Source organism: Camelus ferus, chromosome 4 (assembly GCF_009834535.1).
Source record: "Camelus ferus isolate YT-003-E chromosome 4, BCGSAC_Cfer_1.0, whole genome shotgun sequence".
NCBI lineage: Eukaryota > Metazoa > Chordata > Mammalia > Artiodactyla > Camelidae > Camelus > Camelus ferus.
The window spans coordinates 69336459-69406827 of NC_045699.1; the positions used below are offsets into that span (position 1 = coordinate 69336459).

At 54.3% G+C, this 70369-nt stretch overlaps 2 long non-coding RNA genes across 2 annotated transcripts in view; both read left to right on the forward strand.

Annotated features, from left to right (window-relative positions):
- The window catches only part of LOC116663285, a 12322-nt gene extending 7761 nt beyond the window's left edge, over positions 1-4561 (forward strand). Inside the window, exons 3-5 of the long non-coding RNA XR_004319524.1 lie at positions 914-1080; positions 3041-3595; positions 4354-4561. This is a non-coding gene — a long non-coding RNA (uncharacterized LOC116663285). The remainder of the gene's footprint in view (positions 1-913; positions 1081-3040; positions 3596-4353) is intronic.
- Positions 4562-33191: 28630 nt separating this feature from the next.
- Positions 33192-50339, forward strand: LOC116663286. Its single transcript, XR_004319525.1, has 3 exons — positions 33192-33678; positions 49786-49903; positions 50231-50339. It is a non-coding gene; the product is annotated as an uncharacterized LOC116663286 (long non-coding RNA).
- The last annotated feature ends 20030 nt before the right edge of the window (positions 50340-70369 follow it).

The window sequence follows — 70369 nt, forward strand, 5'->3', positions numbered from 1 at the left end:
TTCATCTTACCTAACAGTAAAAAAGAAAAAAATGCACTTTAAAACAAAAGATCCTTTTTACCTTTATCAAATTGACCAAATACTTTAGAAAGATTAGAATATCCTGTATGGTGAGGGGGAAGGGAATTCTACATGACCATCTTTCCTTAATAGAAATGTGTAGTGTGTTGAGTGGTAGCCCCAAAGGATATGAGCATGTCCTGTCCCACAGAACCCATGACTGTTACCTTATTTGGAAAAAAGGGTCTTTGCCAATGTAATTAAACTAAGGATCTGGAGATGAGGACTCCATCTTGGATTATAGGACAGTGTCCTTGTAAGAAGCACATGGGAGAAAGACAGACAGAGGAGGACGTGGGGTGATGGGGCTGCAAGTCAAGGAATGTGGGCCATGGACCGAAGCTGGAAGAGCCAAGGATTCTCCCCTAGAGCCCTCAGGGGTAGTGTCGCCCTGTCAACACCTTAGTTTTGGACTTCCAGCCTCCAGAACTGTGAGGCAATACGATTGTTATTTTAAGCCACCAAGTTTGTGATAATTTGTCACGACACCCCTAGGACACCCATACAGTGTCATCAGAACAATTTTAGGGGGCAATGTGGAGGATGCAGACAGACTGGTCCTAAAACGTGCATACCTTTCCTCCTAGAAATTACTCAGAATTAATAGCTGAGGATTTGTTAAAGACTTCTTGGCAAAGATATTCACTAAAGCCTTCTTCTTTAATGGAATCTGAATAAACAGCCTAAATGTTCAAGAATAGAGGGTTGGCTGAGTAAATGATGGTTTAGCAATATAACCATAAAGATAAAAAAATAATAATAATACCCATGGATGGAATGCTTTCGATGTGCTCCACAAGGAATGAGTACCTTCTGTCTCTTGTTTCATGTACTTCTCACCACGTGGCTGTAGCCCCATCACACAGAGGATGGCGGCGAGGTCAGAGCGTGGAGGCCACCTGCCCGAGGTGACACAGCCAAGGGGCCAAGATTCTGCCCCCCAGCCCTGTGCGGTGCACAGATCCACCACGCAACAAGATGACTCAGCGCAGCTATCAGACACAATGATGCCGGCACCAGGTAACAGCACGGAAGGAGGTTGGTGGCAGAATGTTGAGTGAAAAAAAGCAGCTGAGCATGTCCATTTTTTGCCAGAATAAAAAGTGCATTCAATGTGCAGAGAAAAAAGGCTGGAAGGATTGACTACACACATTAACAGGGAGGTTACCTCTGGGGATGGATTCAGTGATTTTGATTTTCTACATGAACATATACAGCTTTGGTCATCAGAACAAAATAATAATAAAAATTAAAACCAGCCCACTGCCGGGCCTGTGCTGACCATGCCCGCCTCTGAGTTTGTTCTGGGAGACGGGAACAGGCACTGCCGCAGCCGCTGCAGCCCGGGGACCCCAGGCTGGCTCCCCCCGCCCTGGGTCTTCTCTCCAGCGCTGCTGTCTGCACCTTCCCTGCACCCGCTCCTTCCGTGGGCATCGATTTTTCCATCCTTCAGAGAAGCGTCTCAGGAAAAGGAAAGAGCATCTTGGATCAATGAGCAGAGCCCTGCAGCCAGGGTCAGGGGGGTCCGGGGGCCAGTGGCCTGTCACTGCCCTGCCCAGGACTTGAGAGGGAGGTGGGCTGGAGTGGGGACGTGAACCTGGCTGGGCTGCCCAAGGTGGCCCTGTGGGAACCTGCCCGCGGCTGTGTGTGTGTGTGTGTGTGTGTGTGTGTGTGTGTGTGTGTGTGTGTGTGTGGAGTAGTGTAGGATAGTGGTGGGGCATATCTATGAGGTATAATGGGGGTGGGGGCTGTGGTGGGGGAGTTGTGTGTGTGGATGAGATGGGGGTGCAGGGCAGGGTTGGGGGTACTGTTGCCCCCTCCCCCTGCAGGACTGATCTTTGCCTGGAGAAATGGGAAACAGGCCAAGCCATGGCCTCCCATCAACTCACCCTCACAGCCCTGTGAGGGAAGCGCTGGCACCCTCCACTGCCCAGGCAGGGAAACTGAGAGCTAGGACTGTGTGTGTGAGAAAAGGAGAGAGAGACAGGGAAAGGGGGAGAGGGGAGGAGAAGAGGGAGAAGAGGAGAGGGAAGGGCAGAGATAGAGCATCGCTTGTGTCTGCTCCCAGATTGCAGACCTGAATCCTGTTTAAGGAGCTAGCACTCACCTGTGCTGGATGCTGGGGTAGAGGGTGCACAGAGAGGAAGCACCAGCCTTGGCCCCGCCCTTGGGGACTCACCATGGTGGGAGGGAGTCAGTGAGTGGGCACTCTTGGGCCTGAGCAGGGCCAGTCTGAGTCAGCAGACCCCTGACCCCAGGCTCTTCAGGCCTCTCTAAGCCTCTCCCATCCATCACACTAACCGCTTCCTTCTGATCAAACTCCTTTGTGACTTGTCATTTGACCAAACCTCTGACTCATGGAAACATACCTCCTCTGGGGAGTCCCCACAGACCAGCTCTCCCATCCTCCTAACCCCCAGATCCCTGGGCTTCTGCTCCAGGGCCCCAGTGACAAATGTCCTTAAAGATTTTAGTCCACAGTTTACAGTCTGTCTTCTCTCAGCCTATACTGTGAGCTCCAAGATAGTCAGGCTGGGATTGTGGGTCCTCTTGGCTGGGTGTGCTGTGCTCACCCCCTGGCCAGGCACTGAAAATGGTTCAACATATGTTTGTTGCATGAATGAATGAACCATGATAATTGCTAAGAAAAGAAATGTGCAGATGGTCTATTATGAGGTTCCGTGAGCACGTATTGTGTATGTCCAGGAGCATGTGCACTGCAGTATGCTTACGTGTGGGTGTGGTAAACTCACGTACATATGTACAAGTATGTATGTGTACAGAGTTGTATGCATGTGTGCACAAGGCACCTAGTGCCTGCATGTGTGTGCCATGCCCGTGTGCATGTACTTGGATCCATGCATTTTTATATATGAGTGCATGCAGGTGTGTGTTTGTGTGTGTGCACACTTACACCAACTGTGCACGCTACTTCTAGCTCAAGGCTGGAGAAGCATCAACGTCTCTCTCTCTCTCTCAGGTTTGCTCTCCCTCCATGACCTGCACCACTCCTACCCCCAGCAAAGCCTCTAGCTCTGACACTCAGGGCCCAGATGTTCCCTGGAGCTTGAATCTGCACATCAAGCAGGTCATCTTGGCTGGGTGCCTTTGTCTCTCTTGCTCTTCTCATCTGTAAAGTGGGCACAGAGCTCACAGATACATATAAAGGGCCTGACTCAGGATTTGGTATAATGAGTGTTCAACAAATGTTACCCACCACGATGCTTCTGTTGGTGACGGTGGTGATGATGTTCCACTGGTGGCGGCAAACCAGGGTGACCCAGAGGATGCAGGGTTCAGGAGTTGCTGGGAAGTTTAGCCAAAGCAGCGCTCTGTCCAGGATGCATGACTATACACCCCTCCCTCCTGGCCATGGGCTCTCAGAAAATGCTGCGGTGGAAGGAGTCAGGGGAATGAAGAGCAGATGTGCATTCCAAATACTCATCCTGGAGCCGCTTCTCCAGCCTGCTGCGGTCAGGGCGTGGGTTCTCCCACAGCAGCTCTTCCTGACCGCTCCACGCCAATCACACGTGAGGTATGTACTTGAAATCAAACCCAAACTCCTCTCCGTGGCCTGCATACTCCTCCCTCCCTCTGCTCCAGCCACAAGGTGGTCTTTCTGCTTGTCTTACGTACCAGGCACATTCCTGCCTCAGGGCCTTTGCACTTGCCACTCCCTCTGTCTGGTGTACTGGGTCCCCAAATCCTCTTTTGGCTTGTCCTTGCTTGTCCTTCAGCTCAGAGTACCCCCAGTCACTCACTGTCACCCCACTATCAACAGCTAAAATTATCTTAACACTTGTTTGCCAGGCTAGTGTTTGTGTCTTCATCACCACGTGGAAGGTACTCAACAAAGATTGGTAGGAAGGGAGGGAGGGACCTGGCTCCCTGGATTGAATCCTCACAGTTCCATTTATTTAGCACTTACTATGTGCTGGGGCTCAGCCCAAAGTCCAGCCATCTGGGTGACCTTGGGCAGCTTGCTCTACCTCTCAGGCCCTCAGTTTCTCCACTTTTAGAGTGAAAGGCGCCCCAAGTCTCGGAGAGATCCTTACCTTGATTTTGATAGCGTCTTTCACTCTCTGCAATCTGGGGGTCTGCAGAGCCTGGGAACATGGGGCATCTGGGGTCAGTAGCCTCCTGAGCCTGCCCTGCTCCCCCACATCCCTGCCTTTGCAGGGAACCCCTTCTCATTCCCCACGTCACCTCCTCTGGGATGTCTCCCTGGCTCAGGCCCCTCCGGAGTGCTCAGCACACAGTATTTTGATTGTTTACTTCTCTGGCTCCCATCAGGCTAGGAGCTCTGAGCGGCCTGGGACAGATGTGTTCTTTCTGCATCCTCGTTACTGGAGGACGCCCTGTGGGACTCCAGGACCTCACCCAGCTGAGACCAGGTCTGGGATGAGTCTTCCAACTCTCCCACTGATTTGCTCACCCCTGGGGAAAAGCCACACCCTTCTGTACCTCTTAAGAACTTTAGGTGCTGTTTACAGCCCACCAAGAGCACCAGACTTCGCAGCCTTTGCAACACTATTCAAGGCTTCTACCTGATGATTGTCCGAAAGACTGGAGGAGCGCCCCAGCATCTGGGCCTTTTTTGTTAAGAGAGGGCCTGTGTTTGTTTCAGTTGTGAGGGTCCCTGGGGTGCCTCTGGAGGAGGGGGTGCAGGAACGGCAGAACACCACGTGGGAAAGCAGCTTCCCTGTCTTCTCTCTTCCCACCCAAGCCCCAGGGGTGGAAAACAGTCCACACTGGCCAGAAACCTGACTCTGCTGCCAAGCTGGAAAAGCTGGTTCTGGAAGGGGATGGGGGAGGGGGGCTTCCGAGGCCCCAGGGCTGCTGTCTGGGAGCTATTCTCATCAGCCAAGTGGCCCTTGGTCTCCCAGGGAGGTCACTTGGAGAGTCCCTCTCGGGGAGATGGGCTCTGGCCAAGGCCACGTGAGCAACGACCACTACAGGGTCTTGGCGCCGCTGGGAGCAGTCCGTGCGGGCTCGCGGAGGCGTGGGGGCGGGGGTGGGGGTGGGGGACACGGGCAGGGTGCGAAGGGACTCAAATGCCAAGGGCCCTGCGGGCTCTGGGCTAAAGCCCGCGTCTGGCAGCAGGACTTGGCCAGCGCCGGGCCGCGGGGTTCCGCGGTGCGCGTGCTGAGAGCCGCCGGGGGCCCAGCAGTGTGCCCTCGGGGGGGGGGGGGGGGGCGACAAGAGGAGCCGGCGGCCCGAACCAGGAGAAGGGGAGGGAGCCTCGCCGCCGCAGGGCCTGGGGGACGCGAGCCAGCCAGGTGGCTGCCCGAGATGGCGATTCCTCCGCAGGGGTCGCCCAGAGCGCGTCCAGCTGCCGGGAACGCGCCGCGCGCGCGCGCGCGCGCCCAGCCCGCCGCCACCGGCATGAATTCCCGAGCTGTCTGTGCGTGTCTTTTTCTTTCACTAGAGGTTGCTCACTTTCACTTCTTGCTTCCTTTCGGCGTCTCCGCCAGCTCCGTGAGCGCGCGTGCGAGTGTGTGTGTGCGCGCGCGCATGTGTCCGCGCGTTCCCGGCAGACGCGCCCCCGGCCCCCGGGAAGGGCGCTCGGGGACAGCCGGGTCCCGCCGCCTGCGTCAGGCGCAACGTGGCCCGGCCGCCCCACGCCTTACTGGAGCGTGCGAACCGGCTCCGATGGCCCCAGTTGCACCCCAGCCTGCGTTGCCCCGGGGACGGGAGTCTTGGATGGAGCAGACAGGACGAAAGTCCCATCCTCTGCGCTGCATCTGTGAACAGACGTGCCCCACTACGCCCTCACCGACTTCTCTCATTTTCTGGATCTTAAAAAAAAAAAAATTCGCCCCTGAAGCTGCTCCTACTTCTCCTGACTCCAGAGGCCTGTGGCCCTCTCCCCTCCGAACAGGAAACCAAGGCCAGGGTGGATGGAGCCTTGCTCCGTGGGCAAGAAGCTACATCCTGTGGAGGCCAGAGCCTTCTGCTTGAGAAAGTAGGATTTGGATCGGGCTGAGAAGGACCTCTTTGGCTTCCCCGCTGGCCCCAGCCTGTTATCCTCCTGACAGTTCTTCTAGTGCGCCCTGTACCCAGGCCCCCACCTCAGGGCCTTTGCACAGTCTCTGAGCTCCAACAGGCCAGAGGCCTCCGTTCCTCACTAGTTGTGTTGTCTTGGGCAAATTACCTAACTCTTCTGAACCTTCATTTCCTTGCCTATAAAATGGGCTCAGAAGAGGATGTTTTAAAGTTCAATGTAGTAACCAATATAGAGCATAGAACTGCACACTTAAGGCACAGGGGAGGACATTTGGTGGGCCCAGGGCAGATGTGGGGATTGGGCAGAAATTTCCCTTGTCTGGGGTCCCTCCCTTCACTCCTTTAGGGAGCTTCTTCACCCCCTACCTCTTCAGTCCCTGCCAGGTTTAGGCAGGTTGGGCCACAATGGCTGAGCTTCACCCCAAACAATTCCCTGCCCCAATCCCTGCTGTGAGGACCAGCAGGAAGCAGTAGAAAGGAGACCAGGTCAGGAGGCAGGAGAACTGGTTTCAAATTCCAGCAAATTCTGCCTCACTGTGTGACTGTGAGCAAGTTGCTTGGCCTCTCTGTGCCTAAAGTTCTTTCCTAGTGAAACTGAGGCAGAAGGCTGCCTGGCCTACATCTCAGGAGCCTTGATGGACAAAGTGGATTGTGGATGGGATGTCATTCTAAGCAGTGGAAAGTCTCAGCATGTTGCTGCTGTAATTTACACCCATCCTTGGAGCATCGGCTCAGGCTTGAGGAATCAATTTGTCAGCTGGATCTGAGGGGTCCCTGCCACCTGTGCTAATGGAAGGTGGCTAGAAGGCCACTTCTAAGAAATGTATAGATTGATGGGTTCTGCCACTCACAGCTGGCCTTAGTCATCGGCTCCAACGACGGGGCTCCTTGAGATACTGTGACAGCCCCCAAAGGGAGTATACTGGGGGAAGATGCATCATCTACTTTGCTGATGAGTAAGGCCTTGCCTCCACCTTGACTCTCCTTCACTTCAATTTTTTCCTCCTAAGGGCCAGCCCCTAAAAGTCCCCACATGGGGGCTCCACAGAAGCCTCCCGTGCCCCAGGTTAAAACTGCTATCTTTCCCCCCAGTTCGCTCCTTCCTCCTTCATTACTAACATTGCCACCCACTGGTTCTTCAAGCCACAGGCCCATGGCCAACTTGTTTGCTCAGGATGGAAACACCAGCATTGATTTTCCTGCATGCTCACTGTAAAACTGCAAACAATGTAAAACATGAACGTTGAAGAATGGAAGTTCTCTCATTATTTGCCATCCAGAAATAGCTTCTGCCCACATTCTGCCCACATCCTGCCCACATCCAATTAAAATAGGAATTATGGGCTCATGTAATAGAACAATGCAGAGGTGGCTGTGGGCTTCAGGTATGGTTTGATCCAGAGGTTCATGACGTTGTTGAGGCTCTGGCTTGGCTTCTCGGCAGTTCTCTTCCCTCTGCCCTCCTCATGGTGTCAGCTGGTCCAGTTAGGGTGGCAGCAATGGCTGCTGGGGTCCCAGATGTTATCCTCACTCTGCATCATCAGAGGAGGCAAGACCAAACTTAGTTTGGTTCCTAAGTAAGAGTGAGGAATCCTGTTTCTCAGAGGTGTTCTGACCCAGCCTGGAGGGGGTCAAAGAAGACTTCCTGGAGGAGGCAGAGCCTGACCTGATCTTGAAGAACCCCCTGTAGGGAGAGCTGGGGCCTCTTTTATGTATGGAAAACAAAGTGCCCTTTCACCTCGGTTGAAACTTGCGGCTGAGAAAAGTTAAGTCGTGGGACTGAAGAGGCTGAAGTGGTCCACAGGGGCCCCTTGAAGGGTGGGTCAACAGGTCAATCTCCTATTTTGTAGACAGGTCTGGGCCAGAGCCTCGGGCTGTGTGGCCTCAGCAAGCTGACCTCACCTCCCCGAACCTCAGCTTACTCACTGTGAAATGAAGGTAGCAACGACCAGCCTGTGGGGTTATTAGGAGGATTAAGGCCCATCCCTCATAGGCACGCAGGAAATATGACTTGCTGTTCAAATTGCTGTTATTGGTGCCTTTGTTATTTTTGCCACTTTGATAGAGACCCCTTAGCACAGTGCCAGATACCCAGCAGGTGCCAGGAAAATAATAGCTGGTCATTATCCCCAGCTCCCTGGGACAGAGTGGATGTGGCTGGGCCCGCCTAAACCCACTTGCCCAGAGGAGTGACACCTCCACCGCCCATGAGCAAAGAAGGTGAGGCAGGGGACAGCCTGGGCCCAAGCTCAGGCAGAGCTGGTCTCTCCAGCAAGGTCCTTCCTGCACCTGCTCACCTCCCTCCCACAGCAGTCTGAGGGAGGTTTCCAGGCTGGGACAAGTTGTCCCGCTCCCTCCATCCATCGACGCCTGGCTACGTGTCTGGCTAACTGGCCATCCTTCTTTCTCCCTGGCAGGCGGGCCATTAAGCACCAGGCCCCAAAAGCAGCGGCCTGCAACCTCAGCGCTAAGTGTGTTCGCAGCCATTAACAAGAAGCCCCAGCCTGGCCAGCGGGGCTAATGCGTAGCCCACCCCTCGCCACCTCCCTCCCCTGGGGCTGCTGGTTAAAGCTCCATCCTTAGTGGGGAGAACAGAGGCTGAGAAGAAAACATGGGGGTTCAAGGGCCGGCATGGACATTTGTGTAGGTTGTTCACTGCACAAAGGTGCTGCTCAGGGGGCAAGAGGAGCTGCAACTCAGGCAGCCCTCCACTTCTCAGGCTGCATTCCACATGGAGGCGGTGCCCGTTTCTAATCTGTTCAAAGGAGCTATTGGGCTGAGCTGTGGCCTGCATGGGCTGTAGGAAGAAGCTATCTGAGAACTCGAGGCCCTACATAGTCTTTTTTAAAATTGCATTTGTATTGACATCTTTTTAGAGGACAGTTCTGTGAATCTTATCATATGTATAACTTTGTGTAACCACTACCACAAATAGGATATGAAACAGTTCTATGGTTTTGTCACCCCCAAAACGCCCCCATGCTGTGCTTTCCTTTGTAGTCACGTCCTCCCCTCGCTCCTAACCCCTGGCAACCACAGAGCTGTTCTCCGTCGTTTGGCTTTTAGAAAATGGAATCATGCAATATGTGATATTTTGAGATTGGCATTTTTCACTCAATGTGATGGCCTTGAGAACCATCCAAGGTGCTGTGTATTTCAAGAATTTGTTCCTTTTTATTGCTGAATAATAAGTCCATGGTATGGATGTTCCAGTTTATCCATTCACCCACTAAAGGACGTTTGGGTTGTTTCCACTTCAAGGGTTTTTACAAATAAAGCTGCTATGAACATCCAGGCCTCTGAATCTGTGAACATGTACATCTTCGTGTGGACCTAAGTTTTTCATTTCTCTGGGATAAATGCCCAGGAGTTGTACAGCTGCATCACACAGCAAGAGTATAATTCACTTTTTAAGAACCTGCCAAACTGTTTTCCAGAGCGACTCTACCATTTTGCATTCTTACCTGTAAGGACTGAGAGTTCCACTCGCTCTGCATTCTCATCAGCACTTGATATTGTCAGGATTTTTTTTAGCCATCCGATTGGGGGTGGAGTGGTACCACATCACAGTTTTGATTTTCATGTCCATGATGGCTAACAACATTGAGGACTTTTTCACATGTTTGTTATCCGTATATCTTCTCTGATGAAATGTCTATACAAGTCTTTGGCTTATTTTGAAACTGGACTATTTCAAAATTGTTGAGTTTGGATGGTTCTTTATATATTCTGGATACAAGTCCTTTGTCAGATACGCACTTTGCAAATATGTTCTCACAATCGACAGCTTGTCTTTTCATTCCCTGAACAGTTCCTTTTACAGAATGAAAGTTTTAAGATTTTATGTATACATATATTATTGAAGCATAGTCAGTTTACAGTGTTGTGTCAATTTCTGGTGTATAGCACAATGCTTCAGTCATACATGAACATACATATATTCGTTTTCATCATAAACATTTTAAGTTTTGATAAAGTAAAATTTATCAATTTTTAATTGACAAATAAAAACGTATCAAGTTTTTCTTCAATGGATTGGGCTGCGTTGTTATGTCTAAGAACTCTTTGCTTAATCCCCAGTCCCAAAGATTTTCTCCTGTTTTCCGAAAGTTTTATGTTAGAGATTGAGGTCTATGATCTGCTGTGAGTTGACTTTTTTGAATATGGGATGAGGTTAAAGGTCAAGTTTCCTTTCTTTTTTTGCATATGTCCCACAGTATTTATTAAATCAATGAATCTTCATTCACAAAGACTCAGGTAATAAAGCTAGCAAAATGGAGGAGTTCAAAATTGTGTTCTGTTCAATGGATAACGGATTTTTTTTTTCAACAAGTGATGTTAGAACAATTGGACATTCTTTTAAAAAAGAACCTCAACCGAAACCTCATATCCTATACAAAAAATGACTCTCAATGGATCATAGATTTAAATGTAAGCAATCACGTCTATGGCATAGGAGAGTCTCAGGCCAGCTCTGTGGTCGGATGACACAGGAGTGGTGAGAGTCGTGCAAGCAGTAAGGGTAAGTCAAGTGAGAACCTACTATGGCCACACCCGACCTGTTTGGGATTTGAGGGAACCAACATTTATCAAATGTGAACTCTGCACCAAGTATTCCACTAAATGCTTCCTTTGCATCATCTCGTTTAATACTAAAACAAATCAGTAAACCTTGAGAGGTTAGCGTTTTTATGCTCACTCGATGGATAAGGAAATTGAGCTCAGAGAGGTTAAGAAACTTGCCTAAAGTTACACAGTAAATGGACCCAGCGTGTCCACCTCCCCTACAGGCAGGTGGGGCACAGTTGGGCCAAGCCAATGGCTGGATCTACATTGTCGATCTATCACGTGGTTATGGGCCCTTTGTTGGGGTGGGTATAGGGCATATGAGCTTTTCTCCCAGGATTCTGGGGAGATCACAGGCCCCCATTCTCCAGAGAGCCACAGCTTAGTCCCCTTCATGATGATGCCTCTTCCCGGATGGCTCTTCTTTCGGGAAATCCATCAAACCCATTCCCAACTGTGGGAAGCCGTCACAAGCCTAGTGATGGCGAATGACTCTGTGTCCTGTTACCCTCCTGACAGTACATAAGCAGGAGCGTGTGTGCCCGGCCTGGGCGGATGGGCTCTTTGTCTCTGTACTTGGCCTCGCTGCCTCCTGTGACTGCTCATTCCAGCCCAGTGGCATTTCCCTTGTTCCTAGTGCACTCCCACCCCCACACCGTGCCCAGCCTGTAACCCCCTACTTGGGAAGCCCTCTCTGCTTCTTCTCTCACTCGTTTAAATATGACTGCTGCTTCAGCATTCAGCTCAAGTCACGCCTTCCCCAGCAGCTCCTCTGAGCTCTCTTCCTGCTGCTGATAAATACATTCTATTCCCATATGGTCTGAAAAGCTGGCGTTTGGCAATATAGCCTTCTAGACGTGCATGGGCCTCCCAGAGCCTCCTAGATGCACTCAGAGATGCATCCGGGGGCAGTCTCAGCCCCAGATAGATTGTGAGCGCTCTGAGGGCAGGGGCTGGGGCTGAGCCTTAATCCCTCCGCTGGGCACAGAGAAGACTGGCTCCCCACCCATAGCCTGGGGCCCAACACACCCACTGTGGCCACCTTCTTGCTGTGTGATGCATGCCATAAATGCTCCATCAATGGGGAGTGTTGCTGCTCTGGTTTTCCTGGCTGTTATTTTTATTCCCAAGATGTGTTCTAGAGCGGTGCAGCCAGGTGTGGAAGGTGAGAGGGTCCGCTGCTCTGCCCAGGGAAGCCAAGTCCTACCGCAGCAGGAAACTTCACCTCCTCCCCATCCCCACCCCTGAACCCCCGTCGGGAATAAGCCCACCCCGTCCTCCTGGCAGCCTGGGACCAGCTTTTAATTCTTTCCCCACCTCATAGCCTTGAGATGACCCTCAGAGTGCCAGTGAAGGGACCCCAGGGAGGCTGGGGTCAGGCAGACGGGAGCAGCCTCCTGCCTAATGGAGTCCGCCCAGAGCCCAGACCTCCTGCAGCCTAATTAGATTTTACGATCCTGAAGGAGCCACCCTGGATCCTTGCTCACCTCCAAACCCCATCAACACCCGGCCTCGAGCAGTTCAGGCTAGGAGCAGGGGCCCAGGGCCCGGATCTACTTGTATTCTCACATCTGGTTCAAAACTCTGAGGATACTGGCATATAAATGTGAACCTGGCCTTCCGGAGCAGCACGACAGTGTGCTATCAAGGAGAAGGTTTTCAGTGAGCAATCTTCTCACCAGATTACTGACTTGTAAATGTCTAGACATTTAGTATATGGACCTCCTTTGGTATATTTGCTTTGGGTCCCACAAATGTCAGGGATGGTCCTGCTTGGATCTCAACTCTATTTCTTCATCTGTAGGATAAGCTCCAGGGGACTTAGCGGGACTCAGCTCCAAACCCCTCCCTTCTCTCCACATCACCCTCCAGCATCCAGCTATGGTCTCTGAATGCACCGGCCAGCTTCTCACCTCTGTGCCTTTGTACATGTTCCCTCTGCCTGGAATGCTCTTCTCCCACTTGTCCCTTTGGGGAACTCCTATTCATCCCTCAAAACCCAATTTAGATTCCATGATTCCTGAGGGCTCTCTGTGCCCTCACCCCTTTCTCTGGTTGCATGTACTCCACTTTAGTGGTATAATTATTTTGTCTGTTTGCTTCCCTGGAGGCAGTTTATCATCCTTGCCATGATGGTTTTAGAATCAGGGGACTTGGCTTTGCCTCTTGGCTTTTGCCTCTGTTTATCAGGGGTCTGATTTTGGGTGTTGTCTACCTACCTCTCTGAGACCTTTTCATTATTGAGAAAAGGGGGATTAAAATAGTACCCTCTGCATGTGAGGGACTTGGCACAGTGTATGGCACAGAGTTACCGCTTAGTTATTTTGACATCTTTTCTGTTAACAAGTAAGTTCCTTGAGACCAGGGAGTGCATCTCTTCATCTTTGGACCCTTGGGGGTCCAGGATGGGACTTCTCCCAGAGTGGACCTGAGGAGGACCAGTTGGTTGGTCGCTCAGGTTCTGCTACTTTACCCCTTCCCTGGAAACTCTCCCCACTCTGAGTGCCATCATTGACTGTGCTTAGGGAAAGAGCCTTGTGTCCTCTGGGGACATCCATCGGAAGTGAGAAAAGCTAGTGGGGCCCATAGGGTGAGAGAAGCGGGAATGGGTCAGATGCTTAGCTCCATCTTAGCAGAACAGCTGTGTAGTGAGGTTTTGTTCAAGGGTGCCTGCCCCTATCCTGTTCCCTAGGGGGCTGCCTGGTGTGAGAGGGTGCAGGATGCCCAGGAGGCACGAGGACTGGCCCCAGCTGCAGAGCTGGAGTGAGAATCTCTTGATCTCTTGGCTGCACTGAGAGGCGGAGGCAGCCGGGGCCCTGGAGATGGTTTCCATGACGACCACTGCCACTCACTCCCCATCTCGGATGTAAATTAGTTACAATTTTATTAGTGTGCAGAATTTCAAGAGGCCAGATCCTGCCTTAGAAGGGAAAGGATGGTGGGGGGACGGGGGAGAGTTTCCAAATGCTTCATACTCCCGCAAGGGCCCCAAACTCCAAGGTAGGTCCATGCAGAGTGAATTGGGACCCATGCCCTCATTTGTCTGGCAGGTCACCGGGTCTGGGTTGGGCGAGTCAGCCTGTCTCTGGAGAGGAGGGGACACACAGGCCTGGGCACCAGCAATGTCCCCAGTGCTCTCCTGGCCATGTCTGGCCTCCTCCTCTTGGCAGCCTGTCCATCTCCCCACTTGTCAGGGGAGGCAGCTGAGGGCCACAGGGGTCATTAGCTGAACTGAGGATGCTCAGCTTGCTGTGGCCAGGCTCTTGGTCTCCCCTCTCTGCTCAGCTACCTCCCAAGATGGGTCAGAGGTCACTGAGACGGGCACCAAGGCAGGCAGGTGAGGGCGCTGCCAAAAGCTTGGATGTCTGAGCAAACTCAGGACCCTGGGTGCCAGGAGGCAGCAGCTGGGGCTACTGCAGATGTGGCGGGGTGATGCCCGAGTCACAGCTTCCTGACATTTGATGCTCTGAACCACATATGCAGATGTGCAGGCATGCGCACACACATACTTTTCTCCTTAAGGAGGGAAAAAAGGGACACGTCTGTCTCTTTCCTAAGGCTGCTGTTAAAATTAGTAGTGTCCCCCAAGGCACATCCCATCGCGTGTGCCACTGAGGTGGCACCGCTTCCCCCCACTGCAAAGAGTGAGCTCGGGGAGGGCAGGGCCCGATGAGATGGTGGACCAGCAATGCCCCCTGGGCTCCTGATCAGGGCTGGCACAGTGGTGGGGATGGGGCGCCCTCCTGGGGGCAGAGGCGTTGGCACCGCAGGGGCAGGGCCAGGTGCAGAGGGAGAGGGGACGGGAGTGGACCAGGGAAAGCACCAGGCAGGTGTGAGTGGCCAGGCCAATGAAGGAGAGAGAGCTGAATAAAGACTTGGAGGGTAACATAGCCTGAGTGAAGGCTTGAGACACAGGCTGTTGGGAGGATGGATTGAAAATGGATGGGGGGCTGGACAGGGGAATAGATGGGGGTGAATGGACAGATGGACGGGAGGCTGACAGGAGGTCGAATAGAAAGTTGGATGGGAGATGGCTGGGAAGATGGATAAGATGGATACAGGAGGACCGGGAGGATGGATGGAAGGGCGGTCGGGATGCTGTTTCATGCAGTGGTTAAGCTTGTGGGCTATGGCGACAGGCGCTGGGATTCCAACTGCAGCTAGCCCGTTCAGTAGTCATGTCACCTGGGACAAGTTTCGTAATCTCTCTGAGACTCTGTGTTCCGGACCTCAGTGTTCTGGGAGGGAGCGTGCATGGCAGGATTAGTGGAAGGAGCAAGAAACTGGTGACTCATACATGGAAAGCACACAATAAGTGCTTAATAAATGTTCACACTGTCATTCTATCTCACATCCCGAACTCGGCCTTGGGGACACAGTGGTGAATACAGAAATGCTGAGGCTGCCCTCGGGGGTGCAAGTCCACTGGGCAAGGGGATCTGTCCTGACGCAGGGCCCCTTGGGGTGGACAGAGAAGGGGGCCCGAGGGCGGCCTGAGTAGGACGAGAGAAGGAGGAAGGAGGGGAGGAGAGGAGTCAGGGTAGTGGGATCCTTGTCACCCTGTGGCTCAGGGCATAATCAGGGTATTGGCAGCTATGGGGTGTCCAGGTGAAGGGCAAGGGGGCAGGGGACCCAGCTCTGGGGGCACCAAGGCTGGGCAGGAGGGAAGACAGGAGTAGGTGCGTGGAAGGCAACTGGGGTTCACAAAGGGGAGAGATGGGCTGGACCGGGGTGGGGCCATGCAAGGTGCTTTTAAACAGAGAAGCTACTCCAACCGTTTCTCCCTTGCTCAGTCAGTATCCAGGACCGGCTCCCTCCCCTGGACCTGTTTCCCCAAGTGTACGTAGGCTGGAAGATTCCTAAAGGTGCTTCCAGATTTGTAGGCAGTCTGATCCTCATCAGGGTGGGTGGGAGCACGGAGCTCTCTCCTTCCTGGGGAGGGACCACCATGGCCATCTGCCTTTCCTGTTGGGGATGGAGAAGCACTAGCCAGACCTGCTGTCCTGTGGTCCAGCCCACACGTGTGAGAGAGATGGAAGTATTAGGGGTCTACGGGAGGAGAGCATCCTGCTGCCTTCAACAGGTCTCCGTGTCTATGGAGCTGTCCATCTGTGATTCGATTATGGCCGAGAGGCTGGACGGACCCTGTGGCAAATAGGCCCGGGGTGACCCTGTCTTGGAAACACACCCTTATAGATAAATCACTGATTCTACAGCAATGGTGAGGCCTGTCTCTAATTCCGAGGTCCCTGGGAGGGTGGCAGGCTCTCTGAACTTCCCAAGTTCAATGTTGGCACCAGGTGCCTGGTAGACTCCCTGTGAGCCTGAGCCACCTGCCAGTCTCCCGTCACATGGAGACAGAAGCCCATGGAGCGAGGTGGCAGGTCCGGCTGCGCCTCTGTCTCCTCCATTCCCCCATATTACAACTTGCCATATTTTGTGGCCTGAGGGCTGAGAATTCTAACAGGCAAGAGCAGGGATGGGACCGCCCACCCTGTTCTAGTCGTGTGTCTTCCTAATTATGCCACACACCGGAAAACTTAATTAAATCGATGCTTGGTGTGTAATTTCAACTAGTTTGGAAGTAGAGGGAAATCAAACAAACAGCCACATGGCCCTGCCAGCCCGCGTGCCACCTTGGCAAAATCCCACCAGGCCCTGGGTGCTGGGGTTGGGGATCCTGGTCCCGCCCCACTCAGCCGCGATGGAAATGCCTCCTTCCCTCTGAGCCCCCAGAGGAAGCTCCTGCTCCCTCGATACCCCTGCCCCAGACACACGCACACACAAATACACAAACACCCACAGAAACACACACACACACACACACACACACACACACACACACACACACCCCAGGAGCTACAGCAGTGAGCCAGGCAGCCAAGGAGACAGGGAAAGTGGAAAAGAAGCAAGGGCTGCATTAAACAGTTAACAAGACAGTAGGATAAAAATATTAGGAAATATAAGGAAAGGCCAGAGACACATAACTTAAATATAACTTAAGTCCAGCTTCCAAGTCTTCTGAGATTCATTTCCGGGGCTCTCTGACCCTCCTCCTCCCTCTTTCTGTTCCCTTTTGGGTGACTCCCCTGTTCTGTGTGTTTTGTGCGTGAGGGTGCCCAGCCGCAGGTGTTGTCCCCCTTGAGGACCAGGGTGGTCGGAGGGGGAGGGAGGCAGTGCCCAGGAAGGGCTTCGACGACGACGGCAGAGGAGGGAGTGATGGATGGGAAGGGGACAGGAAGAGCGGGCAGGGAGAATCTGGGCACCCTTCTATTGGAGCCCAGCGTGGGCTTTTGAACTATGTAATCTGTCAGCAAAGAGAATGCGAAGAAAAACAAGAGAGGCATTCCTGGGCAGTGGGACCAGCTCCAGAAGTCAGCATTCACTTAGCAGGAGCTGATGTGGGCCAGGCGCCCGTGCATGGGTCAGACAGACCCTGCTCCAGGAGACCTGCCGTCCAGGGAGGAAGATGCAGAGGGAATGAGACATTGCAGAGTAAAAGGGGGCCATGGGCCAGGGCCTGCTAGGGAGTCCCTGTGCCGGTGTGGCACCAATGGCTGGCAGCCTTACCTCTGACTCCCCTTACGACAGCCCCCATGCCTCTGGAGCATGGGGAAACTGAGGCACAGACAGTTAAGTTACCGCCCAGGGCTCCCCGCTGGTAAACGTCTCGGCTGGACTGCAAGCCGCTGCCTCTCACTGGACTGTAATTGCCGGGGAGGCAGCAGAGAGATGGGTGGTCAAGGAGGGCCCCTCTGGGGAGGAGGCTTTTCAGCTGGGGCTGACTGACTACCATTGCTCCGGACCCAGCACCAGGCGTCTCATCAAGACCTCACCACGGCCCCATCTCAGAGACTAAGAGACAGAAGCACAGAGATTAAGGGGCGGGCCAGGTTCGCAAGGCCAGGGACTGGGGCCTGGGGCTCTTAAGACCTCACTCTGCCCTCGTCCCGCAGCCCACCTGGCCATCCTGCCCCTACGAGGCTATGGCCGGTCCCTGGCTCGGAATGAAAAAGACTGGTGAAAGGAAGGAAAGCGGCCTTGGCCTGCAGACAGGAGAGGTAGTTTTCCCAATGTCGCCGGGCCCTGCAAGGCCTGGTGGTGTCTGTCCCAGATGCCAGGGCATCTGCCCACCGCCACAGGGAGGGCCCTGTGGGCTGCAGGTGGCAGTGTGCTGGGACTGGGAGCCCCCAGGCTGCTCAGGAACCAAGAAGGGGAGGCTCTCACTCCCACACCTCCTGGGCCTCCCTGCCTCCCCCATCCACCCAGGCCTTGCTAACCCTGGCCCAGCGGTTGCAGGAGAGCCCCGGGGACCTGCCCAGATTGGCGTCACCTGGGCCTGGGTTTGAATCCTGCCCTGCTGCTGCCCCTCCTGTGACTTCACTGTTTCGCGGCCTCAGTTTCCTTCTTGGGGTGCACATGTCGGATTTTTGGGGGTTCCTTACCATTCGGGTTTTAGGTGCCATGTCCTGTCCTGGGGGAGGCCTTCCTGACCGCCCTTCCCGCACCATCACCCCGCTGAAGTTCTCTCTCCCTTGCTTTCATGTGTGGGGCCAAGGACATCTTTGTCCACATGGGGCAGGCACTTTTCTGTCTTGTTCTCTCCAGCACCCAGCACAGCCAGCCCAGAGGAGGTGCTCAGTAGATGCTGAAGGAATGAATGGATCTCACCAACGGGGACAGCATGGTTCCTTCCCTCTGCAGGACAGTCTAAGTGTTAAACTAAGCAGGATGTCAAAGCTTAGCCGGTGCTGGGCTGGGGCCCTGCTTACACAACTAGCAGGTCTTCTCCAAGGACCCCAGCCTCGGTCTCACCCTACCAGCGACCTGACCAAAGACTAGGATGCTACCTGGCACAGGCCCACTGGTCAGCTTGGATGGCCCCAGCCAGACACCCCAATATCCAGGGCCGGGAGCTCGCTCAGTGTTTGGAGGTCTGTGCCTCAGAGCCCCAGGGATGTTCCTCCATCCCCTCCCTATCACCCTTCCACTTCCCGGTCCTCCTTCCTCCCTCCCTGCCCTCCCCTCCCTCTCTCCCCCTCCCTCTCCCTCCCTCCTCCTCCCCCTCCCTCCCTCCTCCTCCCCCTTCAGCGCTATCCCTGCCCTTCAGAGCCCTGCTCCCCTACGTCTCCCTCTCTCTCCAGCTTCTCTCACTCCCTGCCTCTCCTTTTCTCTCTCCAGTTCTTTCCTCCCCACCTCACCCTGTCTAAGGGAGGGGCCGCCAGGGGCCGGTGATTTGCAGCTCCCCAAGCAGCCATCTCTCTGCAGCTGCACATCTGGGTCATTAGGACGCTCTGGAAAACCGGGGCTGCCGGAGCCCCTGCTCCCATCCGTCCTCCCCTCCCTTCTTCCCCCTCCTCCCCATCTTCCTCCCTCCTCCAAACTCCTCCAACCTCCCCCCCTCCTCCTCACCCTCCTTCCTCTTCCTCCTTCCTGCATCCTCCCACCCCCACCTCCCAGCTCAAGCCAGTATTTTTAGCTCGCTGCTGTGCATTAGCGTGCAGGAGCGCTCCTGGTGAAGCCTGGATGAGGTTTTATCTGTTGTGACAGCCCCAAGGGCAGCTGGCAGACTTTTCCCCCTCTTAAGTTTGGAGCGCGCTCCCTCTCCCCCGGGTCAGAGCCTCAGCTGGATGGGGGGCAGGGTCTCGGCCGGGTTTGGAGCCCAGGCGCCGCGTCCAGGCTGAGTGCCTCCCTCCGCCTCCCCCTCCCCGCCGCCTCCCCTCCCCGGCGCCCCCTCCCTCCGCCTCCTCCCCAGGCCTCCGGGCCTTTGTCTCTGGAAGACACCGCCGCGGAGCGCTGCCCGCCCGCACGCTGGGCTCCCGCGGCCCCGCAGCTCTTCCCTCCCTTTTCTCCTCATTTACTCCTTTCCTTGGGCTGCTTCTCTCAAGGTTCAATCCCTCTCCGTTTGTGCCTCTCCTTCCCTGCCTCCCTCTCCTGATCTCTCTCTTCCCTCCCTCTCTCTCTTCCCTGCCTCCCTTTCCACCTCCCTCTTTTTCTCCTCTCCCCACACCCCTCCTCCCTGCCTTTAGGGAATGGAACAGATTCCCCAGTTAGAGCACGGACCCCAGCCTCCTTCCCTGTCCCTATTTCCTTCTGCCCTTGGCGGGCTCCTCCTGGACCACAGGACGGGGGGACTGTGAAGGGCCCTGGGCTTGAGGGTTCCTGGAGCCCCCTTCTCCAAGGTTAACCTTGGGTGGATGCCCAAGCCCTTCCAGGACTCCCTAGGGTCCAGCCTGGCCCCAGTGGGATGGCATCGCCCAGGACAGCCCTGCTCCTCCTGGGACTGCCCCGTGGGTTGGGTCCAGACATAGGCAGAGTCCTCTTGACCCAGATGCTCTGTGTCCATACTGGGTAGGGGGAGAGTCTTCTCAATGCACCTCCCTTCTCCTTCAGCTTGGCACAAACCTAAACTTAACCTTGTGAATGACCATTTGAGATAAGCGACCCTTTGTCCATTGCACTTTACAGTTTACACATTTCTCTGTTCCTTGTCACAGCAACTGTGCACCGCAGACCGGATTTTATCATCCCTCGCGACAGAGGAGGCACACGGGACCAAAGAGGCCAAGCGGCTCTGGCACAGAGGCCCGACCTGTCTGGTCTGACACCTGCAGCCCAGGCCGCGCATCCTCTGAGCACGTCCTCCCACGCTAAGCTCAGCACCTTTCGGAAAGCACTGAGGCTCAGAGAGGCAAAGTCCCTGCCCAAGGTCACAGAGCCCAGCTGACACAGGGAGAAGAGGGGTTGGGGGGCCCAAGGGCAGGGAGCCTGAGGCCCTGATGGATTCCAGCAACAGCCTTCCCCCCAGGTCAGGTGGGGGTGGGGGCTAAGGGAGACAGCCTTTGGCCCCGAGCCTCCCCCAGTCCCAGGGCTGACTCTGGATGTCAGGTGGAGAAAGCACTGGCCCGTCTAAGGGCCCCAGCCTTAGCCCACACCTCCGCTCAGGGCCCCCAGCTGTACTCTGGGCTCAGCTCCCCCCTCCCCCGCCCCTCCCTGTCGCCCCCTCCTCTCCTTGCTCCTCCTGGTCTCTCCCCATCCAGCCCATCAGGGCTCTGCTTTCATGATTCTCTGATTCTCGCTGCCAGACCGGCCCCTTGCTGGTGTCCCTCTTTCCCTTCTGTTGTCTCCCCCTCTCTCTGAGCTCCTCTCTCCAGCTTTCAAGCTTCCTCCTTCTCTCTGTGTATTTGTGTCGCTGTCTCTGCCACCCAGCCCTCTGCTCTGTCTGGATCTCTCTCTCCCTCCCTCCCTCCCTCTTCCATCCACTGCTTCTGCCCACCCCAACACAACACACACACACACACACACACACACAGACCCCTGCCCATCGTGACAGCATCAGTGATGGAGGTGAGGGCTGGCCCCACCCAGGAGTAGGCAATGAGAGAAGACCCCATGCTCCCACCCCTGGAGGCACCTCCCTGCTCAGCCTAAGCTATGGTTGGGGTGCGCTGGGGTCCTGGGCTGGGTAACTCCAGTGGTTTGGCAGCTGCATTTTCAGAGGCTCTAGGGCAAGGGTTACCCCTGACCAGGCCAAAGCCTCTGGAAGGCGGCATATCCAGAGCACCCTCACCACACTGCAGGGACGCGGCAGTCAGGCAGCCCTGCCGGCAGAGGGGTCAGATCTGGGCTGGGACAGCAGAGATTGTAACAGGGAAGTGATGTGAGGGGAGAGTTGTTGCTCAGAGTCGGCGATGCTCCCTGCTCTGGGTTTGCCCAGCTCCATGTGGACTCAGAAGGCCTGGCCAAGGACCTGCCACACCAGAGTTCTTAGGCCCCCTGCTACCCCACTCCTCCCTCCTGTTCTCCTGGGTACCTGGGAGCCTGGGACCTGGAGTCCAAAAGTCCTGGGTTCAAATCTCATCCCCTCTCACTAGCTGAGCAACTTTAGGGGTGACTGACTCTGTCCCTGGGTTCTTTACCTGTAACTTGGGGATAAGGTAGCTGCCACCCTCAGGACCATTGTGAGGACCCAGTGGGGCCCTCCAAGTGAGGCACCTGGCCCATCTCAGGTGTAGGTACCTGCGGGAGCTGCCATTCGCCTGATGCCCGATTTCTCTGTCTTTCTGACGACCCCAGTTGAATGACATCAGCCTTGAGTTGCAGTCCTGGCTCTACCACTTGAACAAGTCATTAGATCTATGGGGCCTCAGTTTTCTCCTCCTAAAATGGGGCTAATGATAGTCCAACCCTCATGGGCTGCGCTGAGATGATCCAGGAATACTCCTCGCTCAGTGAGTGTTGAGGGTCCCAGTGAGAGCGGTTGGCCGAAAGCTGTTTTGTTTCACCTGCTGCGTGTTCTAAATATTCATTCCTACCCTCTGCCCTCCAGCCCTTATGAAATGTTCTGTCTCAGGGCCTAGGGCTCAGGAGTCCTGTCCCCCTTAACCCTTTGTGTGCCCAGGCAGAGGCTGGGGCGGGGAGGGGGCGGGTAATGGGGCCTGTATGAGCTGAGCCCGTGCTGTGAGCCCCTCCCCAGCTTGGACACGGCCCCTGGGCACTGGGAGGTTGTTCTTGCCGGCCTGGCTTTGTCCCCAGATTGGCAGCTGACCAAGGAGAGGAGGGGCAGGGGCTTGAGGGAGGGCCAAGTCAGAGGAGGAGAGGGAAGAGGAACAATGTTCTCAAGGCCCAGAGTCCCGGGGGCACTGCTCCCTCCTCCCGCTTCGTGAGGGAACCTTCGCATCTCCATGAGCAGGGGAGGGGTGGCTGGAGGACCCCAAGTCTAAAGGAGGATCGAACCGGGCTTGGTCCCCAACCTTGCAGTTACCATTCCAGCTCCAATAGTGAAACCCTCCTTCCTCAGGCCGTGCGCCTCCTTCCTCCCCATCACACCTGTACCTCTCCCTGACTTTCCATTTGTTTATAAACCTTCAGCTCCTTGGGACTTGGTCTTATTTCTGGCTGCGTCCCTGGTACCGGTGCACTGAGGAGTGACTAATGGTTGGTGAGTGAGTGAATGAGTGAGTGAGAGGGACTCATCGAGTGGCTGGGGGTCAGCCTGGCTCTTTCTAGATGATGAGTCTCTGTGGTGCCAAGGATGGATGCTGCTCAGCCCTGGGTCTCCTTTGAAGGCCATAGGTAGCCCTGCTGGAGGCTGGAACAGCCTGTGCTTTAGGGCCCAGCTGCGGAGGCAGCCGTGGCTTCATGTCCTGACACTTATAGTAGAGGAAGAGTGAAGGGCTGGGGTGAGGGGTGTCCTTCGCCCTGTGCAGAACTGGGCCATCTGCATCCACCGGGGTCACAGCCCGTACTCTTGTGTTTCAGGGTTGGCAGTCATTGCCGACCTCGACGTCCTTCTCCATCCCCAGGGCTACTGGACCTGTGAGGCAAGGGCCCTTCCCTCCCTGCTTTGGTTTCTTTCCCCATTTCCATGTGCCTCTGGCCCCACCTGCCTCCTGTTTGGGGCTAATTCCTGTGGGCACTCAGCCCCCTAGCCATGCCTGGAGCTGCCAGTCTCGCCCTTTCCCCTCCCCGCTCTCCCACAGGGAGATCCTTCGCACCTGCTGTTCCCTCTGCTGGGAATGCCGTTCCTCTTGCTCTTAGCTTGGCTACTTCTGAGATATCTCCCCTCCTCCAAGGCAGCCCCAACCACTTTACAGTGTGTGCCCCGATTATCCTCTTGAAGAAGAGACTCGTCTCTGTTGCACCGAGCACATCTCCTCATAGTGTTTCTCTTTGCTCGTCCCCTGCCTATCTCCTCCTTAGAAAGTCAGCTCCAAGCCGGCTGGGCTAGAGTCTGGCTTGCTTATCATTGCCTCCCTGGTGCCTGCACAGTGCGTAGCAGGAAAGAATCATTGCACGCCAGGACCTTAGAGCAAGGCTTAGCATACCGTGCAGATAATAGCAAATAAATGGACAAACAGATGGGCCAAGGACTGGACCAACAAGAGGGTAGGCTTTTCAGCTGCCTGGGTTTGTACCCTCCCACTCTTGGGCAAATTGTCTCTTTGGGCCTCAGTTTCCTCATCTGTAAAATGGGGATAACAGTAGTGCTAACCTCGTCGGGTGGTTGTGTGTATTAAATGACAGCATCTGATCATTCTAAGTGCACAATATGTGCGTATCAAATAGGCTTTTCAGACATCCCTTGTCCAAAGGCCAACTCTTGATTCCCCACCCAGCCCCATCCCCACTTCTATAGTCTTCATCTCAGGAAATGGTACCTCCCACCGTTCTTGACACTGCAGTCATCCTTGGCTTTTTTCTTTCTTCCACACCCACATCCGATCCTTTGTCAAATCATGATGGCTCTACTTGAAATAAACCCTGAATCCAGCCATTTCTGTCTCTCCCACTGCTGCTGTCCCCAACCAGGCTACCACCATCTCTCCCCTGGACTCCATCGGCTCCTAACTTCTCCCAGCCTCCTTCTGGCTCCTTTAGTCTTTGATCCACTCAGAAACCGGAGAGATTCTTTAAAAACACAAATTGGCCCCTGGCTTGCACTCCCCTTGACCCGTCCTCCATTGGCTTTAGGTTTATCTAGGAAAAATCTGAGTCCTCAACAAGACCTGCATGTACTCCCTCTGCAGCCCTCAGGGCACCGGGATGGGCTACCTCAGGTCCTTTGCACTTGCTGTTCCCCTCTCCACAGGGCTCTCCCCCTCCCTTCACCCAAGTCACATCCATTGTCATCTCCTCACTGCCCTGACCTCCCTCTCCAAACTCCAGCCCTTCTGTTGTCTGGCCTAGCCCCCTAGCCCCTCCTCTGTTTTCATTTTCTCTCTAACTTGTCTTGCTCCCTGGCTCTTAGTATTGACCTGTTTCTTTGTTCTTTGTCACTTTCTTCCCTAGAACGTGAGCCGCACAAACGCAGCGCAGGGAACTGCATCTTGCCGTCCACTGCCTCCTGGTGCACAGGACGGTGCCTGGCAAGAGCACGTGCTGGTTGAGAGCCATAATTGGACAAATGAATGAGTGAGTGCTATTATCATTCTTGCTCTGCAAAAGCTGGAGAAAGATAAGTAGAGGAGGGAGTTAATGTGATTGTGTCTAATAAGAGAAAATCCAGTGGCCTGACCCTGCCTGTCTTCTGCCAGAGACCAGTGGGCTTTCTGTGGTCGGGGCTCAGGCTGCCTGCTGCTATGGTTACTGGGTGCTGCGGGCTCCAGAAGAAACACGAGGCCAGGCTGACTCTGCTATTCCACTCAGGTGGTCGCACATCTTCCTTGAGTGGCCCAGGTCTGGTGGAGAAAGATCACATGCAGAAATAGGTGGCTACCCCCACCTTGTCTTGCCTCCTTCATGCCAGATGGAAAGAGAAGGGCAGGACCAGCCATTCTGGAAAACAGCCCCTACTCAATCTGTGGCAAGGACCATGCTGGGCTCCAAGGGGACTTACAGGTCAGCACACTGTGGTCCCTGCCCTCAGGGAGGTTTCTGGCAGCTGGGAGGGTGTATAAAAATGGCAAATGCCTTCTCTGTGTCAGAGGGAGGAGGCAGGCACCCACGGAGCCAGCGGGAGAGCTCTCCTGTCCCCCCCTCCTGCTGCCCACTCACCCTGACACACTCCCCTGGCTTGAGGCGGGCTGGGCTCCTATGTCCACAACACTGGAATCCCAAATTCTCTGCATCCTGGAGCAGACCAAGTTCTTCCTTAACATCAGATCCAACCCGAGGCCAAGAGGTTAAAAGGTTTGCTCGAGGACTCCCAGCTGGTACAGCAGAGCTTCCAGAAGGGCGTCTGGGTCTTCCCGTGGCCCTAACTTGGCAGTGATCATCTTTCTCACTTCTCTGCCCCTTCAGCTGGACATTTCAACCCAGCTCTTCACTGCAGAGAACAGACTCCTGAGCTCCAGAAAGCCATGGGGATGGACCACAGCTCCCTAAGTAGCTCCTGCAGAGTTTGGGGGCCCAGGGCTGAGGCCTGTTACCATCACCATCACCCTCGTCCCTGTCACCACCATTATCTCCATCATCACCAGCATTATGGGGTGAATTGTGTCCCCCTCAAAAGATGTGTTAAAGCCCTACCCCACAGTACCTGAGAATGTGACTTTATTTGGAGATAGGGTCTTTACAGAGGTAATCAAGCGAAGAGGGGGTCATGAGTGTGGGCCCTAGTCCGATATGACCAATGTCCTTATAAAAAGGGGAAATGTCAACACAGAGACAGATGCAAAGGAAGACAGTGGGAAGGGAGGACACCATGTGAAGACAGAGGCTCAGAGGATTGGAGTGACCCCATCTACAAACCAGGGGATGCCTGAGCTACTAGAAGCCAGGAGAAAGGCCTGGAACGGTTTCTTCTTCAGTACCCAGTTTGTGGCTGCTCTCAGCATCACCACGACGACCGCTATCTCTATCATTGTCACCACCACCACCACCACCACCATCATGGCCATCACTGCAGCATCACCACTGTATGAGCTTCCTGGCTGCTTAACAAGTCACCGCAAACCTGGTGACTCAAAACAAGATTGCTCTCTCAGAGCTCTGGAGGCTGGAAAGCCAAAATCAAGGCGTCAGCCAAAATCAAGACTTTGGGAAGAAATCCTTCCTTGCCTGTTCCCGTTTCTGGTGGTCCCAAGCATTCCTTGGCTTGTGGCTGCATCACCCATCTCTGCCTCAGCCTGCACACGGCCTTTTCTTCCGTGTCCCTGCCTTCTGTCTCCTATAAGGACACCTGGGATGACACTGAGGCCCCACCTGGGTAATCTAGGATGATCTCATCGCAATATCCTTAACATCTACAAAGACCCTTTTACCAAATAAGGTCACATTCACAGGTTCCAGGGATTAGGCTGAACGTATATCTTTTGTGGGGGCCACCATTCAACCCACCAACCACCAGCCTCACCACCAGCATCAGCCTCTTTCCCAGCATCAGTTCAGTACTAGTAAGTACCCAGCCCTAGTCTGGGTGCTTCTCCTGTACTGTCTCCTTTATTCCTTAAGCCAACCTGAGGGCAGGTACTGTTTTTCTCTCCATTTAACACACAAGGAAACTGAGGCTCAGAGAGAATTTGCTTGTCCAAGGACTGCCTTACAACCCAGGTAGTCTGACTTCAGTGCCTCCTGCCTCACTATAGGTATCCTGCCCCTCCCCACCCCGTTCCCAAACTTCTGATCATACAGATAATTCCACAGAGGAATCTGAGTGGAGCAATGAGCACCCAAATAGGGAGCAAGGCACCTGGGTTCTGTTACTAATTAGAGGCAAATGCCAATCAGGTCTCTGCCCCTCTCTGGGTCTCAGTTTGCCCACCTGCAACACTGGAAGCGGGAGTGGTTGGTCTGGATAACCTCCAAGTTCCTCCCAGCTCTGAAGTTCTGTGATGCTGGGTGTCCTGTGCCATCTCGGTCCTGTTCCAACGCTGCCCAGGGACACAACTCTAACAACACCTCCACTTTCTAAACCTGCTACCAGAAGTGGGTTTGCTTGGAAGGCTGGCCCCGTGGGGCGAGTGCTGATGACAGAGGAGTGAAGAGCGGTGCTGGGTTTCATTGTCCCTCTGCCTTCCTGCATCACAGGGCTGGGACAAGCTACTGAGGAAGGACCAGGGGGTAGGGGTACTCTCCTCTTGGAGCCCAAGACTTCTGGTTCGTACGTTCAGGGAGGACTCGGAGGCTGAGAGCTCAAGGGTGCTGGGAACAGAGCCAAAGATAAGGATCTTGCTGCCACGCCCCAGACCCAGAGGCTTTAGCCGGGAACTGGACCCCCACACTAGACTCCAGAGAATCTGCAGAAGCGATCCTGGGGCTGGAAGAGCCCTTGTTGATCATCTAAGGCCAAGGTGACCAAATCCCAAGCACCCGCCCTCAGAAGGGGGAAAAAAACAAAAAACAGGCTGCAAGTCTGAAAACTCCGTTTCCAAAACCTGGTGTGTTCATTAGGAGTCATTTGTTCATCATAAGTATAAACATTTTTAAAAAGCAGTTTTTATAGTGTGAACTCAAGCCTTTTTCCTCTGCCCTCCTCCCTCACCTATCCAGAGCAGCAACTGTATTTCGCCTAATAATGTTCGAGAGTGGGGAGTTAAGTTAGGGACAGAACTGCAAACGTTAATTAGCAGGATGAGATGAACATCCCAGCAGGGGCTTGCAGGGTGGGGCATCCTTCAGGCCCTCTGATCCCAGTGGACATACGTCAGACAAACCCCCTAGTTGAGGGCTCTGGTGGGGTACGCAGGAGTCAGCCCAGCCAGAGTTTTTACCTGCTGAGTTAATCTCCCCTCTCCCGCCTCCGGCTGAGCCGCATCCTCTTCCAGGGCCCCAAGTCCAACCACTGGCTCTGCTCCCTGGCCTCTGCTGGTTTTGTCCCTGCAGGTGTTTGAGCAGAATGAAAACTGGCTGTGTGACCTTGGGGCAGTGGCTCACCCTCTCAGGGTACAGGAGTCTAAATGCGGAGGTTTGTTGGAAGTCAAGCCTCAGCGCAGGTGGAGTAATTCGACCCTCCTCCTGGCACACCCAGAGCTCACGTGCCAGCAGCCTGCCCTTGCTTGGTTCAGGCAAGGCTGAGAATTTTCTGGTCTTTCTCTGGTTTCCTTTCGAGTGCTTCCAACGGCAGCCGGTATGTTCCACCACAGTCCCCAGGAAACTGGTCCACGTAGGACGGAGCCTTCCCGAGAATGAAGTCATCTGTTTCTTTTTTATTTTTTGTTGCCTTTCTCCTTCAACACGAGTCACCCGGCCTCTGCAGCCTCTCCCCGCGCAAACACGCCCCGCGAGAGGGTCGGCCGGGCTGGCTGGGGGAAGGGGCGAGGAGCGAACCCAGGGGCCCAGGGCTGCCTGGGCGCCCCCTCGCAGACCCAGGCCCCGGGCCTTACCGCACCCCTGCCTCCCGCTCCCACCCGCGACTTCCCTGGGACCGCCCGAAAGGTGAGCTCCCGGGAGGCCGCCCGCGCTCCGGCGCGGCCGGCTTCGCAAACAATAACAGTAAATAACGCTCCCTTGTCAACGTAATAAAAACGGAAACGGTTACAATGTTTTTTAATAAGCGTCCGCCATCAATCTCCCTCCCTCCCTTCTCCCGGGCCGCGGGCACCGGGAGGGCGGGGCGGGGAGGAGGGGAAGGAGGGGGCACCGGGGCGCGCGGGAGGTGGCCCGGTGCCGGAGGAGGAGGACGCCGAGGGGGAGAGCGGGAGCACAGCAAGTGAGAGACGAGGGGGCGCGGGCGGCCGGGGTCACGCGCGCCAGCCGAGCCGGGAAGCGGCCGCGGTGAGTAACACCGTTGCCATGGCGACGTGGCCGCAAGGAACAGGAAGCGGCAGAAATAGCAGCCGCCGCGGCCTGCGCGCCCGGCCCCTCCCCCCGCGAGCCCGTTGCCACGGAGACCGGCCGGAGCGAGGCTGCGCGGGCGGCCGCGGCCTCCTGCGCCCTGGCCCGCGCATGCGCCCCGGGCCAGCCCCGCGTGGCGGACTCGGGCGAACTGCTGCAGCCCCGGCGCTGCCGGTACCCCAGACCTGCCTGGTCGCCCTCCTGGGTGGGAAAACAAAAGCAAAAGTGTTTGTCGTTTGCCTTTGTAAAGCAGCCCCGCCTTTGTCTCCGTCGGATTCGTTGGTTTCCAGGCGTCGAAGGCGGGGGCAGGGCCACATCAGCCGTCCGTCCCAGAGGTTTTCTGAGCGCCAGGCGCTGGGTTGCGTCCGAAACGCCGAGGGGACGCGGAGGGCTGGCCCTGTCCTCCCAAAGGCCCGGCCTGGCCCGGTCTGGCCCGGTCTAACCAGGCCTCGGGGCTGACCTTGGCCGCCTGAAGTCCTTTCTGTTTGACCTCCCCATCGGCAGTGGGGGGACTTCTCCGATGTGATGCCCAGAGGTTCTCCCTTCCTGTTGCCTGTTCGCTTTCCCCTCATCTCACCTTCCCCAGATTCTAACTGGCAGAGAGCACGGAGGGAGAAATGAAATCCTGCCAAACCCCAGGCTCTCTCCACTCCCTGTTCACCAGAAAGCTATGAAACATTCCACACACACCCCCCCCACCAAAAAGTTGAGGGAAACCTAAATGTTTGATAAACAAAAGACACTCTGCAACAACTTGTTTATGTGGAAGCCTGGCTGCAGCCCTGCACGTCCTAGGCTGTGTGTATGTGTGGGTGTGCGTGTGTGTTGAGGGGAGGGAGGGGACACAATCATCTCTAAGGATGTTTGTGCAGGATTTCTCTCCAGATTTTGTTTGTTTTTAATAAGGGTCAGAGGTCTGGGCTTCTGTGGGGAAAGGGGAAGGGTCACCTCGGATGGACAGGCCAGGAGGTCCCAGGAGGACAGGTCAGGGGGCCTGCATGCTGGGCAGGAGGCCAGGCGCCAGAGCCTTCCCATCTGGCACGGCTCCTGGCAGGCAGGGGGCGGGGTCAGTGGGCGCCTGGCTCTCTGGGCCACTCCCTGGAGTATGGCCCCAGCGAGGGCCCAGGCCAAGGACTGGGACCTCTGTCCCCTGGCCAGGACAGCTGTCATTGCCCCAGCCCCTGTCCTGGCCACACTGGCCAAGAGAGAAAAGCAAGCAGAGCAGCTCAGGTCTCCGGGGGTTTCTATAATGGAAAGGAGAAGCTTTTGGTTTTTGTATGGGGAAGACTTAGATTTTCAGCATCCAGGCTGATCAGATGGGAATGTAGGGAGTATGTGTGTGTGTGTGCGTGCGTGAGTGTGAGTGTGTGTGTGTGTGTGTGTGTGAGGGAGGAGGGTTACTGCTTCAAATCTCCTCCCCCACCCCACCAGCTTGGCTCCCCAGAGTGGCCTGGTGCAGGCTGAAGGGTTTCTGACCACTTGGTGTGGAAGGAGCTAAGGAGAGAGGGCGGGACATGGGTGATGATCCTCCTCACCTTCTTCCTCCCCACCTCCTTCCTTCCTCTTTTGACATGGAGGAGAGGGGCCCCAGCCTGGAAGGGGAAGCTTGTCTAATGATCAGAAGACTTCAGGTCCACCATGGCTGGCTTGGCATCATATTTATCCCTCTTCTTCTTGGAAGAGGAAAGAAGGACCCAGGGAGGAGGGAACTGGGAACAGTGGTTACAATGACAAGCTGCTACCTCTATCCAGAGGGCGGTAGCATGTGTTGACAACCAGGGCTTCAGATGCAGTCCTGTTGGTGAATCCCTCTGGGGCCCACCAAAGCTTGTACCTCTGGACAATATGGACAATGCAGTGCCCACCTCATTAGTTGTAATGGTCCCATTAAGTGATGCATAAAAGCTCTTAGCACGGTGTCAGGCATGGAGTAGGTGCTCAGAATGGGGCAGCTGTTATTGGACCTGGAGGGGGCTTACTACTCTCCCTGGTGTGACCTAGGATTGCTGCCCTGGGCCCTGGGCCCTGGGGTCCATCTTTGGCACGGGTTCTGCCACCAACCCACTATACAACCTGAGGCAAGTCACTTACCTTCTTGGGGCCTCGGTCTTCCCATCTGGCAGATGGGGATAATAATCACAACAAGCACTAATAGGGAACTTATTCTGTGCCAGGCGCTACACTGAGGTCTCTACGTTTCCTTATCTGATTTAGCCTTCAAAACAACCCTGAGAGGTAAGGACCAGAATGATCCCAATTTCACAGGTGAGAGGACCGAGCCTCAGAGAGGGGAAGTCACTTGCTGGGGATTTACACAGTAGGAGTGGCCCAGAACTCGAAGGCGGTCAGATACTGGATTGCCATGCACGCCGAGAGCAAGCATCACGTTGTCTGTGTTCCTATAATTCTCCCCACATTCCTACTCATCCTCTGATCTTTTCCGTGGCTCAGACCACAGCCCCTGCCTCTGCATCTACACCCTGGGCTTCAACCATTCTGGGCTCCCCTGAGACTTGCAGGAACTCAGCACTCTCAGCGAGAGATGCCCCGCAAGGGTCCACTGGTGGCTTCAGGAGGGCCAGGTGAGCCCCACACAGTCCCTGCGGTCAACCTGGCAGCTCAACACCAGTTCTCCCACTCTTTTTGTCTCTCCCTGCTATTTATATTAAAGGGTTGGGGTCCCTCATACGCCCAGGTGGACGTGTGGCATCCAGATGGTGCAGTTAATCGAGTTGGAAGCCATAAATCTCTGTTATTGTCCCAGCTCACCCTCCCCTCTGCTATGCTGTCACTTCAAGTCACTGGTGGGAGAGGCACCCCCAGCCCTGCCCACCCGCCCCAGGCACTTTGTTCCCGCTCAGGAGCCAGGCAGGAAAGAGTCCTGTTGTGGCGTCCACTGCCTGCATCTGAATCCTGGCCCTGTCCCTCCCAGGCAGTGTGGCTCCGGCCAAGCACTTCATCTCCCTGTTATCCTCAGTTTCCGCATCGCATCTGTAACTTCAGGACGGTCACAGCACCTCCCTGTCCCACCAGGTGGCCGATGTGCGTGAGCGCTCCACCCCGCCAGGTTCCCAGAGGGTGTCCAGGGTGTCATTGGTTATAGCAAGTGCTTACTCTGTGCTGGGTAGTATAATGCATTAGCTCAACGAATTTTCAAACAAGCGCAGTATTACCCCATTTTACAGATGAGGAAGCTGCAGCTCAAGAGAAGGGAAGTGAGTTGCCCAAGGCCACACAGCCAATTAGCAGAGGAACTGGGATTAAACCAGGCAGGACTGTGTGGCTCTAAGTCCCTCGCTGTAACCCCAGGTTTCTGGCCCTTCCCACTGGAGCCCCTCTGGGGGCTCCCTACCAAGGTCTGCAGTGACAGCAGTGTTAGCCCTGCCCAGAGATGCTTCTAAAACCTGGGCCTGGAAGACACTAGGTTAATAGGTCCTTAATAAAGCCAGCAGAAGCGTCTGCGTCTTCCTGAGGCAGCGGCCAGGGGGCCAGGTGCAGCAGATGCGTCCTAATGAAAACGCTGGGGAGGGAGGAGGGGCCCTGGGTGAACTGCCTGCTCTTATGTCAGAGTCAGTCCTCTCGCCCTGAGTCACTGGATGCCTCCCCATGTAGGGGACAGTCACAGATCACTTTCTTCCTTTCATCCACCCACCCACCCATCCACCTGCCCTTCCATCCATCCATCCTCTTATCCTTCCTCCCTCCCAACCTTCTCCATCTTTCCATCAATCCGTCCATCCACCTACTCATTCATTCACCCACTTCCTTCCTCCCTCCCACCCTCTCTCCCGCCCTCTCCATCCTTCCTTCCTTCCCCCACCCTCCTTCCTTCCATTCATCCAGTGTTCCTTGAGCACCTGTCTTGAGCCAAACCTTACGTTAGGTGCCCAGGGTCCCTCCCTCCAAGGGCCTCACATTCTTAAAAAGACACTAAATAAACAACTAACTGTGAATGCACAGGATGCCAAGGACATTGTGGGGACTCTGAGACTGGGCTCTGCAGACCCACCTCAGCCAAACCCTCTGGGTGACCTGGGGCAGGTCACCCCTCCTCGGGGCCACTCTCTCCCAACCTGTACCAATATGGGGGTACACTGTGATCTCCCCTATTCTGCAATTCTAAAATTCCAAGCAGAGTGTGGAAGCTCCTGATTAACCTGTTCCCACCCTAGTCCCTCAGACCTCCCTCAACACCCTCCAAGTCCCCAGATGGAGGCCCAGGACCACTGCAGAGAGTGACCAGCAAGCTGGGGGGGGGGTGGGCGGGCAGAGTGCTGGACCGGGAGGCAGGAGGCCAGGTGATGAGTGGCCTGGGGAGATGACCTCTCCAGTGGTCCCTCGGCTTGGCTGAAGTACCTTAGAGAACTCAGGAAATCTCAGCTGTTGGGGACGTTACTATTATTGTGTGGCCATGTGGTTATAATGAAGGAAGCTGGCCGAGAGCACCTGGCTTTGGGAGGGATCATTCATTCAGGTTCATTCACTCAGCAAATGTTTGTTACTGAGACCTGTACTATGTGCTGGCCCCTGGGCCAGGTGCTGGGGCAGATATGAGACCAGACTAGATCCTGCAATCTAGGAAGGGTGGTGAACAAGTGTCACCTCGATTGCCAGCTCACACTTGCTAAAGGCTGCGTTGAGAAGAATGTGTTGAGAAGGATTCTGAGGCTGCATTCCGGCTTAGAGGGAAAGAGTGCTGTGATCAATTAGTCAGGTCTGCCATGAGTCCAGAAAGGGAAGCAAAGCCCATGCATTTGCCTTCACGCTGAAGAACCGGAAGGACTACAGACCAAGACCCTTTGACTGTGGCTAGCCTGCTGCTTGACTTGGGTAAGTCATTGTCTCTTTTTACTCCTTTGTGAGGCACAGATGCTGACAGACTCTGCATTTTTAGAGACAGAAGGAGCTGGAGCAGTTCAGCCCAGCCTCCCTGTCTGAACTCATCCTGCTCTGGGCAGATGTGAGGACCGAATGTGAGATGCCCCGACAAGCAAACGCAGGACTGTCAGTGAATGCGTGGTGGGGCGGAAGACCAGGAGCTCGGGGCTGCGGCAGGAGCCCAGGAAAGCGGTCCCTAGGTGCCCTGCTGCCTGTCCTTGTCTGGGCCTCGGCTTCTCCATGTTCAATGAGGAGGTTGGAGAGGGGAAATGCTGAAGAGTTTCCCAAATCTGCTGTCTTGTGATGCATGTAATGCTGAGGCCCCTGGGGCAGCTGGAGGGGAGGGGATGGGGGTCGAAAGAGGAGCCTCTGGAGGGAAGATGGAGGAAAGGAACTCTGCAGCATCTGAGATCCTCACCGGGCAGTTGGTGGCTGGGAAGGAAGCAGGGAAGGGGTACGGGGCTGCTGCAGCGCCCCGAGGGGAGGCCTCCTCTGCTGGGCTTTTTCTGCGGGTGGTTTGGCTCCACTGGGGATCGCATCCCAGGCGCACCCAGAAAGGCCATCCCTGAGCAAGGAAGGCACGAGGGAAGAGAGTGGGCAATGGAGGGGGGTGCCAGGAAGGTCTGGAGGGGCTACGACCCCCGTCTGGTGGGAGTCTCTGTCCCCTTGCAGTGATGGCCTCCAGCCCCAGGGCACAAGCCTCAGGCCAAACCTCGGTGGTTGGCAAAGGCAGATCCCTGGAAGGCCTGGAGCCACCAGTGGACCTTGAAAACAGACCTGCCAAATCTCCACAAGCCTGACTTGGGGGTTTGGAACACTAACACTGTACCACTCACCTCCCCTTTAAGATCCCTCATGCTTCCCAGTTGCCCTAAGGTGCAGTCCAAACTCCTGAGAGGTAGCACATGCTACTAGGTGAGAGCTGGGAACCTGGATCCAAGTCCCAGCCCAGCCACTGTCAGCTGTGTGACCACCAGCAACTTACCTAACCTCTCTGGGCCTCATCTGTCAATGAGGATGATAATAATACTCACCTAAGGGGATTGTTGGAGGATTCAGTAAGCACCAGTGATTGAGATGGGCTCAGCCTAGGGCTGGACACATCATAACCATTCAGTAGCAGATGGCTATTGTTATTTTTATGGATTCTAAGACTTGGCAGAGCACTACGCAGAATGGCCTGACTGCGTGAACCCCAGTCTGCCATTCCTGTCTCATCAGCTCCAAGCATTCGGCTTCACTTCGACTATACCATGCTGCTCTGTTCCCCCAGGACACCATTGTTCTTTCATGCCACTGGGCCTTTGCTTATGCTGTGCCCTTTGTCAGGAATGCCCTTTCCTCTCCGCGCTGTTTTCAGACCCCAGTCAGTGGTCAGCTACTCTGGGCACCACCCTCCTGGTGAGTTGCTTGGCGTTCTGTGTGCACTCGGCCCCGTGGCGGTTGCCCCAGTGCAGCGTCCACATTTACCATCCATCTGATTGTCCTACGTCAGTGTGACTTCTCAGGCGCGAGTGCCATGGGTGATTGGTTTTCTTGTCCTCGGTACCCAGCGCCCTGCTTGTCACTGGTAGCTGCTCCTTAGGGCAGGTTGGGCGAGTGGAGCTGTCCATCCCCAGGCTTGGAGCGCGCACAGCAGACGCAGACCAGCCCCTGCTCCTGCTCCTCTTCTTCCTTATCAAATAGAAGCAGGACGCCTGAGCGCCTCTCTGATGATCCCCATGGGAGAAGTGGCTGTGAAATGCTGGGGCCTCCAAGTCAGAGCTCAGCACCAGGGGGAGGGCCAGAGGGACCCCCCCCAACAACCCCACCCCCACCCCTACCTGACACCTCCTTCTGTTTCTGACCGAGGCAGAGTGGCTGATCTCCAGGACTGGGTGAGGAGTGGAGAGCAGGGGGTAGGTGGGGAACAGATACCTAGGTCCTATAGGAGCTGCTGGGGTCAGAGCACACTGCCCCCACACTGCCCTGTGAGCGGTCTGAGGGATCTCCTGGGGGGAAGCCGGGGAAGGGCGTGCTCTATGGCCCTGGCTGGGCCCTCCCCACTGTTCTCCTTGTGTCCCTGTCTGGCCACTAGGCCTCTTTCTGCCCCTCACTGCGAGGCAGCCAGGTCTCCCTGTCCTGGCCGAGGGACGGCTGTTTCTACCATCTGACTGGATGCCCTGCTCCTGACCACCTGTCCCAGACCCAGGACCTCTGCACGATGCTTAAGTTGAACAAAGTCCAGGGGAGTATTGAGTTCAGTGCTTCCATTGGGCAGATGAGAGAGCTGAGGCCCGGGGTGGGGTGGGGGGGGGGGAAGAGGCATGTCTGAGGTCACATGGTGAACCCAGTGTTATTTTCTGTAGCTCACTGCCCAGCCAGGAGAGGCGAAGACCTACAGATCTTGGCTTTGACCTTGAGAAAATGGAAACACTTGGACCTTAAAGACAGGTTTCCGTGGCTAAGACATGGGCAGGCTGTGTGACCTTGGGCACGTTACCTAACCTCTCTGAGCCTCACGTGCTAGTGAGGATTCAGTGAGATGACAACTGTACAGGGCCTAGCAGGCCTCCTGGCACAGACCAAACTCTCAGTAGACAGGAGATTTCTTATAATTCAGGAGCAGGTAAGCCTCACCTTGAACAAATGCAACCAATGAAAGTTGTTTTATGCAGATGTGGATATTCCTCTGCCCTTTTTCATATTATGGAAAAATCCTCCAAGTTGTGAAAGAAACCACTGCAGGTTTATCTGGGTATAGTTGGGAGAACCAGGCATACTCCCTGCTCTGCCTCTAGAAGCTGTGACCTCAGGAGAGGGACTTGGTGACTCTGGGCCTCAGCTTGCTCGTGTGCAAAACGGGGACAATGGCACCTCCCTCCTAGGACTGGGCGGGCCTCAATGAGATAATTTAGCCTTGCAGGACCTGGGAATCACAAGCCTTCTGCATCGCATCTTTCTAACAAACCAAGGGTACCAGTTATGGAGCAAGTGCTCCCCTTTGGCTGTGGGCTTGGCCTGGGAGATCTTGTCTCAGGGATTATGTTTTCTGGGGAGGGCTGGGATCCAGCGCTCCTGGGCTGAGCGAGCAGGGTCCCTCCAGGAAAAGGAAGCCCCACCTGGCAGCCCCTCCTGCCATCCGGTCCACAGCTGGTCATCCCTTCCTTCCCACCCTCCCCCACCCCTGCTGGATTCCGCAGCCCACGGGCTCCTCCCCTTGCTGCCTGCGCTGCCAGGCTGCCCTTCTCTGAGGAGGTGGGGGTGGGGTGGGGGTGCATTTTCCAGGCGATGTTTCCCTGGCAGCTCTGAAAATTAATTGGCCTTTAATGTGGCACAGTATTTATTTTAATTAGCAGGAAATTGACCAATTTCTTAATAAGGGGCTTTGTGGAGGTTCCGTATTTGGGGCTGGGTGTGTGTGTGATGGGGGCGGGTGAGCAAGCAAGAATGACATCCACAGTCCGAGAGGGGGCTTCGGGGGAACCGCGGAGCTCTGACCTTCCTGGCTCCAAGTCCTCCCTTCAGGGAGGGGAGAAGGGCAGAGGTGAGGGGCCTGATGGCCCGGGAGCAAAGTCAGGAGGCAGTGGGAGGGGAGGATTCTGGGCCAGGGACACACAGAGGGCCAGGTGGCTTGGCCACAGGCCTCTCGGGGATCTGACAGACTCAAATTCTGCTTTTGACCTTGGTCTAGTGGGGTCTTGGGTCTAGGTCATGGATCCTCCTGGCCTTAACAACACCCCCTCCCCATTTGAGTAATTAACAGAGTAAATTAGTAGTGATTTCTTAAAGGATAAAATTCCTTTTCTTTAATCTGATAGAATCACTGAGGTTCCCCCAACATCTATAATACACCAGCTATGATGAGATACCCCCTTTTCCAAATGTAGTAACAGAGGCTCAGGGAGGTGCAGTGTTTTTGCGAAGCCTTACAGATAGCCACCACATCCTTCAGGGCTGGCTTAAACTTGCCCCCCCCCCCACCAGGGAAGCTGCCCAGACCCCTGGGTGGGCTCAGGGGCCCCCATCCATCTCTGTACCTCTCTTTCAGTGTCCTGTGACAGTGATAATGAGCCCATTTACTGTATTCCCTGGACTGTGAGTCCCCTGAGGGCAGGTCCTGTGTCTGTGCGCTCAGCTTTATACCCCAGAACCAGGACATGGTAGATGCTCATTATATGTTTGTTGAATGACTGAGTGAATGATGGAGTCAGAACTGAGGAACAAGCAGCCTGTGACACCTGGTCAAGAACTGTCACCACCCCTCTGCCTCAGTGTATCTTCATGATTTATACTGCTAAGTAAAAATCAGCACTGGCCACCTGCCTCTGCATGGATTGGATCACATTGGCACTTGCCATCTACCTCTGCTTGGATTAAGTCACCAACCACTGCAGCCGCTGACCTCCAACACACCCTGAAAAGAGTTCAGGATGGAGGTCGCTGTGTGATTTTCTTTCAGCTGACAATACATTAATTGTGGTGGGTGCCGATGGGGGATGCGCCCCTCAGCCTGACCATCTAACTCTTCCTCAGGGGACTCTGTCACCTCCTCTCATTGCCTTGTGGTCTGACCCAGGAGCCTGTGTGCACTTGGGTGAAGGGGAGAAGGACACGTTTTCTCTCCGGGCCTGGATCGAGAAAGGGGTTGTGCTGGGCAGCCTCCCAGGACCAGGGGAGAGGGCTGCCCGCTGCCCACTGGTCTCGTGGCCTCACTGAGCCGTCCCAGAGCTCTCCAAGGATCTGCCCCAGCCACTGGCTGGGGAAAATGAAGCCATGAGCCCTGACCCCAGCCCCAGCACATCATCCCCACGCCTCCTGCTGCCCCAGGGCCCAGGGAGCCTCCTGGCCCAAAGATGTGCCAGGGGCTCCTCCGCCCTTCCACCTGGACTCCGACCGACCACCTTTCCCATTTACTTATTTAAAACCATCTGTGTTAGGCACTGTTCTAAGCACTTTAGGGTTATTTATCCTCAGAATGATGCAGGTGTCATTATGTCCCCATTTTGCAGACAGGGAAACTGAGGCACAGAGGAGGGGACAAGTGACTGACCCACTTCCCCTCTGGCTTTCACTGCAGACTTCCAGGGTTGAGGAGGTAGTCCTCACAGCCTTCTTAGGTAATTGCTGCCCGTCACTCGCCAGATTCCATCCAGCCCCCACGCCTTGCTCAGCTGGGTTACCTCTCCCCAGATGCTGGCCCATTGGATGGATGGTGGTTGTGCTCGGAGTAAGGACATGGCTCCTGGAACCAGTCTGAATTTGGGTCTGCCACATGCAGCTGTGTAATGCCGGGCAAGTGACTTCAGATCTCTTTGGCCACCTCTTATCTGAAGAGTGGGGGCAAAACTATTTATCCAAAAGGTAGTAATAAGAAATAAACAAGGGAACCCATTTAAAGTACCAGCACGGGGTCCAGCTTGCAGTTTTTCATTAATAAATGCCCTATTCTCTCCTATTCCTCCGCAACATGTCCTCCTGCCCTCTAAAGCCCAGTCATCCCAGAAGCCTTTGCCTCCTTTTCAGAGCAGAGTCCCCAGTTACAGGGTCCCCAGAACACTTCCTTTCAGCATCACTCAGCCTGGTCACATCCACTCCGGCCCCAGGACCCTCAGAGCCCCAGGCAGAGGGGAGACTGGGCCAGAGGAAAGCAGAGGCTGGGCTGAGGATAGAGCCAGCATTCTGGGCTCATTCACCTGGGAGGCCAACATTTATTGAGCACCTCCTGTGTGCCAGGCATTGTGGATGAGACAGCCCCCAGGAAGCCCAGCATGCAGTGGGAGAGGCAGATGAGTGAGCTGGCCACCTAGCCTCAGTGGTTGTTCGGGCTGGGATCAGCCCAGCAGCCTTCGGGGAGAAGTGACATCCACGCTGAGCCTGGACAAGGGATGGGAGCTGGCGGCTGAGGGAGGTGTGGGAAGCGGGGGGAGTGTTTCTTGCAGAAGGATGGAGGGTGAGGCAAGTGTGGTCTTAGGGAAATCGCTGGCCATTGGGTGAGGCCCTCGTGGCCAGGCGATATGTCCTCACTCCCTCCACAGCTGCCCAGCGTCCCTGCCAGGTGACAGGGACTGACAAAGGTGAACAAAAGAGTGCTGATTTCTGCCCCCCCTGAATTATACCCCAATGGAAGATGGAGGGTAGCAAACATCAACCAAGTAACCAAATGAATAAACAAGATCATCGCAGAGGGTGTCGAGTGAATGGAGCCAACGGAACAGGGAGGTGGGGAGGCGGGACCTGAGGCCGCAGCTGAAGCGGGGAGAGGCGTGATCCGAGGGCGTTCTGGATGAGCCCTGTAGGCTGGGAGCAAGCAGAACGGAGTACGAGGAAAGACCAGAGGCCTGGGGCAAGAGAAGGTGGCTTGGGGCAGGCTGATGGCTATGGGGCCATGGGAGGGTTTGAAAGCTCCGTGGGAGGTATAGGGACTGGGTGTGATGGTTACAGACGTGGAGGGGGAGGGAAGCGGGGCGATGAGGCTAAAACCAGATTTCTGGACCTGGCCTTGGAATGACAATGATGTTAATTTTCCAGCACGGAGATCCCAGGGTCAGGTGCCTGAGACAACTTCAGTGGGAAGGTCCTGCCGGGGCGATGGCCAAGCGTCCAAGACCTAGAGGAGAGGCCAGGGGCTTGCAGGACAGAGATTCAGCCTGCAGGTGCGGGCAAGAGCTACCCAAGGTCCCTCCAGATCCTGCCTTTGCCAAAGAAAACTCCAGGCCATCCTTCCCTTCTAGTGTTCCCGACTCATCTCAGAGAGTCTGCAGTATAAAGCATTCTAGAATCTTGAAGACTTTTCCTCCAGGTTTGCAAAGTCCTTCAAAGTCCCATTCCTTGCCCACACATTCCTTCCATTGGGACCCAGGGATCAAAGTTTCCGACTGGGGAAGGGAAGAGGCTATTTCTCAGGAAGGAAGGGGTCCCTGGGTGGCTTAGGTTCATTCCCATCTCAGCTTTAAAAAGCACCATCATTGCTGTCATCTCCCATGTGCTGGGTTTGCAAGAAAAACCCCACTGCTATTCCAGCTGGAAGGGCTACTTGGGGAGGAGACTGGGGTCTTGAGCTGTGGTCCTTGTGGGTTGTAGGGTTGGGTCACGGTCTCCCTGGTGGTTCTCTTTGAGGGGTGTTCCTCCTTAGGGTGGGAGCTCTGTGTCTGTTTTGTCCCCACCATTGGGGGCTGGGCAGGGACCCAGCTGGGCTCTGTCACTGGGCCTTACAGACTGATGGTGAAAGGTGTGTGTGTGTGTGTGTGTGCGCGTGTGTGTGTGAGGGTGGGGGTAGGGGGAGAGAGGGAGAGAGGGAGTGAGGGAGAGAGAGAGAGCTGGCCTGAAACCTAATTGTCCGCTGTCTAATCCGTCAGCCAGAGGACAGCTTGCCAGCCCCTCCCCGGCAGGCTGATAAATGCCGACCGAGGCCCCCCTGCGCCAGAGCTGCCTTAATTGGTATCAGGACGTGCCTGGACTCCATCCTCCCGGCCCTCGCCTTCCTCCCCTCCTGCTGCCCTCCAGCCTACAGCCTCCACCCCAAGCATGGCTCACCTGCTGCCACAGCCCCAGGAGGAGGAGGCGAGACCAGTAAGAACAGCTCCACTTATGCAGCACCTACTGTGTGCCCTCCGCCCACCCACCCCCACCCTCGTGCAACCCTGCGAGATGTGGGGACCATCCTGCTTTCCCATCCATATATACCGGACATATCTCCTGAGCCCTCCATATGCCTGACACCCCCAGGCTGAGTGCTCGGGGTGCACAGGGGATGAGGCAGCTTCACAGACAAGACTGCCTGCCCCCCGGGGAGCTCCCCATAACTGGCAGGAATGGGCTTATTCCCAGACAATCAGCCTGGTAGGGTTTCAGGGTAGGAGTTAACCTTTTGCCCATTTTAGGAAGTTCAGAGAGGTTTGGCAACCTGCCCAAGATCACACAGCCAGAAAAGGAGGGAGAGGGCAAGGTTGCCTTCACGATGACCACACGGTTGGTTTACAGTGTCGTGTGGGTCTGAATCACTCAGGGCACAAGTTAGAAGTTCAAGTGCTTCCTCCTGAGATTCTGAGGGCAGGTCTGAGTGCCCCTGCGTGGACCTCAGGCTCTCCAGGGAGCGGGCCTCTCGGGACCCTGACAAGGGTTGGTTCTCCAGTCCCCACACTGATGGAAAATTGGGGAGGGGCAAAGCAGGCATGACGGACAGGATATTTCATTCATTCATTCAACCAGCACTCACGGAGCGACTGCCTTGTGCCAGGCCTCGTTCTGGACACAGGCAGGACCGGCCACGTGATTTGTGGGGTTCTGTACAAAAGGAAAATAGGGGGCCCTTGTCCAAAATGTATTAAGAATTTGAAGATGGCGACCCCAGAGCATTAAACCAAGCAGGGGCCCTGAGCGACTGTGCACGTTACTTGCCCCGATGCTGGGGGCCCTGCAGGAAGACAGTCAAACCAGCGAGCCTGGGCCTGATCCTGATCGGGCCCCCCACCCCTTATCTGGAATCTGAAATTAACAAAGATCTGAAAACCCCAGTTTTTTGGTAAGATGGTGGCAAATTCATTTGGAGGCAAACCTTGACCTCAACTGACAGGAAGCTATTTATAGCTTTATTTATTCCTCTGGATGTGAAGATTTGTACCTTTCATTGCAAAGATATTAATGTGTTTGCCTGTGGGCCTGCCTGGGCCCTGCTGCACTGTTACCTAATGTATGCCGTATGCACCATCTTGCTCTTCTAAAGGGACACCTCTGGGTCCCCAGACTCCTGTGGCCCAGGGGTTTAGGAAAAGAGATTTGGAATCACACTAGAACTTTATCTTCTCCCAGTATGGGCTGATCGCCATGTGCTCCTTTTTTTTTTTTTGAATATAATCAACACATGACATTACGTTAGCTTCAGGTGTACAACATAATGATTAGACAATCGTATATTCCATTTTTTTTTCCTACATAATCCAAAGAAGATGAGGGTCTGACAAATAACCCCAGTTTCTGGCCTGCCTGTTCCTTGTGTGGCGGATAAAGAGGGCTCGCTGATCCGACTCCCCAAGGAGGCTGGGTGGGTGTCACTCTCGTGGTCTGCTGGGATATTTTATTTCATAGTAAAGGGATTGGGGAGAAGATGTGAGGTCAAGCCACAGAGGAGCCTTCTTAAAAAGAGAAGAGAAAATAGCTTTATTGATTAGAAATGTAATATATGCTTATCATTATTTTAAAAATTCACACAAAAGAAGAACATCACCATAATCTGAGACCTACCCTCTCCATAGCAGCTGCTGTGGACGTTCCTGTGACTACTCTTCCTTCCAGATTTTTCTAGATACATCTTCTCTTTTTTCCCCAAAGATGGGTTTCGTCACTCAGTGTTTTGCAACCTACATTTTTTTCCCCTCATCACTAAACCATATGTTGTGGTCATCTTCCCACACCTAAATCCTTGTATCACAGGGAGACAGGGAAGTCTGTGCAAACACGTAACCAGCTCATACAATCCCCTTGTTGGACACTATTTGATCCCAGTTTTTCATTAACATGTACATCCCCAAGATGGCATCCTTGTGCACATACCAGCCTCTTTCTTTGGGCCACGTCTGTAGAAGCTGAAGGCCCAGGTCCATGCAGAGTGAGTCTGTCTCATTGTAGACGCTGCCAGATTGTCCACGCCCTATTCCCTGCCCCGGCCCATCTCTCCCAAAGTGTCATTCTCTGATCTTTAGAAGAGTGGCCCAGCCAGGCTGAGCAAAGGGTCCTGCCAGAGCAGCCCCAGGCTTTGCAGCTACAGGGGAGGCAGGAAGCCGGCAGGGACGCCACAGTAGCGCTGCCATCAGGGCCCTTTGGCCACCTCTGCGTGGCTGTCGCCCCCATGGCCTTTCCCTCTGCTTCCACTTGCTCATAATCCGCTGCCTCCTGCCCCCATGAGACCCCTTGGCCGCTGCCCCCAGCTGGGCCTCTGGTTCTCTCTTCTCATATGGGATAAAGGCTGGACCCCAGGCCCCATCACGCCCTAATCACTTGAGCTTTCTCCTGATTTGCATGCCCTTGAGGCGCCTTGATTAATACCCCTTCCTAGGATCTTCTCTGCTCCAGCCATGAGGGCTCTGATTGCAAAGTGGCCTCAACTTCTTTAAAAATAAGATAAATCCTCCCTAATGCAAGGGGAAGCCTTGCATACTTCTCTTAATGATAAGAGATCTGGAAGCATCTCCCAGGAGCCCTGTGAGCCCAGAAATTTTGGAAACGTCTGGAAGCAACTGGGTCATTTCTGTCACCGGTAGTTGAGAGCCTGTTCTCAGCACTGACATTAATTCCCATGGCAATTGCTGGACGTGGACATCCTCTTCCCCATTACAGAGAGGAAACTGAAGCTCAGAGAGGACAAGTTATGTGCTCAGGGTCACCCAGCCGGGCAGTTTTCAGCTCAGTCAGGATTTGAACTCAGCACTGTCTGATGCCAGCCAGACATTTAGCTGACACTTCACTGCCTTGTTAAGCGCATGAAGCCGAGCGTCACCCCTACGGAGAGAACAAGGGCCCCTCTGCTGTCCTCAAGCTGTGTGTTTTCATATCTGGGGGTTGGGACAGGGTGTTGCTGTAACAGGCAAAGGAACTTTGGGACCGTGGACATGACACACAGCTGAACGCGTGCATTTCCCGTGCGTGGTCTAATTCTCATGTGCCTTCCAGTCTGAACCCTTAAAAGTGAGCCTCAGGAGTTCTGGCTGCTCTCTGTTGCTTGGAAACGCTCTCCCAGGGTCTATGTGGGGCAGGATGGTCCCCAGGATAGCAGGGCACAGAGACCTGGCTAAACTCTCTGCCCCGCCATCCTCTTGGCAACCCCCTTCCCCACCTGCCAGTGCTTCCTGCTTCTCATTAGGGCAGAGTTGCAGGAGCTGTGAGATTTAAAATGCTGTGAGTGTAGCACAGTGTTTGCCTTTTCTCTCCCTGGTTGAGCAGTTTCCCAGCCTGCTGCTTCTGCCATCACTCTCTCCCAGGTCTTCTCTCTCCCGATGGGTGGGTTGTCAGGGTCTCCCGGACCATTTGCAGGGCTCCTGGGGGGCCTGGATGCTCCCATGATTTCCTGTTATCCCTGGCCATCTCAATGTTTGCTGAGCTGGGCGCCCAGCTGAGCTGAGTGTGGCGGTCCCTGGCCGGGACCTGCCAAGCCACTGGGCCTTGGCGCAGGTGTGCACACACGGTCCACTGGCCCGAGCCTGGAACATGCCCTCGCTGACCTCTGGAACACAGTGTGCTGGGGGCCGCACCTTCCCGGGGAGCTGCAACAAGCTGTTCCCACTCTGCTGGGGATGCCTCCATGGGGTGGCCAGGCAGCAGTGGGAGGCACAAAGCAGGCAGGGAATGTTCTCTCTGTGCCAGGCCCTCGGGGCCCGAAGTGCAGACACCTGGCACAGTGGCCCCTGGACATCCGCCTCCCTCCCCAACCCCGATGCTGCAGGCCTGTGGCAAGGGCCGCCCCTCCTTCTTCTCCCAGCTGGGCCTGGGTGTATGAGTTTGTTGAAGCTTTTGAGATTTCAGAGACTAAATATAATTTTCAAAGAAAACTTGGGAGGCTGATAGGGTGATGCCAATTTTAACTTTTTCTAGGGAAGGGTGTTAACAAGAACAAAACAAAACAAAGAAAACCACACATTAAAATCTTACTGTCAACTATCACTTCAATTCATGAAATAAATTACATTTAAAACCCCCAAAAGTATGAGGCATATAATCTTAGAATGAAGAAACATCTTCCCCCAAAAAGAACATTTGGAGACCTCGCACTGTCTCTTATGAGTAAGACCTGGAAAAGGTTTGCCACAGCCAAGCACTGGGCACTGGTCCCTAATGGAGCACTTGGGAAAGTCTCATGGTCACAAGATGGCTGCTGCACCTCTGGCCATCATGTCCACATTCCAGGCAGGAAGAAGAGGGCAGGGTGAATTCTTTGCCTTTTAACTCAGGAAGGGAAATTTCCCCCAGGATCTTCTGCCTTCACCTCATTGACCAGAACTGGGTCACATATGTACCCCTAGCTGCAAGGGAAGCTGAGAAATTGAGTTTTTTAACTTCTGGACTCTGTATAGAGGAAAGCTAGAAAGAAGGGGATTGGCATGTGTGTTTGGGAGACTGCACAGACAGTTTTCTGGAAAATCTCAGCTTTCATTTCACATCATCTCACCCTCAAGTCATTGTGAGGAAACTTGGGCTCTCATGACTGACTGTGATCTCCAGCACCCAGTTCCTTAAGTGACAGTTGCGAGAGCCATCCCAGTCTCCTTCATCAGTCCAGACTGGTCCCTGTGTCAAGGGTACCCGTGTTGTTACTGCCTGTTTTGGAGTTTCTGGATTGAAAAGCACCCAGTTTCAAAGCCTGCTTTCTGAGGAAGGCCCCCAGATATGAACATCAGATAAAATACAGGGGACCCAATTAAATGTAAATTTCAAATAAACAGCAAATAAGTTTTAACTAGAAGTATTTGCATGGGACATACTTAAACTGTTATTCATTGTTTATTCGAAACAACCACTTAACTGAATGTTTTGCATTTTTATATGTTAAATCTGGCATCCCAACCCCCAGAGTCTCAATATCTATGGCTAGGAGGTGCGAGGGAGAAATGCCAGGGCAGGTCCGAAACCTCCCTGCTGTGTGGCTCTGGGGATGTCACCTCCCCTCTCTGGGACTTCCAGAGTCCCCTCCTCTGGATGGACATCACCTCAAGTTTCTACCCTGACAGGGCCGGAGAGCCTGTGCAGCTTCTAATGCCGAAGGAGGGACAGCTCTGCGCCATTTAGGCAGACACGGCTTTGCTTTGCAGCCATGTTGACCGGGAACTGAACTGATGCACAGCGAATGCAGCTCTTGAGTTCAACTGCCCAACGCTGAAGTTTTTACAGGTCAAAATGGTTGAATAGAGGCAACTTCATACACTTTATGCTAATAATTTTGTACATAAAGAACAAAAGGGGGTGGGGTATAACTCAGTGGTAGAGCACTGCCTGAGGTCCTGGGTTCAATCCCCAGTATCTGCATAAAAAATTTAAAAATTTTAAAAAAGAACATATGGGGATTCTGAGACATCCCTGCCTTGAGGGTCAGAGTGAAGTTAATGTGAGTTTGAATTCTGACTCTGTCTCTTTCCAGCTAGGAGACCTTAAGCAAGTCACTTCCCCTTTCTGGGCCTCAGCTTTTCTCATCTGTAAAATGGGTATGTTTGCAGTGAGGATTTCACAACGTGTGTATGCCCAGTGTAGAACTGAGCCCAGCAAGCAGGAGCAGCATCCCCATCGTCTTTGCTGCTCCCTGTAAACTCTTGTTGCCTTTTCTGGTGGTGGCTTCTCCTGGGAGGCACCAGCTTCAGGGTATGTGGAAGGGAGTGAAGGTGAAGGGGGGATGTTCCACGTCTGCAGAGCGGGCTCCTCTTCCTCAGCCACCCCAGCCTTGCTGCTCAAGGACACGAGGTGCCAGAGGTCTCCATCGGTGCCCCTACAGTGCTGTGCCCACCTGCCCACCTGCCCACTTGCCCACCTTCCACTTTGCTGGAAGCTCAGAGCACAACTAGCGGTGAGTGGAAGGAGGGACTAGGGAGGCCTTCTGTGCGCCAGCTGTCCGCTCCCCATGAGGAGTGGAGACCCCTGCAGCTGGTACCTGGAAGCCCCTGCCTTTACCCGTCCACCCCCAGGGTCCAGACTGCAGAGTGAGCCCAGCAGCCAAGGGGCCGGGGAGTCTGTGGAGGTGTCGTCTCTGAGCAGAGGTGTTCCTAGCAAAATCAGGGGAGGGGTCTCTGTTTTTCTGTTTTACCCTACCCCTCCAGCCCTCCCCAGACCTGCCAGTGCTGGTCCACCCGGACTGTGCCTCTTTCCAGCTGGGTGACTCCCTTTCCTGCCTCAGCTTTCATTCTAGTAAAAGGGGAGGGGTAGGCAGCCTCCTCACTGGTGAGGTCCCAGGCGTTGGTTGGTGGGGCTCCCCTGTCCTGCGTCTCATGGGTACCCAGCATGGGTAGACACCTAATAGTCTGGTGCTAGGCCCTCATTTTCCAGAGGGGGAATCCAAACCTGAGAAGGTACAACCCAGACCTGGCCTGGGGTGGGCAGAGGGAGGGCCTTAGCAGCAAGCGGTGGTGTGGGGGTGGACTGAGGCAGCTCAGAGCCACTGTGGTGGTGCGGGTGGGGGCAGCAGTTAAGGAGAGGGGACCCTCTCTTGTTGCGGCATCAAAGCTGCCCTCCGCACGAAGCCACCCCAAGGCAGGCAGCCCCGGCAAACTCCTCCTGGCCCCTCCCCTCACTGCGCACTCCCCGTCGTCCTCTTCATCCCTCCAACTTTGCAGGTTTCCTCGGCTTTGCTTAGAGAACAGGCAGAGACCCACCCCTGCTAGGTGTGTGCCTGTGTGTGTTGTGCTGTGTGCGCGCGTGTGCACGTGTGTGTGTGCCTTGGGCACATGCGTGTGTTGTATGCACGCGTGCGTGCCTTAGTGTACATGTGCCTGTGTGTGTTGTGTGCACACGTGCACTTTGTGTGTGTGTCTGTGCAAGCAGCAGGCGTGCAGGCTCGAGGAGGGGGGCCGCCGGGCTAGGGAGGGGATTTAAAGCTGCTTTCGCGGCTGCCGGCGTGAGCGCTCCTGATAAACAGCCCCGAGCCGCAGCGCTGCCGGCGGCGGGAGGCTGCGTATCAGAGCTCCTGGCAGGCTCGCAAAAAGCTGTCCCCGGCCCCGCGAGCCGCTCTATCAGCCCGCGGAGGGAGGGCGGGGAGGCGGGCGGGAGGGAGGGAAGAAGTATTTGCTTCAGCCCTTAATCACGGAATTTGAAATCCCAGCGAGTCGGTGCCATTTATTTTCAGAGGCTGTCAAGGCTGGTTTCAGCATTTAAAAGAAAGGAGGATAAAAAACATTTGCATTTCGCTCCCTCTCTGCCTGCCCGCTCGCTCTGCTCGCTCCTTCTCTCCCCCTCGCTCTCTGCTCACCTCTCCGCCGCTCAGTCGGGGCTGTGTGCTGGGGAACGGACGCCAGAGAGATTTTTCTAGGCGCTTCGGGCACCGGCCAGGGTGGGAGGCTGCCCGAGGCAGAGGCCAGGGGTCGATGTGATTGTGCGGGGTGGAAGACCAAGTCTGGTCGGGCAAGGGATGGAGGTGGAGAGCCAGGCTTGGCCAGCGCTGCTGTTTTGGGGAGTGCTGGGGACCGTCTGCGGGGCTTTCCTGGGTCATGCCAGAAAAGAGCCTTGACACCCCAATTTGCCCCAGCTCCGGGGGCACGCCACCAGTTCTTCCCAGCTTCCGCAGTGGAAGTCTAGGATGTTGGGCTGTGAGGGAAGCTAGGATACCCCCAGGGCAACACCCTCCCTGCACGAATAGGGAAACTGAGGCCTGGAACCCAAGAATGATGACGTGGCCAAGGTCACACCCTGGCAGAACCGGAATAAGGAGGGAGGCTAACTGTGTATCTAGCATGTGCTGGATGCCAAGTGCTGTGCATCACCAAAGATGAGGCTCTGGATGGCGCTGGACGCTGAGCCAGAGGCTGAGCAAGGAGGTCTTTGCCATCAGATGGACCAGGGCTGGAACACCAGCCATGATGCTTTCCAGCACAGTGACCTTGGCCATGGTCTTCCCTCCGACCTTCAGATGGAGCCCATGGTACCTCCTGCGAGGACCAAATCAACACATGCACTGCATCGTGGGGGGGGGGGGCTCCATCGGGATCCATCCTGCGCCCACCACACCCACTTTTCTTGCCTGGTGTCTCTGGTGCCTCTCAGGGATGACTTGGGGCTCAGAGGCTGGACTATTCTGTCCTTGAAGAGGCTGGAGCACAGACTCCCAGGGCAAGGCTGGGTCTACTCCCCAGGACCCCATTCTGAGATTCAGTTTCCTCACTGGCAAAATGAGAAACCCCACAGAACTGTGGTCAGAGTTCAGTGAGTTAATGCATGTGAAGCCCTGGGCAGAGGACGGAGCACTTGGAGGTGCCCCCCACCCCCACCATTGTGATGATTACTTTTATCTTTATGTGTATCTGCCCACCTGTCCTACTCTGAAGATTCCAGACTTCTCCAGACCAAGACCCTGCCATTCATCTCAGAATGCCTCTTGGTCCCAACTTACAGGAGTGATGCTGAAAACTGCCTGGTAGTGCTCCTGCTGGGGCGGATGGAGAGGAAGGCAGTGGGAGAGGAGGAACCCTGTGGACGGAGCCCCCACTTTTGCCTGGAGTGAGGCTGGGAAGTAAGTCCTTGTATCTTTCACAGACACCCAGCTTGTCCCACCCCCTCATCCGTCCCACCATCATTTACTTACTTTTTAATTAGAAAAATGAGCCGTCTTAATTGTTATAGCACAGAAGGTATAAAGAATATAGTAAAATGATCTCCCTCCCCAAATCTACAATTCTACTTCCCAGACAACCAGGGTCAAGAGTTTAATACAAAGTCTCCCAGATTTTTCTGTCAATAGAAGCATGTATAAAAGTACTTCTTGTGATAAAAGTTGGGCAATGCTATCCGTCCTATTTGGCAATTTATTTTCCTTTACACTTTTTGGTCTCCTTTCCAGGTCTATACGTGTAGCGACTTCGCTCTTTCTCGTGTTGGCATACGTTCCCTTGTGCACGTGTCTGCATGCCGGGTTCCAGGCCCCAGTGGATGGGCATAGAGGCTGCGTCTGGTCTTGCCCTCTCAGGGCTGCAGAGAACGGGCTGGCCTTCCATAGCAGGTGGCATTGTTAGCATCAGATGGGCTGCTGCATGGGGGAGGCTCCCCTCACCCCGCCACTTCCATAGGGACAGGCTGATGGGGGCCCTGCTAAGACCAGAGCTGGGTGGAGAAAGTAGCCTCAGGGGAACTGGGTGCCAGGGCCCTAGAGTCCCGGTCCTCATCCCTGAAGGGGAAGGAAACCCCTCCCCCAGCCACCTGGGGGCCCCAGGATGTGGAGACCTTGGGGACAGGACCCATTCTGGGCTGTCCTGGTCTTGTTCCTCCCTGACTCCCTTCCCTGAGGAGGTGGCGTGATCTGTGTCCCACAGAGAGAGGAGGTAGGTACCCAGCTCCCTCTCCTCCTTCCACACCTTCCGTGGTCCCCAGTCCCCACCTCCCTCTCCCCTCCACACTGTCTCCCTGTACCAGCGGGAGACCCCAAACCAGCGTCCACAGATGGAACCTAGGTCAGCCGGAAGGGGCTATGCCTGCAAGCAAGGTGGGGCGTTTGTTCTTGAAGGTGACATTCAGCTTGGCTTCTGGAGACACCCTGATCCATGTTCAGTGACAGCCCATTGATTCTAAGTTCCAAATCCTCTAGCCTCAGCTTCCCGATTGTTAAAACGGGGGGACGGACAGCACCTACTTCACGGGGTGGTTGTGGGGACTCACTGAGGGAGTCCGCGCAAAGCCTTCGGTCAGTTTCCTGACAAGGTCCCCATGCAGGCTCATCATCCTCGCTGTGAGTTTTATTATTCTTCCTAGCAAGGCTGTTTTCAAAAACCTGAAGTTAAAAAAAAGACCTCCTCTGAGTTGGGTGTCAAAACCAAGAAAAAGTTCGTGGCGGCATGTGTCTGTGTTTGGTATGTGATGTATAGTGTGTGTGGGGGGGTGTTATGCACAATATGTGTGTGGTGTGTGTGTGGGGGGAGTGTGTGTTATGTACATGAAGGGGCGTGAATGCAGTATGTGTGCACTTCAGGTGTGTGCAGCGTATGTGAGTGTGGTGTGCGTGGTGTGAAGGACAGGCCTGTTGACCCGGTGGCCTGGGACGGCCCAAGGACAACTCTGGGAAGCAGAAGAGGCCCTGTTCCCTAACCACTTCCCCGTGGGCCCCACCGCCACAGCCTCCTGGAATGCGGGGCCGCGTGGGCCTCACGTCGAGCCTCACTGCCGCCTTCCCGTGTGGGTTTGGGTCTTGGGTACATCACCACCGGCTGTGGGAAGTTGCTTTCACCTCTCTGGGCCTCAGTTTCCCCATCTGTAAAACCAGGATAATAGTAATAAGGTCCTAAGGTTGCTTAAGCTCCTCCTTGGCTCCCAACAAACAAACAAACAAAAAACCAAATAAAACAAACAGACTTGAAAATGCTCAACGTCCCAGAGGCACTGAGAGCAGGAGGAGTTTCTGCCAAGCGGGTGAGCACAGATCGCAGAGCACATACCACGGGGGCTCCTGGGACAGCGCAAGCCTCCCCCCTCCCTCTCCTCCAGGAGCTGTATTTGTTGCATAAGCCCCCTGCCCTCTCTCAGCCCCGCGTGGCTCAGGCGGGAGCCCCAGGCTTGCAGGGCAGGGTGAGCCAGGTGGAGCTGAACTGAAAGGTGAGGGGTGGGCTCCCCAGGAACGGGCTCTTCCAACGCCCCGGCAGGGGGTGCGGCTGGCTCCCGGCTTCCCACCCCAACTGAGAACATCGCCCCCGTGCTAGCTTTTGTGTACATGCCCCGCGGCCACATCCTGAGCCAGGACCCCTATCACCAACCGTCTTCTCACCCCGGCTGATGCGAAGACATGTGACCAGAATAAGACCTGATACACGTGTAGACCCTGAGGGATTTTTCAAGTGCTGTTCCTAGATCTTGTTTGTCATACTAGGTAGTGAACAAGGCTCTTCCCCTGTCAAGTCCTCAGTTTTCTTATCTATAAAGTGGGGCTATGATCACAACTCAGTGAGCTCAGGATGTGAAGCTGATGGCACAAAGCCCCACATGTGGTAAATCCTAGCCAGTGCTAACTATTGTGGTGGATGGTGCCATCGTTCCCAGTAATTCTAGACCCTAAGAAGGTTAGGCCTCTCTGCCCTGTGGTCAGCAACTCACAGTGCCTCCCTATGGGCAGACCCACACCCGCTGACAGCAGGCTTGGCTGTGTGATTTGCTCTGACCCATGAAATGTGAGCAGAAGTGACCACATGCTGGTGCCCAGCAGAAGCTTTAAATGCTATCTTGTGGTTATGCCAGCTCTCTGGCTCTTTTCTCTCAGGCTGACACATTCAAGATAGGGGCTGCAACTTCAGTCTGGATCCCAAAATAAAGATGGCACGTGAAGTAGAGTGGTGGGGCAGAGGGGCAAACAAACCCTGGCCAACATTAAACCCAAATGAAAAGCTACTTTGGCCATGATGATCTACTGATATTTAGGGGATGTTTGCTATACAGCATAACCTAGCAAAACCTGACCAATACAGAAATTGGTACCTAGGAGTAGTGGCAACAAATATGTAGCACTGGCTCTAGGAGCAGGTTACAGGTGACAAGGAATCAGTTATTGGAGGCAGGAAAGATGGTGACCCATGTTATACAGTGGAAAACATTTGGGAAGGTCGTTGCCTACAATAACGTGCAAAGCTGATACTATACTGCACTTGTGGCTTTTGCTGAAGAGCTTGGGAAACAGAAATGTCTCGAACGTCTTGGTTGCTTTTTGCTACAGGTCAGGGGCTGAATCAAGTCCCTCCCAATTCATATATTGAAACCCTAACCCCCAGGACCTCAGAATGTGACTGTATTTGGAGACAGGGTCCTTAAAGAGGTGATCAAGATAAAATGAAGTCATCAGGGTGGTCCCTAATCCAGCATGACTAGTGTCCTTCTAAGAGGAAATATACAGATAGGCATGCACAGAGGAAAGGTGATGTGAAGGCAGGGAGAATGTGGTCATCCACATGCCAAGGAGGGGCCTGGAACAGATCGTTCTCTCCTGGTCTTCAGAAGGAACTGGCTTCCTGACACCTTGATTTCAGACATCTAGCCACCAGAATTTTGAGAAAATAAAGTCCTGTTGTATTTGTTGTAGCAGCCCCTACAAACTCATACACTGCTTTTCATAAACACTCCAGAAAAGAGATGCCCTCTGAGAGGAATTAGCCTGCTCGCAAGCAGGAATGAAAGAGAAAGAGAAAATCCAGAAATTATGGGTTTGCAGGGTTGAAAACTGCAACTATTTCTCATCTCGATTCAATGAAAGAGAAAGGAAACGAGAGCGCTCCAGAGGCCCAGGGCCTGCAAGCCGGGAAGATAAAAGAGACAAATCAGGATGCAGGGAGGATCAGAAGGGGGCCACCGTCCTGTGGGAGGCTGAGTTCACGCCCAAGTGGAAAAAGGTGACATTCCCACCCCCACCCAGTGGTTCATCTTTCTGACAACCTAGACATGGAACCCAGGGCCGTTTTTGGAAAAACCTGCTCTTGGCATGACAAGTGGGCCAAACAGGCCCAGTTCCTGCCCCCTGGCAGTTAGTTGGTTCTGCAAATTCCAGTTACAAATGACATTTCAGTAGCGCTTCTAGCATATTGGTGTTTGGCATACATGGTACCGTCATCTTGGAGGAGAATATGAGCTTTAAATGTAACTGTCTGTGTCCCCAGAAATGTATTGTTTAAGAAGTCTAATTGTGAATTTTAATCTCCCTGTAGAGATTTCAAAATGGGTAACCCACAAATAGTCTATAAAGAATAGGCTAGACATACAGAAAAATAATAAAATGAAGAAATGCCCTTGGGTGACAGAGTCTAGTTAAGACTCAGTCTCAGGGTAAAATCACACAGGGTGTGGCCATCACTCCCTTTGTTAAAACCTCTGGCACGCTCGGGGGACTTGGGATAAAGTCTAGAGAGGGGTGGCTGGAAAAGCTGGCTGTGCTTTTAGCATACGCAGTTGAGGCAACAGATAGATACATAGTTACCTAAGTTCTGAAGATGGTCACGCTGTCAAAAGAGCTGCCAGCCTGGACCAAAAGAGGCTGTGACCCTTCACTTTTTAAAACCACATCTGGGTCCCAAAGGAAGGAAAGCAGATGGAGAAGGCTGTTCAGCCCCGTTGATGTGGCCAAGGAGATGATGGAAAAGGAAGTCCTCCCGGAGGGAACTGCTCTGCACAGGGGGTGTGGTTTGCCTCACCCCCCCTCCCCAGCCCCGCAGAGGAGAGTGTTTGTGGGTTATCCCCATCCTGTTCCACCCCCGAGGATCAGGTGGGTGGACGATTCCCCCAGGGCCGTCATAAGGAAATACCAACTTGGATGGCTTAAACAGCAGAAATTTAGTTTCTCCCAGCTCTGGAGGCTGGAAGTCCAAGATCAAGGTGTCAGCAGGGCTGGTTTCTTCTGAGACCTCGCTCCTTGGTGTGAGATGGCTATCTTCTTGCTATATCCTTGCATGGTCTCTTCCCCGTGTGCACACGCGAATACCTGGTGTCTTTCTGTGTGTCCCTCTTCTTATAAGGACACCAGTCCTACTGGGCTAAGGCCCCCTTAATGGCCTCATTTTAGTGTAATTACCTCTTATAAGACCGCATCTCCAAACACAGTTACATTCTGATACTGATGGTTAGGACTTCAACATACGAATTTTGGGAGACGCAAGTCAGTCTGGGTCTGTGTGTGAAACCGGAAGACTTGACCCCACATGTAGGGCTCCCGCCTGAGAGAAGCCTGGGTGAGGGGCACTTACTCAGCTGTGTTTGACTGGCAGCTGCGGTGGAAGGTCCAAGAAGGCTTCCTTCATATGTCAGGGCCTCTCCACTGCCCTCCTTCTTCCCTCTCTCTCTCCCTTTCAGGCCTCCTCACAACATGGTAGGTTTTCACATGGCCACTGGCTTCCAAGAGGGAGCGCTCCAGGAAGGCTGAGTGCAGGGGCCTCGAGTCTCAGGAGTTAAACAGCATCATGTTGGCTCCATTCTGCTTTTCAAAGCCAGTCCTGGGACCAGCTCAGATTCAAGGGGAGAGGGCAAAAAACACCACCTAGCTCTTGATGGGAGGATGAAAGAAGTCTGCAGCCAACTGTGCAAAAGAGAGGAGTGAATATTTGTGATGAAGACAGTGGGCCGGTCACTGTTCCCAATTATTCGCTGTCTTCCCAAAGAAAGGATTCTCCGTGCCTGCCCCCCTTGCCCCGTGATGTGCAGGCCTTGTGGCGGGGTGGGGGATGGGCGCTGCACCTTACCCCCGGCCACGGCCAGCTTGGCCACGTGACCTGACTTCCTTTGAGCTGGTGAATCAGGAGAAGTGACACCAGGTTTTTGGGAGGAGCCTTCAGAGCCCTCGTGTGGCGCAGCCAGGCTGCTGGGGGAGGGGTGGGCAGAATGCTTTAGAGAGGACCGCTAGACAAGCTCCCTGTTCCGTACAACACAGGTCCACGTGATGAGACCTCCACTCGTCTTGAGGCCTTTGCATTTTCACATCTGTCCATTCTCAGATATTTAAAGTCCTTAAATTCATTCACTTTTCTAGAAGTAACACCTAGTACGTTTGGCACCTTAAGCCACCACCTATTCTTCCTCAATCCACAAGAAGTCTCTGAGGGTGGGACCCTGGGAGGTCGCCAGAGTCTTCACGTGTGAGCACAGGTGCAGCGAGGCCTGAGTCGTCATCGTCTCCACAGGTTTGGGGGCATCGCCTGCCTGGGCTGAGTCCTGACTTGGGACCGCTGTGGGCCCTCACTGGGAACGCTGTGGCTCAGAGAGGTTATGTGACCTGCCCAACGTCACTCAGCTAGGATGTAGTAGCAGAGGCAGGACTTGAACCCGTGGCTGTCTCGTTCCCAAGCTCTTAGCCACTGGGCTCTCACTCTGTAAGTGATCTATAGATAACTGATAAGTGGGTAAATAAACTACTTGGTGGTTCCTTTGGAAAACTGGAAGATTCTGGAAGCAATCACAAGGGTATCTCAATCTCAAGGATTGACTAGAAGTCATGGAAACTGAGGTTAGGGTAAGATCCACTTTCCTTCTCAACCTCCCTCTCCTGCCCTCAGAGGAGAATTGGGTGCTTTAAATGCAGAATGTGGGGAATGTGCAAAAACAGTAGTGACATTGACATTTAATGAGAGATTGTAGTGCCAGTCACTGTCCTGAGAGCCTTCCATAAATTAAGTTCATTTACTTTTCCCAGGGACCTGATCAGGTTAGGGGCCATCATCATTCCCATTTTACTGAGAAGGAAACTGAGGCACAGAGTAGGTTAAGCCTGTGCTTCTCAAACTATCTATGGTGAAGGAACTTTTGGAAAGAAATTTCCAGTCTGTCAAAAATTACGCTTTTGTAATCTACACAGTCACAATCCGATGGAGGCAGTACCAAACCGCTATGCAAGTTACTACACTATTACCAGTTTCTATGCTTCACTTATCACATCAGCGAACAGCGTGTGGGCCAGCACCAGTTTGTGGACCATAGTTGGGGCTGCATGGGATCAAGTGGCCTGCCAAAGGCCACATAGCTGATGAGTGATGGGGCCAGGTCTGGACCTGAATCTGGGTTCTTGACCACTGACTCTGTCTGGAGAAGGGATGGAGAAGGGGTTGGTCTTTGAGTGTAGATCATAATAAGTATCTGAGAGAGAAAGGAGAAAAAGGAGAGTGACTGAAAAGCCTAGAGGTGGATGTCAGAACGGTTCAGGAGTTTGAGCACGTGCAAAATTCCAGAGCTTCTACCGAGAGAACTGGGGCCAAAGGGCCACTGAGAGCTGATGCTGTGGGTTGGAAATTAGACCCCTTTGAGCTTCTCTTGGGGAAAAGCGAGTTTAAAAAACTCATTTAAATTACTTTTGACTGCTGGACTATCAAGTCACACAGCACCAAGACTGAGCTACATGGAACTTCAGATTTATTTGGGTTATAACAACATTAGCTTAGATTTCTGTACATATCTTTCTGCCCTCAAAGAATTTAAACCACAGCCAAATTGTGACCTACTGATGGTTCAATGAGCACTTTTGGAATTAACGAGTAATGATAAACAGGTATGTAGTCAGACATAAGGTCCTTACATGGGTATTGTATGCGAGACTCCAAGAGAAAATGCTGAATACGGAGGACCAGGAGGGGAATCGAGCCCTCGAAAAGTCCAAAGTGGACATCTTTAAGTGATGGGGTTAAAAATGGTCTTATTGTCTTCATTAAGCTCGTCTCTATTTTTCACAATATCTGTAGCAAGCATGTCTTACTTTTGTAGTAAGAACGAAGTTTTTGGGGAGGAAATAAAAGTCCCCGCTCTAACTGCTCCTCCATGGTCAGCTCATTGAGAGTGAGGGTCCTGGTAAATAGGAGGCGTTCAGTACAGATTTGGGTTAAATTTCAGTCATGCACCAGGAGGAAGAAGACCCTTTCTGAGAAGGGCACTTTTCTCTCTTTATCGCTTGTCGCCATAGATGCTACTGTCCTTAGTCTGTAAGCTCACCATGGGCAAGGCCAACTGATGCCCTACACCAGCCACAGTTGGCCCCCATGTGGATGGCAAAGTCAGTTTCTACCTGGGTGGTTTACTTCTCCTTCCAGCTCTCTCAATGTCTGGTCTGTTCCGTTTCCAAGGGGACAAGGGATGGGGACAGGCAAAGAGTGCAGCCTGGGGACCTCAGAGGACCCGGAGCAGAGGAGGCAGCCTGCTTCCTGTTCCCCAGGACCTCTGCGGCTGAGCTGTGCCTGCAACACGGCCTGTCTCCTCCCTCTTTTCTAATTTCCCATCACCTGGTTGGTCCCTCAGGGCAGAGTGCAGGGTCCAGGGGCCACAGCTCCAGCTTTTTTCCTCCTGCCCCTCCCAGCTCCTGTCTCTCCTCTTTCTGGCTGCCTCAGCTCCCGCTCAAGGTCAAGGAACAAACAGATAAACCCTTTCCCTGGAGCCGGCCACGGAGAGGACGCCTCCAGCTAGAATCCAATTCTGAGTCAGGGCCAGGGCTCTCTTTCCTGTGAATGTGAAGACAGGAAGGAAATTTTTGTAGCCATAAAATCAGTTTTAAAAAAATGTTTTGTAGGCAGAGAAGAACCCAAGCAGTTGGCTGTGGTTTAAGGCAGAAATAACAAATGGAAATGGTCAGATCTGGGGAGGAAGGGGTCTGGGGGTTAACGCTAATATTCTTGCAGCTATTAGCAATATTTTCTTTGACCTGCGGGCCAACCAGGTGTTGGTGGTGGGATGGTTCCCTGACTCTTTGGGACTGAATGTGGGGTCTAAGTGGAGTCAAGTGTGGGAGGAGCAGGAAGTTGAATACACAGGATGTTTCTAGGCTTGGGGCCAAGACCGTCCAGGGGCTGGAGCCAGGACCACGGCTTTGGAGACACAACATGAACAGCAATGAACTTGACAGGTTTCATATCTTAGAGGGATGAAGCTGGTGCCCAGGGAAGTCAGCACTGGCCAACTTGGGAAGGGTCTTAATAGGCAATGACAGCAATTTAGGACTTTATCCAGAGGACAATGAGAAGGTTTAAGTGGGAGAACAGAATGGTCAAGTTTATGATCTAGGAAGATCTCTCTCATTGCAGCCTGCACATGGCCTGATGGAGAACAAGCATGGAGGCAGGGAGAGCAGCGAGGTGGCTGCTACTCTGACCCAGGCTGGTGGCTGAGCAGGTGGAGAGAAGATTCAAGGTGTGTGACAGGTGGAATGACAGGTCTGGCTGATTCACTGAACGTGGCGGTGGCACTGGGGAGAGAAGGGGATGAGGACAGCACCAGTCTTCTGGGCAGGGTGACTGGGTGTACGGAAGGGGTTCCCAAGAGGAAGAAGGGGAGGATGTTGGGAGGGGGCATACACTTTTCATCTCTTGAATATCTTTTGAGTTTTGGCCAAGTATCATGGGGCAGGACACCGAGAAGGATAAGGTCCAGCCCTAATCCAGGGAAGCTGGAGTTCACACATAGCAAGAAAAAGCCAGAAAGGATGTGGCTGTAGGGATCTAACAAGGAGACAATGGGAATTCCGAGGCCAGAGAGATGGCGGGAGGACTGCAGGGACTGGATGGGCCTATTTGGAGGGGTCAGTGGTAAACAGCTGCAGGACCACGACCTGGCCTTCCAGATCTTTCACTCCCCTTCCCTGAGCCCATACACCTGGCTCTATGCCAAGGTGTCCCAGCTTCATACCCTCGCTCTGCTGCCCACTCCAGCCCCAGAGTTAGCCTCTCCCTGACTCTCTGGTAAGCTGCTCTCTCTTCAGCTACAACCAGATTGCGAGCTGATGTTTCCCTAAGAGGCCTTGGTCTCTTGCCTCCCATCTCGTTGGAAAACACTCTCCTTTCCACGTTTTACTTGGATCCCTGCTACCCATTCTTTATGTCTCAGCTAAGATGGTCTTCCCCCTGGACGCCTTTCCCGACTTCCTAAAACTGGGCTGGCTGTGCCTCTCCTGTGCTGAAGAAGTGTTCTTTGGGTGGATGCATCAGAAATGAATGGACATTTGGATGAGGATGAATGAATGAATGAATGGATGGGGAAAATGAATGGATGGAGATGGATGGATGGGGGATGGATGGCCCAGTAGATGAATTAATGAATGGCTGGATGAAGGGCATGATTGGTTAACTAGATAGATAGGCTGGATAGATAGAAGAGCAGAGGGTGAACCGGTCAGATGGAAGCTAGGGTAGATGAGATAGATGAATGAGTAGGTGACTGAATGGGTGGAGGTGCACAGATAGTGATGGGTGAGTGGAAAGGACACTGGATGGAAAGGAAGGGAAAGGAGACAAGATTGGCTCAGGCACATTGAAGTTTGTGGAAGGCCAAGAGCGTCCAAGGCAGCGGTGGAGTGAGAATCTTTCTTCCCGAACTGCTCCCACTGACCCCTCTGCATCCTCACAGCACTGTGCTCCCTTCATTGGTGAGACCCAGCTCTGGGCACTGCAGCCAGAGATGTAATTGCCACCAGGAACCTTCTTCCATTTTACCTCTTTTCCATCCAGCCTGTGGGCTTTCTTCCCGCAGCTGGTCTGATTATTAACAATGAATGACCTGAAGTTGGAGGATGAACTCAGAGATCTAGGTCTCTCCATGTTCGTTCTCCTCCCACTTCCTTCCTTGCCTTCTGCATCCTCCCCCTCTTCCCCTGCGTCCTTCCAGCAGAGAGCCGGATACCCACCTGCCTTGGGCGGCCTGAAAGCACAGCCTTCACCAGCAGCGGCTGCCCGAGCCCTGTTGCCCTCGGCCCCAACCGGCCCCGGTCCCTGCTGCCTGGTGCCCGCCTCCGCCCGGCAGCTCCGATTTTCAGCTCGGGTTTGATCGCCTGCCAGGATCTCCCAAATGTCAGCTGCACCGTTAGCATCTTTAAGAGAGCGCCCGAGGCGATCTTTAAGCGGGGAGGCTGGGGCCCCATGCTGATGAGAGGAGCCTGCTCCGAGCTGACAGCTCTGCCTGCTGCCTCCCCAGCCGTGGCTCTGGGAGCCTGTCTCAACCCTCTCACCCCACACTCTTTGGGGCTGGACAGCACCTGGGTTTCTTTTTAAGTCTGGTGAAGCAGGACTTTGCCAGGAGTTGAGGTCCATCCCCAAAGCCTCCCCCTACCAGGGAGCCCCAGGAGGACAGGGAAGGGCCAGTATTGTCACTGCTGTACCTCCAAGGCCAGCAGGGTCCTGAACTCAAGGAAGAGGGATAAATATTCATTAACTGAATGAGTGCAGGAGGGCCTTAAGCTGCCCCAAAAAGCGAATGCTGACGGGGCGCTTTCTCCCTCATCCTTACCTTGAAGGCGAGATGCTCAGGTGAAGGGGGGATGAGCAAAGGCTCTGGACTTTGGATTCAGACTGACAGGCCTGGGCTGGTGCCCTAGATCCAGCATGTGGGAGCTGTGTGACTTTGGGAAAGTTGCCGGCTCTCTCTGAGCCTCAGCTTTATCATCAGTGAAATGTGCAGGGGGATAGAATGCCAGCGTTGGTAGGATCTATGAGATAATGAGATGCGAACACTGGGTACCATGTCCGCACATAGTAGGGAACACTGGGTACCATGCCTGCACATAGTAGGTACTGAAGGAAGTCAGTGCCTTTCCTCTCTTCCCCCTTTCTGCCCCTCCCTTGTCCCTACGGTTTTGCAGGTGCTATTCCTTCTGCCCCGAAGGCCCTTCTCCAACAGCCCTCTTTGGCCTTCCAGATCCCGAATGCCCCCCTGCACTGGGACCCCCACCTCACCCACCCAGCCCAGGCACAGCTGACACTCATCCTCAGATCCCCCAGGACTGAGTTCGTACCTAAACCAGCACCCATGCAATGTGACTATGGTTTCTGTTCCAAGCCAAGGTCAGCAAATTTCTTTTTGTTTTTGTTTTTGTTTCTGGTGGGGGGAGGTAATTAGGTTTATTTATTCTTGGAGGAGGTACTGGGGATTGAACCCAGGACCTCATGCATACTAACCACACGCTCTGCCACTTGAGCTATACCCTCCCCACCTTGTCAGCAAATTTCTTGAGGGTAGAAAATATTTGCATTGATTTCTAGAGTCTTAACAGGCCCTACTACACAGATGATGCAGAATGAATGAATGAATGCCTAGCTAGCTGGTCTGAGCAGAATCCAGGAACATTTCTGGGAATTTTAGCATATGCCTCAAAGGCTGAGCCCTGCTATAACCCCTTCAAAAAACTTCCCAACATGTTGGTGAAAAGCTGTTGCCTTTCCCCGGGAGTCCCCCTTTCCCTCCACTCCTTAGGGCAGGGATGATCACTCGCAGCTCTCAGTCGCCCAGCATCACACAGCATGGTGGAGGCAGGAGCAGCGGCTGCCTGGTTCCTGGTTCAGATCATCCTTCTGGTCTTTGGTCCCTGGACTGGTGGGTCTTGGCCCATCCCATGGCTGCCATTAGTGCCCACGGCATGGTCCCCATTGCCCTGATGATTGATATCCTTTACAAAGTGGCAAGGCTATGGAGGCGACCTTCATACTGGCCGCTTGATCTTTTTCCACCTTTTTGAGTCTTCTCTCTGGGTCTGAAATACCTAGATGGGGAAGTGAAGTGACTCAGAAAAGAAAAAGATAAGAAGCACCTAGAGGCCAGATCCTGCCCAAGTGGAGGCAAGTAGGGAAGGAGGGCAGCCTGAAACTCTTACACTGAAGTTGCAATCTTGATGGGGACCAGTTGGAACTGGTGTGCCTAAGTGGGGGCTGGGGAGCTGGTACACCTACACGGAGAGGACAGGGTCAGCTCCCACCTCACATAAGCATATGTTTAAAAACTAAAAGGTGTAGGACAGACTCAGAATGGTTATAGAATAAACTCTAAAGTGAATCGATGAATGGATGGTGGCTGAGTAGTAGGTGGAAGGAGGCATACATGGATGGGTGGGTGGTGATTGGATGGATGATGGCTAGATGCCTGGATGAGTTGATGGATGAATAGATGGGTAGATAAATGGATGGGTGGATGGGTGGATGGATGGATGGTGGATAGATGAGTGGGTGGGTGGACAGGTGGAGTGATGGATATGTAGGTGGGAATGGGCTTATAGATGGGCGAGTGAATAGGTGGATGGATGTGTGGATGGAAGATGGGTGGATGGATGAGAGGAGGATGGGTGGTGGATGGATGAGTGGATGGAGATGTAGATGGGAAGACGGACAGGTAAATGGGTTCATGGATAGGTGGGTGGGTACGTGCATAGGTGGACGGATGAATGGATGGATAGATGGGAAGATGGATGGATGAGTCGGTAGGTAGGTGAGCGGATGGATGGACAGATGGTGGCTGGGTGGATGGATCAGCAGATGAGTATATGAATAGGAAGATGGAGAGAGAGGAGGACCGGTGGATAGGTGAGAGGGTGGGTAGAGGCAGCATTGGCATATAGCAAAGAGCACACTGGTTAGGGGTTAGACAATCTTGCCTTTGCCTGATTCTCACCCTAATGCCCTATGGGACTTGCAGTGTCATCTGACCTTCCTGGACTTCAACTTCTTTATCTGCTTAAAGGGGCAATAGTCCCTGCTCCCCACTACCCAAGGATCAGAAAAGATCCTCGGGCTGTGAGTACTCCCTGGCACCATGGCCTCTCCAACCCTACTGACCTATCTCACCCTGCCCGTGTGCTTGTCCTGTGATTAGCTTCCTCTTTCCTGTGCCCACAGGGACCTTCTGTGCAGTTTCCATCAATGTTTTCTAATAGAGGTCAAGGGAATTCTGTTCACAGCCAAGTCCAGCATGGGTTAACACCCACACCCCTTAGTCTGGTCAAGATTGGCTGATAGGGGCTGGGGTTAACAGGCCATCTCTGAGATCAAGAAGTGTAAATAGCAGCACTATTTACAACAGCCAAGACATGGAAGCAACCTAAATGTCCATTGACAGATGACTGGATAAAGAAGTTGTGGTATATATACATATACAGTGGAATACTACTCAGCCATAAAAAAGAATGAAATAATGCCATCTGCAACAACATGGATGGACTTGGAGATCGTTATACTAAGTGAAATAAGCCAGAGAGAAAGAAAAATACCATATGATATCACATATATGTGGAATCTAAAAAAAAAGATGCATATGAATTTATTTACAAAACAGAAACAGACTCACAGACATAGAAAACAAACTTATAGTTACCAGCAGGGGGAAAGGGGGTGGGAAGGGATAAATTGGGAGTTCAAGGATTTGCAGATACTAACTGCTGTATATAAAATGGAAAAACAAGTTTCTACTGTATAGCACAGGGAACTACATTCGATATCTTGTAGAGGCCTATAATGAAAAAGAATACGAAATGGAATATACGTATGTATATGTATGACTGAAACATTATGCTGTATACTACAAATTGACACAATATTGTAAACTGACTGTACTTCAATTAAAAAAAAAAGATTAAAAAGAAGAAGTGGATTCTGATCCCACCTCTGGCACTCAGCGAGGTGGGACCTAAGGGAAGTCACCACACCTCTCTGAGCCTCTCTTTCCCCACCTGAAAACGGAGAAAGCAGCAGCCCCCACCCCAGGGAGGGTGCCTAGAAGGCCCTATGATGAAACACGTGTGGGTGCTCAGGCCAGTGTGGGGCCCAGGGCTGGGCTCAGAGAGGCAGCGCTGCCCTTGTTAATGTCTCCACCAGAACCCACGGGGCTTGCAGAACCAGCATCCGTGTGTGAAGGTCTGGGTGCACGCAGGTTTCCGGAACCCCCTGGTACAGGCAGGCTCATGGCCACAGCAGCCAGCTTGGATGACGATCCTGTGCAGTTGCTTTGCGGCTTCACGTGGACCTTGTTCTGGACAACCCAGGGCCTGAAGTTTCCCGTTACCAGCGGGGTGATCCTGGGCAAGCGACCTCACCTTCCTGGGTCTTGGCTTCCTCATGTGTAAAAGGTGGGCTGCAGAGAACCCGTGTGTTTTGCCGTTTGCCTCCCCATCTCCGGCCGTTTGCCCCTCCCCTCACCTGGCAAGGTGGGTGGAGCCAGCAGGCTTCACCGCTGGATGCAGATGCTCAGGTCCGAAGAGGTTCTGCATGACTTCAACGGGGAGCCTGGATAAGAATGCAGACCCCTCCCAAGCTTTGCACTCGACCTGCCCACTGTATTCCAGCTGAAGCTTGGAGCTGAAGGGTGGGCTCTGGGGCCATGATTCCTCCTGATGCTGCTACTCCCTGGGCAGTGGTGGAGTCCTGGTCGTGAGCTCTGGGGGTCACGGGACTCTCCTTGCCATCAAGCCTTGAGAGACAGCCCCCCCAAGGGACCCCTCCAACCTTTGCAGACCCAAGGGGAACCCAGAGTCCATGGGAGGTTGGGCAGCCCAAGTGACCCGGTTGCTGGGCCAGCGCCCCCTCAGACCTGAGCGACCCAGGCTTGGGAGAGGTGCCGGGGGAGAGAAATGGGGACCCAAGGCCCCTGGGGGTGACAACAATGCAAAATCCCAGCCCCCACCAACCCTGGGGTCCCCCCTCCCCTTCCCCAACTGCTGCAGACTCTGGTTGAAATGGCATCGGCACCATCTGTCGTCCCTCCCCCACTCCGTGGGCCCGGCTGTGACTCTGCCTGTAAACAGGAGGCAGGCGGGTCCCCAGGGCCAGGCAGGTGATGGGTCGGGTGCTGGCCCAGAGCTGCTGAGCTGGGATGGAGCCCGTGGGGGGCAGGCAGGATACCAGGTACCAGGAGGTCCCCAAGCCCTCCTGCAGTGGTGCCCCTACTCCCCAGGGGTCCCTCTGTGGCCCTGTCTCCCATCTGCACCCACCCCCTTCCCTGAGCTCCTTTGGTTCCCTGATCTCTCACATCTTCCCCGCCTGGCTTCTGCTGTGTTTAGAGAATTTCAAATCAATACCTGGGTTTGAGAGGGTCGATGGACCCCCTCCAACAAGGGCTGCCTCTCTGGGCTGCATGCACCCCGCCTCGCCTTGGGCATCTTTGCTTTACAGCCAGGAAAACCAAGGCCAGAGAGCAGGGCATTGGGAGCGCTGGGGGTGGACCAGGACTCACCACCTACTCGGCCCTGGCTTAGCTTTGCCTCACAGTCAGAAGCAGCTGGTAGGAAGGGAGGGAGGGGTGTCACCAAGGTGAATGTCCTGAGTCCTGACACTACAAACAAGCTTCCTGGCCTCACTTTTCCCATCTGGCGAATGGGGGAGTCAAGACGGTTCAGAAAGCATATCTTCTGAGCCAGAGAGCACACAGGGACTTGTCACCCTCTCTGTGTCCCGGCGACTTGGGAGGGGCGGCACTGAACGTGTTGGGGGCGAGTGAAGGGGGTGTCTGGGCAGGAATCAGTCCAGGTCAGTACCCTCCACATTCCCCCCTCCCAGCTCTGGAGCTTCTCCCTCCCCCCACCACGGTGCTGCCAGCTGCCCCCTCCCCTCTCCGCCTTCTGACTGCCAGCTCCTCCCCACAAAGCCCCCAGACCCCAGCTGCAGTGTTTTTACAGATCTGACCAGCCGCTCAGCCTCCCTCCTCTCCCTCCCCCTCCTCTTCCCTCCGCCTCCATCTTTCCCCCTCTCTCTCCTCCCTTCTCCCCCCTCCTCCTCTTCATCTTTCTCCCTCTGTTCTCCCCTCTCCATCCTCTCCCCCTCCTCCCCTCCGCCTCCTTCCCCCACTCCATCCTCTCTCCTCCCCCCTTTCCTCTCTCCGCCCTCCCTCCCTCCCTAGCTCTCCCTCCCTCCCTCTCTCCGGGGGAAGAAAGGTCACCGTGCAGCTGATTACTCAGAGCTCAGTTGCTGTAGCAACCGGCGGGGGAAGTGGGACAGGCTGGCTTTGAGGACGCGTGAGGTCGGCCGCGGGCGGCTGGAGCCGGCGCGGGCCTCTGTGCTCCTGCGATCGGGAAGCTGCCGGCAGCCCGGCTCCTCGGCTGCCGCGGGCCCGGCTCCGGGGTTTCATTTTTAATGAAGAATTCCTGCTTCCCTCTCGCACCCCTCCCCGCCTCCTGCCCACCTCCCTGGGGTCTGGAAGGGGAGGTTCGCCCCTCCTCGGTTTGGCTGCTTCTCTCTGGTCCTTGGTCTCTGTCTCTCCCCCTCTGCTGGGTTCTGAAGCTTCTTTCTTTCCCCCTCTCTCCCAGAGCTCAAAGGCACAGGCCCCTTCCCAGCACACGTGCATGCACAGACACGGGAGTGCACACACGCAGGAATACACACTCACCTCTCACCAGCTTGGTAAGGAGCCCAGCAAAACCTTCAGCATCCCCATCCCCCCAGGAGCCTTTGTCAGGGGTCTGGGAGACCCCAGGCTTCCGCAGCACAGCCAGAGACAAGAACCTGCCTGCTGCTCCCTGAACACCTGACATCCGCCTGGCATCCGCTGTGTGTCCAGCCCTGCCCTCCAGCAGCGCAGGACCCCTTGGGAAGGCAGCTAGACCTGCTTGTGGCGGTGGGGGGGGGGGTGCATGGAGGGGCGTTTGCATCCCAGCCCTCTGCTTGTGGGTTGGTCCTTCTGCCTGTGGTCCAGGGGGCAAGGCCCGCTGAGACAGAGGGTCCTGGGGGTGTCGGGCTTGGCAGTGAGGGACACAGGCTCTGCAGTGGGCTGGGCCTGGGTTCCAGGACCCTCCTCTACTGCTGGTGGGGTCATAGGTGGTTCAACCACTTTGGAAAACATTTGGCAGCTTTTTAAAAAGTGAAGCATATATCTCTGGTATGGCCAGGCCATTCCCCTCCCAGGCATTTATCCCAGAGAAGTAAAAACTTAGGGCCAAGCAGCCCTGGACAGGAATATTCGTAGCATTTGTAACAGGCAAAATCAGAACCAACCCAAATGTCCATCAGCGGGAGACCGGCTCAGCAAGTCGCGGTGCATCCTTACAATGGAACGGAAAGAAGAAACGAACTGCTGATACCTCAGCATCGTGGAGGAATCTCAAGGTCACGATGCTGAGTGAGAGGAGCCAAGAGACAAGGAGTGCATACTGTGTGATTCCATTTCTAGAACATTCTAGAAATCTCCAACTAACCTGTAGTGACAAAGCAGCTCAGTTGTTGTCTGGTGACATTGGGTGCTGGGAGGTCCCACAAAAGGGCACAAGAAGGTTTGGAGGGTGGTGGATGTGTTCACTATCTTAATGGTAGTGGTGGTTTTATGGGTTTGTACATATGCCAAAGCACAGTTTAAATGTGTGAGTTATTGTATGTCCATTATACCTCAATAAATTGAAAAAAACTAATTCCTGCTCTACAACTCACTGGCCGAGTGACCTTGGGTGGGTCACCTCACTTCTCCAAGCCTCATTTATGAAAATGGAATATTGGTAATGGTAACCTCACAGAATGGCTATGAGAATTCAATTACATAATGTTATTTCATCACTCAGCTCATCCCAAGCAAACCATGGGTGCCCCATCCAGGACAGAGAAGAACAGGACTGTGAGACCTGCCCGATGTTCACTGTTTTAGTTTATCCTCCAACCACTCACTCATGTCTTGACAATGAGAAGGGAAGCCCCTGCTCCATGCCAGACCTGACCAGTTCCTGGATGAAGAAGGGAGAAACCAGCCTTAACCCCATCCTCATGGGTACATAGTCTGGGGCAGTTACAACACTAGGAAGTTATAACCTCTGTCCTGACATGTGCAAAGGCCCTGTGGCTGGTAGGAGCGTGGTACCTCCTAGAAGCCACAGAAAGGGTCTTCGTGGCTGAAATGGAGGCAGCAGGAGGTGCAGAGATGGGCCCCATCATATGACTCTTGCAGGCCCTGCCAAGGAGTCTGCAAGCCTCCTGAGGGCTGCCAACTCCTGCATGTGGTTTGTAGGAGACTGTGGTGTTGGCTCCACCTCCATGCAAATCCCAGCTCCCAGCTCACTGCCTCTTTCTCTAAGCCTCCGATTCCCCATTTGGCAAATGTAGGTGATGATCCCTCATGAGGCCAGGCCCAGAGCTCAGTGGTCAGGGATCCGAGTTGTGCCTCACTCCTTTGTCGGTTTTGCCACACTGTGTCCTAACTCTCAGGCTCTGGATTGCTTGCCTGGCCAGGCTGTGAGCACCGGGGGTGGGGGTGGGGGCTGCATCTGCACCCCCTCCCCTCTGAGTCTCTGTACCTGGCACAGAGCAGGCACCCAGTAAATATTTCAGGAGGTGAATCCAAGGCCGCCATGCAGGGACAGAGTGTCTGTTTTCACAGGGTCCACTCTCCAGTTGAAAGGCAGACTTCTGTGGGTGGGCAGGTGTGGCCCCCAGCAAATTCTCAAAAGGTATTAAGGCCATCTTACCCTCCACCCACAGCCTAGGCCTGACGTTCTCTCAAGTTCATCTTGTCACATCTGCTGTGACAGTGACTCCATGAGCCGCCTCCTTCTGTCCCCTGCACACATACCCTGGAGGCCTGAGCCGGATCCACCAATCCTCCCACCCTACCCGTGAACCTTCTCCCAGAAACCTACTGTGTGTGGGCATGGAGAGGCACTAAAGAGGAGGGCCTGTCCTGTGTGGCCAGGGGTGTGATGAGGGGGATGCCAGAGTCTGGGGAAGTCTTGTTTAGGGGAGAGGGCAGAAAAAGAGAAGAGGTCTGACCTGAAACCCAAAGCTTGAGTAGCAATCAGCCAGGCAGAGGCTGTGGGGATGCTCCTGGCAAAGGACACACAGCATGTGCAAAGGCCCAGGGGCTGAGACTAAAACAGGGCTAATTTGAACAATTGAATAATGTTCAGTTTCAGAATCAGAGAGCTATGGAAAGTACCACTGAGGGATGGAGGTAGAGAGGTCAGCCTGGGTCGGGCCATTCCCAGGCTTGTGTCAGTTTCAATGTCACACTGAGGGTAATGGGGAGCCATGGGAGGTTTTAGGCAGAGGAGAGACACATTCAGAAGCACCTTCCAGAAAGATTGCTGAGGCTCCCCCAAGCAGGGACAAAGGTAGAAGCAGGGAGACCACTGAGGCAGCCCCTGCTGGTGTCCAGGTGAAGAATAATGGGGGACTGGACTAGGGTGGCAGAAGGAGGGACAGAGAGGACTGATGGAAAGGGCTTAAAGGGCAGATATGCTGGACAAGGGGCTGAGGGAGGAGGGGGAAGAGGGTGGACAGTGGGTGGTTTGGGGGGCTGTCTCTGAGTCAGGCCACAGGGGAGAAGCAGGCCAGGCAGCATCTTCACAGCCCAGGGCCCCATGGTGCAAACCTGACTGTAAAACTGCCCTCCTCAGCCCCAAGGGGAGCTGTCCTCATGGAAACCATGGGTCTGTGGCTGGTAGAGGGCCTTGTGGGTTAACAGCTAGCAGTCGGGGACCGAGTCCAGGGTACAGGGGGCACCACCTGCAGCCAGCAGAACGTCCGACCCTCGGCCTGGACAGGCCTCTTCCCGGGATGAGTCATCCAGGGTAAAGCAGAGAGAAGAGGGTCTGGCTCCACCCCTGACAGATTCTCCCTCTGCCTCGGGCTTCCTCCTCTCTGAGACAGACAGATGCCAAAGGACAGAGTGGCCGCCAGTCCCTGAGGGCCCAGTCAGCTGAGCAAACACTGCCCGGGGCCTCCATCCATCACAGAGAAGGAGGATGTGAGGCGGGGCTCTGGGTCCAGAGAGTCTGTAGTCCGGGGGTTGCCCCACCCACGGGGTGTTCTCACTCCCAACCTCAGGCCCT